Raw genomic sequence first — 72,089 nt, 5'->3', positions numbered from 1 at the left:
GCTTCGCTACATCGCTACGTTGGTGTCGGAGCCCATCCAAATGCGGTAGCCGCGTTGTTTGAAACACTGAGTATTGAGTTGAACTTGTGATATTGTGAAGAGTTGACAAATTAGTCAATTAAGTTTAGCCATGTTTCCTTCCAAAATTAGATTGATGATGATAATGCTGAATGTTCTAGGTCTTTGTGAAACTCTACTGGCCTCTAACTCATGGGCAATAATCCAAACTTGATTCAGCCAAGTCATTGATAACAAATTCTGTTTCACAACCTCTTGGGTCATCAAGATTTGAAGTATGCTATAATATATATATCATTGACCATTGTAGAGATCTGTAAGAATAGCTTGCAGCTCTGGTGTAGCCCTGCTCAGTTGACTGAAGGCTGCAAACTTGGCCCTTCATGGTGCCTTTATCCTCCCTGACCCCTCTCTTGCTCTGTGCTGGAGATATGTAACAGAAGAGAGGAGAAAAGGGAGGTTGCGGCCAGCAGCCTTTCTGCCTGCAGTTGGAGCCAGAAGGCCGGGAGAGGAAAAGAAACCATGGAAAATGGCACTGAAGGCTCTTTGTTTGTCCTCTCTGGTTGAAATAGGGGTCAGACATTGGTTTGGAGGGAGAGAGATTGAGGGAATTTGAGAGGGGTGCATGTATTTTGGGGGAGAGCTGTTGGTATTAGTTCTATTGGCCGTCCGCTATCGAACTGGCCCAGCGAGTTCCACAGGATCCCCGCAAGTGATTTGCTTGTTAATTTGCCTTTTTAGTCCGGTCATTTGCCAATTGACCCTGTCTTAGACTAAAAGGCTGTTGGGCCTCGTGTGTCGCTCAAACAGGTCAAGGCCAAACGGTATTGAAGGAAAGAAATTCCTCTGTAAACATAAAAATGTGTGAATAAGTAGCAAACTGAGGTTCGTGTGGGGAGTTGGGGACAAGGTGTTCCACTCTATGGTATGTGTCAACGTTAATACTGAAGTCGGAAGTTTACATACACTTTAGCAAAATACATTTAAACTAAATGCTTCACAATTCCTGACATTTAATCCTAGTAAAATGTCCCCGTCTTAGATCAGTTTATCTTAATGTGAAATGTCAGAATAATAGTAATTTTATTTCTACTTTTATTTCTTTCATCACATTCCCAGTGGGTCAGAAGTTGACATGTACTCAATTGGTATTTTGTAGTATTGCCTTTAAATTGTTTAACTTGGGTCAAATGTTTTGGGTAGCCTTCTACAAGCTTCTCACAATAAGTTGGGTGAATTTTGGCCCATTCCTCCTGACAGAGCTGGTGTAACTGAGTCAGGTTTATATGCCTCCTTGCTCGCACACGCTTTTTCAGTTCTGCCCACAAATGTTCTATAGGCATGAGGTCAGGGCTTTGTGATGGCCACTCCAATACCTTGACTTGTTGTCCTTAAGCCATTTTGCCACAACTTCGGAAGTATGCTTGGGGTCATATTCCATTTGGAAGACTCATTTGCGACCAAACTTTTAACTTCCTGACTTACATCTTGAGATGTTGCTTCAATATATCCACATCATTTTGCTCCCTCATGATGCCATCTATTTTGTGAAGTGCACCTGCAGCAAAGCACCCCCACAACATGAAGCTACCACCCCTGTGCTTCACAGTTGGGATGGTGGTGTTCGGCTTGCGAGCGTCCCTCTTTTTCCTCCAAACATAAAGATGGTCATTATGGCCAAACAGTTCTATTTGCTTCATCAGATGAGGACATTTGTCCAAAGAGTACGAATCTTTGTCTCCATGTGCAGTTGCAAACCGTAGTCTGACTTTTTTTATGGCGGTTTTTGAGCAGTGACTTCTTCCTTGCTATGTGGCTTTTCAGGTTATGTCGATATAGGACTCGTTTTACTGTGGATATAAATATTTTTGTACATGTTTCCTCCATCTTCACAAGGCCCCTTGCTGTTCTGGGATTGATTTGCACTTTTCGCAGCAAAGTACGTTCATCTCTAGGAGACAGAACGTGTCTCCTTCCTGAGCGGTATGATGGCTGTGTGGTCCCATGGTGTTTATACTTGAGTGCTATTGTTTGTACAGATGAACGTGGTACCTTCAGGCATTTGGAAATTGCTCCCAAGGGTGAACTAGACCTGTGGAGGTCTACATTTTTTTTCTTCTGATGTCTTGGTTGATTTCTTTTGATTTTCCCATGATGTCAAGCAAAGTGGTACTGAGTTTGAAGGTAAGCCTTGAAATACATCCACAGGTACACCTCCAATTGATTCAAATGATATCAATTTGCCTATCAGAAGCTTCTAAAGCCATGACATCATTTTCTGGTATTTTCCAAGCTGTTTAAAGGCACAGGCAACTTAGTATATGTTGACTTCTGACCCACTGGTATTGTGATACAGGGAATTGTAAGTGAAATAATCTCTGTAAACAATTGTTGGAAAAAATTATTTGTCATGCACAAAGTAGATTTCTTAACCGACTTGCCAAAACTATAGTTTGTTAACAAGAAAGTTGTGGAGTGGTAGAAAAATGGGTTGTAATGACTCCAATCTAAGTGTATGTAAACTTCCGACTTCAACTGTAAGTAACTGAATAGAGTTGCTGCTTGGCCTCTAGGTTTCCCCATCTGCTACACTGACGTTTCAGCCAAAAACTATTAATGATGACCTCAGTCAGAGGGCTTCTGCTCTCCCAGTCCCCTCTTCCATTCCTCTCTCCCTTCCCCCACTTGCTCTCCCTTCCATTTCTTCTGTTGCGCCCTTAAATCACTCCCTCTTTGTTACGCTCTCCCTCTTCTTGCTCTCCTTTTTCCATCTCTTGCTCTCTCCTGCGTGTGCTCCACTCTTGTGCGCGCTCTTCCTCCTCTCTTGCCAAGCCTGTTTGTTGAGCTCCAAACACAGATTTCTGCTCAGACCATCTGTTGACTGAGAACATATCTTATAGCGTATCGAGGGGGTAGAGTAGTGGAAAGAGGAACAAGTGGCGAAGAATAAAAGGAGTGCGGGGAAGGGGGGTATACTGAAGAGAAATGAACTATTGTTGTTGGTGCTGGGGTAGAGGGGCAGTTGGACAGGGAGAGCTGGAGTAGTGGGTGGGAGGGCTTGAAATAGGGAGGGGTGGTGGGTGAAAAGTAGAGTATATGAGGAAAAAGCAGCAATGGGGAGAGGAGGCCACGTTGGCTTGGGAAGGCAGCCTGCCAGGGTTCGAGGGGCTCCAGCAAGGCTAATGAGCCCCAGATCCTGCTCATCCAGCACACCCTCCCCCCACCCCCAAATGTCCATCCACGCCCTACATTTGTTTCACACAGTATTGTCCATTGAGGCCTTCCAGAACCAGTGTATGACTTTTCTTAGTAATCGCTGGCTGTCATCGTGGTAAGTATCTGGGCAGCAGAATCACAAATGGGATGTGTGGTCCTGGTTTTCCTGTCTCGGTCTGTCGATTTTGTAAGGCCTTGTGGTCTCTCTCCCTCACTCTCCATATATGCTGGAGGACATTTTGTTTTCTCTTATTGCATGTCAAACTTTTTTTTATAGTACTCTGACAATACCAGTTTTAGTCATGGATTGTAAATGTCTCTGTTCTCAGTCTCTGTGATCCTCACGGTGTCTGATGGCAATAGTGTGAGTGACAAATCTTCATGTTGGCTTCCCTGGCTGCTCTCCTGTTTTTCCAGTAGTTTCGAATTCCTCGGCGAGACCATGTGCCTCATGCTGTTTCCGTTGGTTCTGTTTTTTTTTGTTTTTTTTAAACTACTTGTCTCCGACTGCATGGTTCCATGTGTGGCTATTCTGATAATATACTTGACTTCTGCTACCAGTATTTTATTTTTATTTTTATTTCACCTTTATTTAACCAGGTAGGCTAGTTGAGAACAAGTTCTCATTTGCAACTGCGACCTGGCCAAGATAAAGCATAGCAGTGTGATCAGACAACACTGAGTTACACATGGAGTAAACAATTAACAAGTCAATAACACAGTAGAAAAAAAAAGTGGAGTCTATATACAATGTGTGCAAAAGGCATGAGGTAAGCGAATAATTACAATTTTTCAGATTAGCACTGGAGTGATAAATGATCAGATGTACAGGTAGAGATATTGGTGTGCAAAAGAGCAGAAAAGTAAATAAATAACAGTATGGGAATGAGGTAGGTGAAAATGGGTGGGCTTTTTACCAATAGACTATGTACAGCAGCAGCGATCGGTTAGCTGCTCAGATAGCTGATGTTTGAAGTTGGTGAGGGAGATAAAAGTCTCCAACTTCAGCGATTTATGCAATTCGTTCCAGTCACAGGCAGCAGAGTACTGGAACGAAAGGAGGCCAAATGAGGTGTTGGCTTTAGGGATGATCAGTGAGATACACCTGCTGGAGCGCGTGCTATGGATGGGTGTTGCCATTGTGGCCAGTGAACTGAGATAAGGCGGAGCTTTACCTAGCATGGACTTGTAGATGACCTGGAGCCAGTGGGTCTGGCGACGAATATGTAGCGAGGGCCAGCCGACTAGAGCATACAAGTCGCAGTGGTGGGTGGTATTAGGTGCTTTAGTGACAAAACGGATGGCACTGTGATCGACTGCATCCAGTTTGCTGAGTAGAGTGTTGGAAGCCATTTTGTAGATGACATCGCCGAAGTCGGATCGGTAGGATAGTCAGTTTTACTAGGGTAAGCTTGGCGGTGTGAGTGAAGGAGGCTTTGTTGCGGAATAGAAAGCCGATTCTTGATTTGATTTTCGATTGGAGATGTTTGATATGAGTCTGGGAGGAGAGTTTGCAGTCAAGCCAGACACCAAGGTACTTATAGATGTCCACATATTCAAGGTCGGACCCATCCAGGGTGGTGATGCTAGTCGGGCATGCGGGTGCAGGCAGCGATCGGTTGAAAAGCATGCATTTGGTTTTACTAGCGTTTAAGAGCAGTTGGAGGCCACGGAAGGAGTGTTGTATGGCATTGAAGCTCGATTGGAGGTTAGATAGCACAGTGTCCAATGACGGGCCGAAAGTATATAGAATGGTGTCGTCTGCGTAGAGGTGGATCAGGGAATCGCCCGCAGCAAGAGCAACATCATTGATATATACAGAGAAAAGAGTCGGCCCGAGAATTGAACCCTGTGGCACCCCCATAGAGACTGCCAGAGGACCGGACAGCATGCCCTCCGATTTGACACACTGAACTCTGTCTGCAAAGTAATTGGTGACCCAGGCAAGGCAGTCATACGAAAAACCGAGGCTACTGAATCTGCCGATAAGAATATGGTGATTGACAGTCGGAGGCCTTGGCAAGGTCTATGAAGACGGCTGCACAGTACTGTCTTTTATCGATGGCGGTTATGATATCGTTTAATACCTTGAGTGTGGCTGAGGTGCACCCGTGACCGGCTCGGAAACCAGATTGCACAGCGGAGAAGGTACGGTGGGATTCGAGATGGTCAGTGACCTGTTTGTTGACTTGGCTTTCGAAGACCTTAGATAGGCAGGGCAGGATGGATATAGGTCTGTAACAGTTTGGGTCCAGGGTGTCTCCCCCTTTGAAGAGGGGGATGACTGCGGCAGCTTTACAATCCTTGGGGATCTCAGACGATATGAAAGAGATTGAACAGGCTGGTATAGGGGTTGCGACAATGGCGGCGGATAGTTTCAGAAATAGAGGGTCCAGATTGTCAAGCCCAGCTGATTTGTACGGGTCCAGGTTTTGCAGGTCTTTCAGAACATCTGCTATCTGGATTTGGGTAAAGGAGAACCTGGAGAGGCTTGGGCGAGGAGCTGCGGGGGGAGGCGGAGCTGTTGGCTGAGGTTGGAGTAGCCAGGCGGAAGGCATGGCCAGCCGTTGAGAAATGCTTATTGAAGTTTTCGATAATCATGGATTTATCGGTGGTGACCGTGTTACCTAGCCTCAGTGCAGTGGGCAGCTGGGAGGAGGTGCTCTTGTTCTCCATGGACCTCACAGTGTCCTAGAACTTTTTGGAGTTGGAGCTACAGGATGCAAACTTCTGCCTGAAGTAGCTGGCCTTAGCTTTCCTGACTGATTTGTAGTTCTATGATAAACAAACATGTTTTTTTCACACCAATTTCAATGTCAACATTTTGGAATCTCTCTTCTCCCCATTCAGATCTGTGAGGTTGTTGACAAGACGTTGGTTCCACTCCGGTTTCAGTGTGTTTGTGATCCGGTGAGTGAGACCGTTGCCGGGCCTACAAGGGATGAAACCGGATGGGGTTGCCATGGAGCCCACAGAAGCTGTAGGAGCCGAACCCTCGGCCCAGGGGATGGCCACCGACGAGATGCCCGCCCAGCCAGCCCCTTCAACTTCCCCGTCCCCTCCATCACAGCCCGAAGCCACCCAAAACAGCACAGCGCAGCCTGAAACCCCTACAGCGCCCCCTGTGTCCAAGGAGGTCAATGGCAAGGCAGCAGCTAAACCCAAGGCTAAGACCGTGGGCTTGGCTAAACAGCGGTCAGGCACAGCTGGCACCAAGGCCACAGTGGGTCCGGCGTCAGGACCCAGCACTTCTCGTCCTGGCACGGCCCCAAGCCACATGGCCAATGGCTTAAAGTCCACAGCTAGTGACCTGGCCAAGAAAGCAGCTTTGGACAAAAAGACAACCACTATAGCAGCCGGAGCATCGGCGTCAGCTGCAGCCACGAAGAGGTACGTGGGGCCGGCCGCCGCTTCCACTGTCAGGACCCAAACTAAGGTGGCTGACAGGAAGGCTGTCGGAGTCCCCAGGTCCACCTCTGCTACCAGGACTGTGGCGATGGGTCCTGGCACTCCAACGAGGAGACCTGCTGCTGGTCCCATTAATGGGGCCGGGGCCAGACCCAAAACCACAGGTGAGGACTATACACACAAACATACTGCCAAGTATTTAGTCTTGTTAATCATGTTTTGGTTAGACACAGCTTTTTGTTTTCCTTTGTCCCGTGTTGAGTCTTTAGTCACTGTCCTATGTATTTTCGAGCTCACACAAACCCACCTGTGCTTTGCTGCAGACACATTTGCTCTCAACTCCTACTACACCAATCCTTCATCCCAGTCCTCCGTCTTCACTCCCACCCCTCATCTTCATTCCACCTTTTCCCTCCCCCATCTCTCTCTTCATGCACTTTCTCATTTGCTCTCCCTCTCCTCCAGCTTCCAGACTTGCAGCCTCAGCTGCCCCCAAGCCTTCCAGCACTGCAGTCATGGCCAAACCCAATAGGACAACGGTTTCCAAGACAACCAGGTAAGGCAGCCTATCCCGTGACTGCACCACCACCGGGAATGCAAAGTGATTTACGGGCCAGTGACATTTGTGAACAGCACCGGGTATGCAAAGTGATTTACGGGCCAGTGACATTTGTGAACAGCACCGGGTATGCAAAGTGTTTTACCGGGCAGTGACATTTGTGAACAGCACCGGGTATGCAAAGTGATTTACCGGGCAGTGACATTTGTGAACAGCACCGGGTATGCAAAGTGATTTACGGGCCAGTGACATTTGAACAGCACCGGGTATGCAAAGTGATTTACCGGGCAGTGACATTTGTGAACAGCACCGGGTATGCAAAGTGATTTACGGGCCAGTGACATTTGTGAACAGCACCGGGTATGCAAAGTGATTTACCGGGCCAGTGACATTTGTGAACAGCACCGGGTATGCAAAGTGATTTACCGGGCAGTGACATTTGTGAACAGCACCGGGTATGCAAAGTGATTTACCGGGCAGTGACATTTGTGGCTGGCAGATACGCATTTGAATGAACTCGAGGGGGAAAAACCAAAGCACTGTTTATAGTTTAAAAAACCTCTCCCCTCACATATACAATGCAATCACCCAAGATCTGAAGAGCCGCTTTGCACAAAAGGCATCACTCGACAAATCGGATCAGTGAACGACTTGTTTTGCGAGGATCTGAAATTGAGTATCGATGAAAAGTGGCCACTGTGGGTCCTGCCGGTCTGTTATTGGATTAGGTTTCCCACTTTCCATATTATATGTATTGCGCTGCTGTTGACCAGAGAATTATGGGTCCTGGTCAAAAGTAGTACGTTGCCATTTGAGATGCAGCCCTAGTCTACTGAGTCACACTGCCCCCTAGTCTGAGTCACACTGCCCCCTAGTCTGAGTCACACTGCCCCCTAGTCTGAGTCACACTGCCCCCTAGTCTGAGTCACACTGCCCCCTAGTCTGAGTCACACTGCCCCCTAGTCTGAGTCACACTGCCCCCTAGTCTGAGTCACACTGCCCCCTAGTCTGAGTCACACTGCCCCCTAGTCTGAGTCACACTGACCCCTAGTCTGAGTCACACTGACCCCTAGTCTGAGTCACACTGACCCCTAGTCTGAGTCACATGGGTTATTGCCTCCAGGGCAGGGGTTATCAAATATTATTTATATAGCCCTTCGTACATCAGCTGATATCTCAAAGTGCTGTACAGAAACCCAGCCTAAAACCCCAAACAGCAAGAAATGCAGGTGTAGAAGCACGGTGGCTAGGAAAAACTCCCTAGAAAGGCCAAAACCTAGGAAGAAACCTAGAGAGGAACCAGGCTATGTGGGGTGGCCAGTCCTCTTCTGGCTGTGCCGGGTGGAGATTATAACAGAACATGGCCAGATGTTCAAATGTTCATAAATGACCAGCATGGTCCAATAATAATAAGGCAGAACAGTTGAAACTGGAGCAGCAGCACGGCCAGGTGGACTTGGGACAGCAAGGAGTCATCATGTCAGGTAGTCCTGAGGCATGGTCCTAGGGCTCAGGTCCTCCGAGAGGGAGAAAGAGAGAATTAGAGAGCACACTTAAATTCACACAGGACACCGAATAGGAGAGAAGTACTGACCCTAGCCCCCCAACACACAAACTACTGCAGCATAAATACTGGAGGCTGAGACAGGAGGGGTCAGGAGACAGGTTATTCACTGGGGCTCTAGTCGCTCTCTCGCTGGGATGTTCCAGCAACTCTACGGGTGTCTCAGTAATGGTCTAAAGTGGCTACCATGTCAAATGTGATATCGGGAAGCACCTGAGTGAGCTGGTTGATCAATTACGCAGGTACTTTCCTGGAACGGACGACACAAACAACTGGATTCATTATCCCTTTCAAACCCTGCCTCCAGTCCACTTACCGATATCGGCACAAGAGCCTCATTGAAATTGCAACAAGGGGTTCTGTGAAAATGTAATTTAATCAGAAGACACTGCCAGATTTCTGGATAGGATTGCGCTGTTAAGACACTGATGCTATCCATGTATCTATGTGAGAGTGGATTCTCGGCCCTCACTGGCATGAAAGCTAAATACAAGCACAGACTGTAAAATGATTTAAGACTGAGACTCTCTCCAATACAACCCAACATTGCAAAGTTGTGTGTACATCCTTTCAAGCACACACTTATCATTAACCTGTGGTGAGTTATTCACAAATTTTGATGAACAAATGTTTTAAATGTAAGATGGCTAAATAAGGAGTGAAATTATTCATATTTGTGCCCTAGTCCTAGAAGAGCTCTGTCACTTCTCACACGCCGGGCTGTGACAACTCACACTCGTTCTTATGTTTTGTGTGTGTGGCAGGCTTAAAATGATGGCAAAAAAACATTTGAGTGTGCTGACCCTGGTGCTAGAGGGGGGTACAGCTGACCCTGGTGCTAGAGGGGGGTACAGCTGACCCTGGTGCTAGAGGGGGGTACAGCTGACCCTGGTGCTAGAGGGGGGTACAGCTGACCCTGGTGCTAGAGGGGGGTACAGCTACAGCTGACCCTGGTGCTAGAGGGGGTGCTACAGCTGACCCTGGTGCTAGAGGGGGGTACAGCTGACCCTGGTGCTGACCCTGAGGGGGGGTACAGCTGACCCTGGTGCTAGAGGGGGGGGTACAGCTGACCCTGGTGCTAGAGGGGACCCTGGTGCTAGAGGGGGGCTGACCCTGGTGCTAGAGGGGTACAGCTGACCCTGGTGCTAGAGGGGGTACAGCTGACCCTGGTGCTAGAGGGGGTACAGCTGACCCTGGTGCTAGAGGGGGTACAGCTGACCCTGGTGCTAGAGGGGGGTACAGCTGACCCTGGTGCTAGAGGGGGTACAGCTGACCCTGGTGCTAGAGGGGGTACAGCTGACCCTGGTGCTAGAGGGGGTACAGCTGACCCTGGTGCTAGAGGGGGTACAGCTGACCCTGGTGCTAGAGGGGGTACAGCTGACCCTGGTGCTAGAGGGGGCTGACCCTGGTGCTAGCTGACCCTGGTGCTAGAGGGGGTACAGCTGACCCTGGTGCTAGAGGGGGTACAGCTGACCCTGGTGCTAGAGGGGGTACAGCTGACCCTGGTGCTAGAGGGGGTACAGCTGACCCTGGTGCTAGAGGGGGTACAGCTGACCCTGGTGCTAGAGGGGGTGACAGCTGACCCTGGTGCTAGAGGGGGTACAGCTGACCCTGGTGCAGCTGAGGTGCTAGAGGGGGTACAGCTGACCCTGGTGCTAGAGGGGGACCCTACAGCTGACCCTGGTGCTAGAGGGGGTACAGCTGACCCTGGTGCTAGAGGGGGTACAGCTGACCCTGGTGCTAGAGGGGGTACAGCTGACCCTGGTGCTAGAGGGGGGTACAGCTGACCCTGGTGCTAGAGGGGGGTACAGCTGACCCTGGTGCTAGAGGGGGTGCGGGACTATAACAAGTTTGGGATCCACTGTTTTAGACTATCGGGATACACCCTATACAGTATGGTGCCACACCTAATCTCTCGTGGACAGACTACATTAACATTAATGGTAGCGTAGATCTGTCATGATACAACGGCGCGTGAGATAATGAGCAGCGTTAGTTCTAGTGCTTTGGACAAATCAAGATTTTGCGTGTGAGTGTGTGTGGGATCATGCTGCTTGTGTTTGACAACAGGAGAAGCAGTATGTCACTGTGAGATCATGTTGCTTGTGTTTGACAACAGGAGAAGCAGTATGTCACTGTGAGATCATGTTGCTTGTGTTTGACAACAGGAGAAGCAGTATGTCACTGTGAGATCATGTTGCTTGTGTTTGACAACAGGAGAAGCAGTATGTCACTGTGAGATCATGTTGCTTGTGTTTGTGTGTGTGAGAGCATGTTGCTTGTGTTTGACGACAGGAGAAGCAGTATGTCACTGTGTGTGTGACAGCCAGCCTGTCTCTCCATCCATGCTGGGCTCCGTTCCTGCCTCCCTGGGTGAGCCAGGACTAGTGAACAGGCCTCTCCCAGCCATAGCTGTGACTGCTGCTGCCCTCCCATGAGTCTGGGCAGGTCAGGCAGCACGGGGCTCATATATCAAATGAATAAATGTAACCTAACATTACTGTTCCGTTTCCCCACCTGCAAAAAAACGTCTTGACTGCCCATAATGCAAAACGAGATGAAAGAATGGCCTATAGTACATTGCCATAGTTACACATTGGCAGAGAAATAAGGTTTCCTTAAACTATTCATCTTAATTGCCCTAGGGGGTGAAATAATCAATTGTACTGGATAAGAAGCAGATGTCAATATATTTGAGACAAATGGGTCGCAACAAAACAGAGTGAGATTGGATGGGAGCCTCGGAACAAGGGGATTGTGTAGTTTGGCAACTGGCAAGGTGAGTTATGATATTAGATTAAAGGGAAAAGGGTTGTCGACTAAGTTAGCAGATGTGCTGGTAGCTTGAGGAGTCGCAGAGCTGTTTTAACAGCTGGCCTCGCGTGCTATGCTTCTGGCACACACACTGCTGGGTTGTGTTCAGTAGGGCAAAAACATTTTGAAACTGTGAAAGGGGAATGTTCTACCTGAACTTGTCCAGTAACAAATGTTAATTTTCTTTCTGTTCCAAAATGTTTTGCTACGGTGTTTCCTACTGAACATACCCCAGGTGAATGAGTCCACCAATCCCCTAATGCAGTGGTTAACAAACCTTTTTTATAGTCCCGTAGCCCTTCAAACATTCAACCTCCAGTTGCGTACCCCCTCTAGCACCAGGGTCAGCGCACACTCAAATGTTGTTTTTTGCCATCATTGTAAGCTTGCCACATGCACTGATACATTTTATTAAACCATAAGAATGAGTGAGTTTTTGTCACCCAGATAGGCCAGTCACGTGAGAAACTCGTCATCGTGCAAGCAGTCAGATAGGTGAAAATAATGGTCAGTAAAGAGAACTTTAAGCTCGTCTCTCAGTTTTAAAAAAATGTGTAAATTCTTTGCCCCTTGATAACCAGAGCACTTCTGTATGTTGTCAAAGCGTTACATGGTCGCTGCCCATATCGTTGCATAATGCAGAAGATACACGAGAGTTCAGGGGCCTTGCTTTAACAAAGTTAACTGTACTGTTTCACTGTAGTGTCCAAAACTTCTTTCAAGCTGTCAGGCATTCCTTTGGCAGCAAGAGCCTCTCGGTGGATGCTGCAGTGTACCCAAGCGGCGTTGGGAGCAACTGCTTGCACGTGCGTTACCACTCCACTATGTCTCCCTGTCATGGCTTTTGTGCCATCAGTACAGATACCAACACATCTTGACCACCAAAGTCCATTTGTCACAAAGCTGTCGAATACTCTACAAATATCCTCTCCTGTTGCCCCTGCCCCCATAAATGTAACGGACATGTACCAGGAGCTGTGCCAGGCCTGCCATGTCTGACTCATCCAGCTTTAACGGATGGAATTCACTGGCTTGTATGCAAAGCAGTAGTTGTTTCAAAACATCTCCTGCCATGTCACTGATGCTTCATGAAACAGTGTTTGATGAAGGCGTTGTCTGTATAGTTTATTTTTGGCCTTTTCCCCCAGCGTTGTCCCAGACAGATCTGCAGCAGCAGGAAGAATAAAGTCCTCCACAGTAATATGGGGCTTGCCTGTTCTAGCCACTCGGTAGGTCACCATATAAGACTCTTCCAGCCCCTTCTTATTAATGGCATCTCTTGCTTTTATACATGTCTTACTATTCAAAGTCGTCTTAATTCTCGCTCAAACTCACATGGCTTTTCATATTGGCATGTTTTGTTACTAAATGTCTGCCCAAGAGTGACTGTTTCATCGAGTTGTGAGATGGTATTTTGCATATAAAACACACTGTGGCTGAGGAAAGGCACTACTTCCAATATAAGTGAACCCCAAATCAATTTTTTCTCATCATATTTGCGATTCAATGGTCCAACGTCCCCGTCTGCTCAGTGCTTTCCCTGGTAGGGGGGCAGTAGCTCTTCGGTTGCATCAGATTCACAACTGTCAGTGTCCATGCTAGCTGGGCTAACAACAAATGTAGAATTACTGATGCTAACATTGGATGTGCTCGTGGAAGCAGAACAACTTGTCGTCGACAGGTGCAGGTGTAGTACTGCTGGTAGTAGCAGTACTACCAGTAGAGCTGGTATGTGTCTATGGACGTGGTCCTTAGTTAAAAAAATATTTATCAATTTTCGAGCAAACTGAATGAGCAGCAGCTACGTTTGGCCACATACGGAGCGTTAGTGGATTTCTGCGAGAGTGTAACGGTTAATGTGATTGGATGATAATTATTTGACTAGGCTAGCTGTATTTTATGTTATTTCGCTGAATACCTAGGTGGTTTCATTTTATTTTTGGCAGTGAAACTAGGCTCTTTCTTTTTTACGTATTTAAAACTAATAATAATTTAAAATGTGAATCATCATACCCCGGTTTGGGAATACCTGCCCTAATGCATCTGTATCCTCTCCTTTTCTCTATCTGGAGACTGTGCCCTTGTCCTGTTTAAGCAGTTTGTCTGCCCAACCCCCGTCCCTCCATCTCTCCTCCTTTACTCCTCCCTTCTGTTTATGTACAGTACCAGGAATTTAGCCAGCACCCTCTCAACCCTCCCGCTGCTCCCCTCCCTCCCCCGTGAGGGCATCTGTCATTTTGGTGGGCCTTAAGACTCCCTCTGAGAATGGGAGGAATCTAGGGTGTTGTTTAAGGTGAGGTCATGTGTGTTGAGTCATCCATATGGGAATTTCTGTCAAAATGGTCACAAATGAAATGGCAGTTACACCTCGTATTAGATGACAATCTATGCAGGTCGGATACCTTTTCACTTGCAGTCTGACTCAAACATGCATAATAACAGAGTTGTTGATTAACTAAAAGGAGACCATTGACTGGCACTCTAGCTCTTGTGCAATGCAGTCACACAATGTTCCTGTCCCAGCTTTTCTCTCCCCCTTTGGGGATGAAACCATGCAGTTTTGGCCCCAGCCTTGGCAGGGCATAGTTACTGTTTCGCGCAGATTCCTTCTACACGTTAGGATAGTATAGTAACCAAGGCCTCAGTAAATGGGTTGTCTCTGGATCAGTTGCTAACCCAACAGATATTACAGTCTATTGTATTGTTGTCATCACATAGTGTATAAAGTATTTTTAATAGCCATTGAATTCCTTGGCGACATCTTGAAAACACCTGTCGGTTCTTTGTATCTCCAAACCGGCTGTGAATCTATTGCACCACTAAGGCATATCAATCCCTTGTTGACACTAACCAAACCCTTGTAGCCACAACAAATATACCAAAGCCGCTGAACTACAGTGCCACCCAAGCAATTAATACTGTATGGGGAGTCGCACCCCTCCTTGACTCCCTCCGTGAGGATCTCTCTGTCTCTGTGAAGACGAGAAGGAGGGTTAAGGCTGTACGCCCAGATGAAAGGCCTCGCCTCCCCTCCCTTCCCTTCCATCTCTCCCTCCTTCCTTTCAGAAGTCTCTCGCTCTCCATTCCCCTGCCTTAATTTAGTGCTCCTGTCGTTTTGCGTTCCCTACGTGGAACTCACCCTGATAGGAAGGCAATCTGCTTCCATGTGCTTTTAGTCATCTGTCCATTCTCTCCCTCTATCTTCCATTGTGTTCATTCTGTCGCTCATTTCATCACTGCGTGCCTCAGTTTGTCATTTTCTTTCCCTCTCAACCTTGTTTTCTTCCTTTCCTCCCTCCGTTTAATGCAGTCTCGTCTAACACGGCTCACCCCGCTTGTCTTCAACTAATTCCCCCATGTCATCTGAAGGTACAGCATGCCCGCTTTCATGTTTCGCTGCTCTTTACCATGCAATCAAGGCCCTGCTCCCTCTGTCCCATCGACGCACCCTATTACAGTATAATAATAGCGAAACCTGAAGGCCTTCGAGTCTCTGCAGCCTTTGTTTTGATCCTGCTAACAAATGGCCATTATTGAGCTGAGTCGCTGTGGGAGAGGCGTTTGTGTGGCCAGGCATGTAATGCCGGACCACTTCCGTAAGTTTGTCATTGTGAGTTAATCTATGTTGTCGGCTGTGTCCAAACCATGGCGAACCAATCAGAAGAACAGCAGAACAACATGACGGATATTGGTGTAATTGACTGAATCGCTACAATGTCACAAAGCGGTCAGCTCCTCTGACGTTTCCTGTCCCTGTTTTGTTTTAGACGCTGGTTACGTATGAATCTGTTCTATAGAAACGATATGCAAAGCATCGATTTTGGACAAATCCAGTGCTGCCCTTGTTTCATTACACCTGGTTCTTAAACAACTGTTTTGAATGTAGGTTACTGTAGCGCTTTGGAGCACAGGCTACAACTCATCGCACAAGCCTGTCAATATAAACGCCTCACACCAGTCTGTACATGTAGATTACAGAGACCAGTATCACACACACGCATCCAAGCGTAGCTCTGTAGATGTTACTATTCCCTGCTCCGCTGTTGCATAGCCTCAGTATAATCGGTCAAGTGTGCTCATGAATGCAAGGGCACTAGGGCATACAAACTTGACATTCTGTCCACTCAGCAGTATGCAGGGGGATGGGCACTGCCTTGCTCTGAAAAAGGTCGCGTCTGGATCCTGTGGCTTTTCCACAGCTGTCTGGCACCTGTTTTTAAAGTGAACGAATGGCAGATCTAGGATCGGCTTACCCTCTCCAAATCCAGAACCTCAGCCAGGAGAGGGGTAATTTCGAAACTGACCTCGAATCTGTTAGGGGCTGATTAAGCATATGGCTATACAGTCACCTGCCACAACAAGACCACTTGGCTCTTCAGGTCAGGAGGTCAAACAGTAGGCTAGAGAGATAAAGGAAGAGGGCAAGAGATTAAGTATTGCCCAGGGTATGTTCATTACAAGTTCGCAATGGAAAAGGTTTTTGCAACAAAAGGAAAATGTGTTTTATTAGACAAGTTCATTTAGACAAGTATATTGCCTACTGTTCAGTTTTGTACCTACTGAACACGACCCATGAGTCTTGGGAAGGTTGAGTTCAACTGTTAAGAAGAGGGAGTGTTTAATGGATCAGGGGCTCATGTCCGCTGCTTCTAACCCCCTAACATTTGCCTGGGTGCTTAATAGCCCATCGATTAGTATTACTCCAAGGACAGAGAGGAGACTACTCTCAACCCTCAGTGAGTGCGACCCTCACCCACATCCTGTTCGTTTTCCACAATTACGCTTTCTCACTCCATCCTTTCCTCTTCACCCACTAGGCTGGGATTAGAAAATGACTAAGCGACGCGTTACAGGCAGACGGTGAATGGTTTTCTGTTACCTCTTGAAATTGCTTTAATGTAGTGCAGGACGGCCCTTGACTCTTCGAGCTTACTGTGTGGGGAGCACTGAGCAGGTGAATAACTACTACTGATTGTTTAGAGTTAATTTATCAAAGTCCCAAGCCTATTAGCCTACATTAGGCAGCTGATCAAATGGTACTGAACCAAAGTTATACACCAAACATTAGGAACACCTGCTCTTTCCATGAGACTGACCAGGTGAAAGCTACACTGCTTGAAAAAATAAAGGGAACACTTAAACAACACAATGTAACTCCAAGTCAATTACACTTCTGTGAAATCAAACTGTCCACTTAGGAAGCAACACTGATTGACAATACATTTCACATGCTGTTGTGCAAATGGAATAGACAACATGTGGCAATTAGCAAGACACCCCCAATAAGGGAGTGGTTCTGCACTCCTATGCTTCCTGGCTGATGTTTTGGTCACTTTTGAATGCTGGCGGTGCTTTCACTCTAGTGGTAGCATGAGACTGAGTCTACAACCCACACACATCAATGCGAGCTGTGGCAAGAATGTTTGCTGTGTCTGTCAGCGTAGTGTCCAGAGCATGGAGGCGCTACCAGGAGACAGGCCAGTACATCAGGAGACGTGAAGGAGACCGTAGGAGGGCAACAACCCAGAAGCAGGACCGCTACCTCCCCCTTTGTGCAAGGAGGAGCAGGAGGAGCACTGCCAGAGCCCTGCAAAATGACCTCCAGCAGGCCACAAGTGCATGTGTCTCCTCAAACGGTCAGAAACAGACTCCATGAGGGTGGTATGAGGGCCCGACGTCCACAGGTGGTGGTTGTGCTTACAGCCCAACACCGTGCAGGATGTTTGGCATTTGCCAAAGAACACCAAGATTGGCAAATTCGCCACTGGCGCCCTGTGCTCTTCACAGATGAAAGCAGGTTCACACTGAGCACATGTGACAGAGTCTGGAGACGCCGTGGAGAACGTTCTGCTGCCTGCAACATCCTCCAGCATGACCGGTTTGGCGATGGGTCAGTCATGGTGTGGGGTGGCATTTCTTTGGGGGGGGCCGCACAGCCCTCCATGTGCTCGCCAGAGGTAGCCTGACTGCCATTAGGTTCCGAGATGAGATCCTCAGACCCCTTGTGAGACCATATGCTGGTTCCTCGTAATGCGAGACAATGCTAGACCTCGTGTGGCTGGAGTGTGTCAGCAGTTCCTGCAAGAGAAAGGCATTGATGCTATGGACTGGCCTGCCCGTTCCCCAGACCTGAATCCAATTGAGTACATCTGGGACATCATGTTGCACCACAGACTGTCCAGGAGTTGGCGGATGCTTTAGTCCAGGTCTGGGAGGAGATTCCTCAGGAAACCATCTGCCACCTCATCAGGAGCATGCCCAGGCGTTGTAGGGAGGTCATACAGGCACGTGGAGGCCACACACACACTACGGAGCCTCATTTTGACTTGTTTTAAGGACATTACATCAAAGTTGGATCAGCCTGTTGTGTGGTTTTCCATTTTAATTATGAGTGTGACTCCAAATCCAGACCTCCATGGGTTGATAAATTTGATTTCCATTGATAATTTTGGTGTGATTTTGTTGTCAGCACATTCAACTATGTAAAGAAAAGTATTTAATACGAATTTCATTCGTTCAGATCTAGGATGTGTTATTTAAGTGTTCCCTTTTATTTTTTTTGAGCAGTGTATTATCCCCTATTGATGTCACTTGTTAAATCGACTACAGTCAGTCAGTTAATTCTGATGGCCTGGAGATTAGTTATTAGTGTATTGTTAGTTTTTAAAACTAGGCTAAGAACAAAATATTATTACTTTGAGGTGCCTGTACTGTCTCTGCCTTCTAGATGCTAGCGGGGTGAACAGGCTGTGGATCGTGTGGCTGAGATCCTTAATGGTATCTTGGCCTCCATGTGACATCAGGTGCTGTAGATGTCCTGGAGGGTAGGCAGTGTGCCCCCAGTGATGCGTTGGGCGGATCCCACAACCCTCTGGAGAGCCCTGCAGTTGCGGACGGTGCAGTTGCCGTACTGGGCATTGATACGTGAGGGTCTTAGGGGCCAAGCCAAATTTCTGTTGTGCCTTCTTCAGCACTATCTGTGTGGCTGTACCATTTCAGGTTGTCAGTGATGTACACGCAGAGGAACTTTAAGATTTTCACCATCCACTGCGGCCCCTTCATTTTGTTGAGGGAGAGAGGTTATTTTCCTGACACCACTCCGCCAGGGCCCTAATCTCACTGTAGACTCATCGCTGTTGGTAATCAGGCTTATCACTGTTTGCAAACTTGATTTTGTGTGTGGCCAGACAGTCATGGGTGAACAAGAGAGTACAGGAGTTGGCTGAGCATGCACACTTGTGGGGCCCCCGTTTGTGGAACAAGGTAGTGGAGTTGGTGTCACCACCTGGGGTCGACCTGTCACGACATCCAAGACCCAGTTGCACAGGGCTTGGTTCAGACCAAGCTCATCACTAAGTTTGTGGCCCTGGGAGGGCACTATGGTGTTGAAGGCTGAGCTGTAGTCAATGAACAGCATTCTTACATATCCAGACAGTGTTCTCCTATCCAGATAGGTTAGGACAGTGCGACAATGATTGCTTTATCCATGGATCTGTTGGGGCGGTATGCAAGTTATAGTGGATGTGGGTTAAGATGGAAATTATATGATCCTTGATTAGTCAAAGCACTTCATGATGACAAAGTGAGCGCTACGAGGCGATAGTCATTTGGTTCAGTTACCTTGGGTACAGGAACCATGGTGGCCATCTTGAAGCATGTGGGGACAGCAGATTGGGATAGAGAGCGATTGAATATGTCTGTAAAAACACACCAGCCAGCTGGTCTGCACATGCTCTGAGGACGCGGCTAGAGATACCGTCTGGGCCGGCAGCTTTGCGAGGGTTAACGCGCTTAAACGTCTTACTCACGTCGACCACGGAGAAGGAGAGCCTGCAGTCCTTGGTAGTGGTCCTCGTCGGTGGCACTGTGTTCGCCTCAAAGCGAACGAAGGTGTTTAGCTTGTCCGGGAGCAGGACGTCGTGTTTCCGCGACGTGACATGTTTTCCTAGACCCTGCCACATACCCTGAGCCATTGAGTTGCGACTCCACTTTCTCTATACTGACATTTTGCCTGTTTGTTTGCCTTGCGGCGGGAATAACTACACTGTTTGTATTCTGCCATATTTCAAGTCACCTTGCCATGGTTAAATGCAGCAGTTTGCACTTTCAGTTTTGTGCGAATGCTGCCATCTATCCACTGTTTCTGGTTAGGCTAGGTTTTAGTCACAGTGGGTACAACATCTCCTATACACTTCCTGATAAACCCAGTCACTGTATATTTGTCTATTATTCTCGGAAGTTACCTGGCACATACCCCAGTCTGCGTTATCGAAGCAATCTTGACGTGTGGGTTCCGATTGGTCAGACCAGCGTTGAAGAATAGTCCTTAGCACCGATACTTCCTGTTTGAGTTTCTGCCTATAGGAAGGGAGGCGCAAAATGGAGTCGTGGTCAGATTTGCAAAAGGAGGGCCTTGTAGGCATCCTGGATGTTGGAGTAACTGTGGTTGAGTTTTTTTTAGCAGCGCAAGTACTATAATCTATATATTCATAGAACTTTTGCAGACTTTTGCAGACTTTTGCAGACTTTTGCAGACTTTTGCAGACTTTTGCAGACTTTTGCAGACTTTTGCAGACTTTTGCAGACTTTTGCAGACTTTTGCAGACTTTTGCAGACTTTTGCAGACTTTTGCAGACTTTTGCAGACTTTTGCAGACTTTTGCAGACTTTTGCAGACTTTTGCAGACTTTTGCAGACTTTTGCAGACTTCTTAAAATTTGCGTTAATATCCCAGCTTCAATAAATTCAGCCTCAGGATATGTGGTTTCCAATTTGCATAATCCCCACCTCTTTAAGGAATACCTAGGATAGGATAAAGTAATCCTTCTCACCCCCCCCCCTTAAAATATTTAGATGCACTATTGTAAAGTGGTTGTTCCACTGGATGTCATAAGGTGAATGCACCAATTTGTAAGTCGCTCTGGATAAGAGCTTCTGCTAAATGACTTAAATGTAATGTAAATGCATAAAGTCCATCTGAAGTTCTTTGGAGGGCTGTCGTGGTAACAGCTTGAGGGGGGGATATACACGGCCGTGACTCAACCGAAGAAATGTATCTTGTGATAATACAGTCGGCATTTGATTGAGGTGTTCTAGGTCGGGTGAACAAAAGAACTTGAGTTCCTGTATGTTATCACAATTACACCATGAGTCATTAATCATGACACATACTCCCCCGACCTTCTTCCTGGAGAGATGTATTCCTGTCTGCGCGATGAACTGAGAATCCAACTGGCTGGACCGACTGTCAAGTGTCTGTCAAATTTAAGGAAGTATCTGTGTTAATTGTGCGAACATCAGTGGAGTAGGACATTCCGTCATACAGTGTAGAGTCTGTCCAGCCAGTTGGGTTCTCAGTTCAAGGGGCCATGTTAGTCCCTGATGTCTCTCTGGAAAGAAAGCCTCGCCCTCAGCTCATCAACTTATCCAGAGACTGAACATTAGCTAGTAATACACTCGGAAGAGGTGGGTGGTGTGCGTGCCTCCTAAGTCCGACTAGAAGACCGCTTCGAGTACCACTCCTCTGCCAATGTCGTTTTGGGTCAGCCTCTGGAATCATTTCAATTGCCCTTGGGGGTGTGAACAAAGGTTCTGCTTCAGGGAAGTTGTATTCCTGGTCATAATGCTGGTGGTGTTGGTGAGTTACCACCTGATATCCAATAGTTCTTCCCGGCTGTATGTAAGACACATTTTTCTGGGCTAACAATGTAAAAAATAATACATAAAATAAACTAAATACTGCAAAGTTTCCTAGGAGCTAGAAGCGAGCCAGCCCTCTGTCTGTGTTATTTTATCATTTAACAAGGCAAGTTGGTTAAGAATAAAATCTTACTTACAATGACGGCCTACCCTGACCAAACGCGACGCTGGGCCAATTGTGCGCTGACCTATGGTACTCCCAATCAAGGCCGGTTGTGAAACGGCCTGGAATCGAACCAGGGTCTGTAGTGACTCCTCTAGCACTGAGATGCAGTGCCTTAGACCGCTGCGCCACTCGGGAGCCCATCATTGTGCCCTCTTGGTCAGGTTGTGACATGAATGTGTTCTCCATAACCTACCTGGTTTAAATCAAATGTTTTCTTCCCCAGGCCTGCCACTGGTCACACTGGCCTGTTGATGGGCACATCCAAGCCAGCCACATCCAAGCCAGCCACTGCCAGCTACAGCAGACCTGCAGCTTCCAGAGTCGGCACCACAGCTCCCTCTACTGGCAGGACTACCACAGTGCAGGCACCCAAACCTACAGGCCCTGCCAAGAAAGGTGCACATGCCTTACAAGTTGTTTTGTACCATGAATGTAACCCACTTGATTCTATTAGGATTGGTCTTGAGCATCACATGTATGTATCTCAAAATCAACTTGCGAAGGTACCATTTTATATTTTTAGTTGAGAAGAGATATGCGTGTTTAAATTATTCCTGTTCATTTACAGATGTCAGCAGACCAGCAACCACTGCCGCAGCCAGAAAGCCGGCAACATCCGCCACTACCAAAACGACCAAACCTGACCCCCCCTAAAGCGAATGCAGCCTCCAGACCCGAGCCTGCCTCCAAAAGGCCCCATCCCACCAAGGCGACAGACTCCAAGCCAGCCCGCCCTATATCACAGGACCCCAAGCCCCTGCCCACACGTAAAGCCCCTCCCACCACACGGCCCCCTGCCACCCGACAGCCCCAGGGCAAGACCCCCCCTGCCTCCCCCAGCAACAAGCCCGTGGGCAGCACCGCCCCCCCAGTTGGGCAAACAAGCCTCCAAACCAACCCAGTCTGTCCTGCCCTTCACTGCCAGACCTGGAGCTCCCAAGTCTGCAGCTGCAGGAGTGGCTGCAGCAGTGGCTGCTGCTACCGCAGCAGCAGCTGCTGTGGCAACAGTTGCAGCAGCTGCTGTGGCAACAGTTACCGCAGCAGAGCCAGAAGTGGCCGCTTCAGAAGTCCCAGCACCAGTGTCTGCGTTTTCATCAGCAGTGGCCCTGGAGCCCAGAGAAGAGGTTTCAGCCCCAACTCCTCAGGATACTACTTCTCCATCTCCACCACAGAGCCCACTCAGGCTGGCTCCTGCACCACCACAGGGCTCACTAGTCACTGTTGCCAGGGATGAGATGTCTGAACGACCAGAGACCGTCCCAGCAGCCCCGACACAGCCAGCACCAGACCAGACCTTACCCCAGGACATCCCCACAGCAGTTGCTAGGGCTACACCCAGCCCTCCGGATGCCTCAGAGAAAGCCCAGCTCAACATGGATGAAGAAGAGGATGAGGAGAGGGAGGGCAGCCAGCAGGTGTCAGTGTCAGAAATGAGTGGCACCCAGCCCACAGAAGAGTCCAGGCCTGGTTCAGCCGGCCCTGCGGGCTCGGGGTGGCGTGCAGGCGGTGCCCTGCTATCGGAGCTGGACTCTGAGGAGGTGAGCTGTAGCCAGCAGGGGGTGTCGGAGCTGAGCGCTCCGGGCGTCCTGGAGGGCACGGAGAGCATGGATGACCTAGGAGATGCCAGTCTGAAGGGTGCCATCGACATGGAGGGCATGTCTGCCTCGGCCGGCTCGCCTGACTTTGAGAAGGTGTCCGACATCCCGACCAATGATTTTGATGACTACGATGAAGACGGAGACCGGGTGTGCGACATGGAGGTGGGTTCGGAACGGGCGGATGACCCAAGAAGAGTGAGGCATGACGAGGATGAGGATGATGATGTGGAGATGGCTAGTGAGGGGGTGACTGAGAGCGGGCTGGAGAGCTACGGGAATGCAGATGAGGATGACTTTGCAGAGGATGAGAGACTGGACAACCTGAACCGAGCCCCGCCTGCCCCACTCCTGCCCTCTGCCCTGGCCGCCCAGTGGGACCAACCCAACCCCAGCTCCTTTTGTGACCCCTGGGCCCAGCCGCACCCCCAGGCTGCCTCAGCCGCCCCCCTGCAGACCCCTTCCAACCCCTCTTCAGACCCCTGGCAGGCTGATAAGAAGACACCCACCCTGTACTCTACTCAGCCCTGGCTGCAGCTGGCTGCCACACCATTTGTTCCAGCCCTGCATGAGCCCTCACACCAGCCTGCCCCTGCATCTCCACTTGAAAGAGAGACCCTAGCCCCGTTGCAGTCCCTGTCCCTCATAGCTGCCTCTGGACGCGGCATGTCACACTCCAGCACCCTAAGCCCTACGGAGCTGGCTGTCCACAGCAGCAGCGAAACCAGCACCGCAGAGGAGGTCTGTGACAACAACAGCAGCTCCGGGGTGGAGTCCCGCTCTGAGGGGGGGAAACTCCACACCCTGCCTGCCGCCGTGCTCTCCCTTCAGCCTGAATTGGAGAACCAGGACCTGGGAATCCACCTGGAGAGAGAGGACGGCGAGGGGGAGGAGGCAGAGACCCTGCCAGCCGACGAAGTCCCAGGGGACCCCACAGCACCTACGTCCAACCCCTCGTCCTCCACCACAGAGGATGAGGCCAGCGACACGGAGGGCGAGGCCCAGCTGGGCCAGGACATCCTCAGCGACAGCAAGCCCGGCGCCCAGCGCTGCCTGTCTGCCCTGGAGGAAGGGGAGGAGACCAGCGGCGGTGCAGAAGAGGGTGGAGACACCCCCCAGTCTGCCAACTCGGCGGCATCCTACGCCTACGACATGACTGCGTCCAACTCCACGGCTGAGAGCTGCGCCAAGAGCCCCGGCATCTTCTCTCTGGAGGAGCTGCCTGAGGAGGCCAAGGACCCGTCGCTCATCCAGGAGCTGACCCTGCCACCGTCCCAGCAACAGGCTGCCTCGGCAGACTCCCTCCTCGTCTCCAACCCAGAGGAGCAGCAGTATATGTTGTGTGGGACACTTGAGGCAGAGCTGGGGGACACGGGGGATCTGAAACCCCTGGACCCCACGCTGTTTGCGGCCCCCCAGCAGCTCGGGGAGGGCCCCCGTGTCACCCAACCGCCCTACTACTCCACTATCTGTGAAAACACAGAGAACTCTCTCACAGGTAACGTATAGTCCCCCCCCCACACTTCCCTACATACCCAGTAACGCAGCTTTACGCCCCCCACACACACACCTTTCACCCCTCCCCAGAACCCTCTTTGCTGTGTTAGTCATCATCATTGTTTGTCCCAAACCTCTCCAACTGGGGTGGATGTGATCCAAATGTTAAAAATAGGGAAGGGAAGAAATAAAGAATTTAAATACAGCAGTGCCACTTCCCTCGTATGATATTACCTTATGAGTATATGGCTTAACTCCTGTATGTGCAATAGCTACAACTATTAGAATGTGTTTTTTCTTCACTTTTTAATTAACATGAACTGGCATGGTTTGATTTGGATTGACTGGGCTGTTGTGAAGCAGCTCTTAAGAAAAAAAAAACAAGAAGAAACATAACAAAAGAAAATGTGGAATGAAATGTTAAACTATGTATTTATCCAACCCTTTTTACTGAACAAGAAAATGCTGGTGAATGTTGACTTGTATTGTCTTGCTGTTTCCCATCATTAAGAAACAGACATCTGTCCTCGTCCCCCGAGCACTCCCCCTTCCCTCCTGCACTTTAAGGTTAGACTGCCCCCCCCCCCACCGTTCTTACATTTGTCCTTTTTGAGTATTTACCATTACCAAGCTTTAAATAAAGATTAGATATTTAACATGACTACTCTCTCCCGGACAGTTTTATTCAAGTGGGGATTGGGGAGTTGGATGGCACACTTTGTACTTATCAGCGATTATTCAGTCCTATAACATGGGAGTCGAGGTTGTGTCGAGACATTATATACCTGTGGGTCATATGGATTCCAAAGACATATGGTCTCCCAGCAAGGAAGCATTCATACCTACATCCTCACATACACTACTCCCACCATCCAGAATAGGGCTCAACAGAGACATTATGGAGGATGTTAAACTCCCACCCCTCAGCTGCTCCTCCCCCCTCCTGTACTGTGAACCCCCCCCCCCCCGGTGCCCCTCCCTGGTCCGCTGGATTCCTCCTCCTCCACCAGACAAACTGAGAAACAACATCCAGAAGGTTCCCCATCATCCAAACAGTAGAGGACACCCACCAGTGTTTCTTTCGAGTAATGTGTGTTTTGCCTTTTCGTTACCGTTCTGCCTGGCCTCTGCATTGTTTGAGATATCTCTGTTATATCTACAAGTGCATGTTCACCGTACACCATTTTCAACCGCACTGTTTAACTACTTTACCCTTGGGACGCCTTGTTTGCATGTCACTGACTGACACTCATTGGCTTTGGTTTGAGGGCTTGGTCCGAAATGGCACCCTATTCTCTAAATAATGCACGGGCCCTGGTCAAAAGTAGTGATATATATATATATATATGCAATATGGTGGCATTTCAGACTCAGTCCAGGTTCACGTGGCGCTGCTGTCTGTACTGATGCATGGTTGAAAGGTCTTGTCTTGCATGTTTCACTTACTCACCAGCTCCCACAGGGACTGAAGGAAATGGTTGGTTACTCACAAGCTTTTATTTGTTTTAATTTCACAAGAATATCGTTGGTAGTTACTGCATATACAGGAAGCCGCTTTTATTGCACAACTTTTGCACCCCCCCCCCCAAAAAAAATACTATAAGCATATTTTGTTTGGGAAGTCTCATTTTGAAAAGGTTAATGAAATGGATTGCTAGATTTGCTCTCTGCTTTAACTCCTCCCCCCCCAGCCAATGCCCCGCCCCTCCCACCATCTCCCTGCTGCCACCATTTCTCCTGGGCACCCATCGCTTCACTTCACCCCTGTCCCCACCTCTTTTTAAACGCTTTGCTTTTCAGGCTGTCAATGTTGCACATCTTGCCGATGATATCATGTGAATGAGGAGGTAGTTCCTGGGTTCAGTAGTCATATATTGAGACACTTTGGCTATCCTAAACCATTAGGCCCAGCTACAATTGTCAATTTGGCATTCAAACAGCCACTATGCCAGAAATGTATGAAAATCTACAGGTAACTGCCAAAATAATGGAAACACTTGAGTAAATGAGGGTTGCAAAGTATATTAAAGCAGGTGCTTACACACAAGTGTGGTTCCTGAGTTAATTAAACAATCAACATCCCATCATACTTAGCTGGGTTGGCCAATTATTTTGGCTACCACGGCTATGCCCCCCATAGGAGGGCACTAGCCCCCACAGGACACGAGTGGTCACTGAATGGTTTGATGAGCATGAAAATGTCAACCGTATGCCATGTCTGTCACCAGATCTCAACCCAGTTGAACACAAACGGGAGATTCTGGAGCGACGCCTGAGATTTTCCACCGCCATCAACGAAACACCCAAAATGTTATTTATCGTTGAAGAATGGTGTTGCATTCCTCCAATGGAGTTGCAGACGCTTGTAGAATCTATGCCAAGTTTCATTGAAGCTGTTCTGGCTCGTGGTGCCCCAACACCCTATTAAGACATTGTCATTTCCTTTATTTTGGCAGCTACCTGTACAATATAATAGTTGTAAGTTGCCTGTGATGAATTATGCATCCCTTTTCAAGCCACAAACCCACAAATTACAATCTCTCGAAGCTAAATGTTTACTGGGTGTCGAATACCAGGACATTACATCACTGTCTTAAACTCCTCCCACTAACGTCTCCTTGGTAGACTACAATACCCACAGTCTCTTATCTGCTCTAACCTGCACTGCTGCCTCTCACTTGTCCGTCTTTCTCTCTTTCTAACACACGCTTCCCACCGGGTGATCTCCACTTCTTCCTCGCAGGGATCAACGCGCTCCCCCAGCCACACTACCGCCGCGACCACCACCCCAACCACCACTGTGACCTCTTGACCCCACCCAGGCTGACGTGTGCTGACCTACCCCCCCGGAGCCCTCGCCTGCAGGCCAGCCCCCAGCTCCGCCGGCTGGAACGGCACAAGCAACAACTACTAGAGCTGCAGCAACGCAGAGAACAGCAGAGCAAACCCAAAGAAGAAAACGACAAAGAGGCGAGGAAGAAGAGCGAGCAGGAGAAGGAAATGAAGAAAAAGGAGGCAGAGGAGGAGACGCTGAGGAGGGAGGAGGTGGAGCAGAGACAGCAGATCATGCAGTGGCAGCAGGAGCTGGAGGAGCAGACACAGCAGATGTCACCGCAACAAAAACTCCAAAAAGGTCAGGCAACAGTGCTGGTTTCACCTTCCTCTGGTCTCCATACCATTTATGAAGCCCTGGAGAGTGATGAAGAGGAGGGGAAGGAAATTGAGGTTAATGTCCAGCTCGAACAACGCGAAGAAGCTCCGCTGGAGAAAGAGGTTGATAGTAACAGTGACCGCCGAGAGTTATTGGACGAAGCCGGTAGCAACTCCACTTCCAGTCCCTCTCCAGACTCCCCCGAGCAGGAAGAGTCCCGGGACTCCTCCCCACCCCCCGTCTCCCAAGAATGCCCCCCTTCCCTGGACCTGGACTGGGGGAAGAAAGTTGACATTGTCCAGCAGCTGATCAACCAGACCCTGCTGCTGACAGGCGATGGCTGCTCCTCCCTGCTCTTGCTTCCCGGGGGCAGAGGAGGCACCTTGAGCCCCCTGGAGGCCAGCCTGTGGCCCAACCTGCTACCCCCCCTCACCCCTCCCTCAGCCACGGTCACGGCGGTCAGCAGCTTCTCCCCGGAGGCCCCTGGCCAGTCCCCCCAGGGCGAGTGGACAGTGGTGGAGCTGGAGACACACCACTGAGGGACGTGTGTGTGTGTGTGTGTGTGTGTGTGTGTGTGTGTGTACACACAGTGAAGACTCACCACTAATGGTCGCACACAATGTTATTCAAGGTCTGTCAGTCACATCACTGCTGTACACACCACTACTGTAACACCACCTCTCTTACCTCTTACCTTGCCATTCAACACCACTGCAAATACAACACTAATGTTTGTTACACTGAACTTATACCACTGTATCCTCAAACATGATACCTTTTTGAATGGGTGGCAAAGGCCACTGACACCCCAGTCATATCAATCACAGACTGACTCACACTGGAATTTTACACCTCTCATGCCAAAACAATCATGTTAGGTTACACACCAACAGTCCCAGAAGGCTACTACCTTGATTAGGCTGGTTGACTGAAGCTTCTGGACCAGCTATTTGGGTAGAATAGTGACCGCTTGTTAGCCATGGTCCATTTTACTGAAGCCAAAACGACTGGATTCATCACACACATGCAATATGTTCAGGTTGGGGTCCTAGGTGGTTTAGTTTCCACTGAAGATGTTGATTAGTATAGATGTTTAACTGACTATTGGTCTGAATTACTGATGACAAACTGCACTTGACTAGACCAGCATCCTATAATGATTACCCTGAACCTGTCACTCACTCAATGCCTGCTTTGCTTTGTGCTTCAAAACCGTTTTGATTTACTCTAGAGCAACAAATCATAGAAATAGAATCCCTAGGACGGTCATGGGATCCTCATTCAAATTGCTGAGGGCCTTTTTCCTGTCTAGGGGTTCTACTTATATGGGCCAAGTAACTGTTTCTCTGACATCAAACCAGAGGCCTTCCACCAGCTCAGGTAAAACACTGGTTGGCCGTATGTGTTAGAATAAGGTTATTTATCGAATGATGAATGCCACCATTTTTCAGGGTGGTATTTCACTAAGCAGGATCTATTTGGGATCCAGCTTAGTGAAATACACTGGGTGCTAATAAAATGGACTGTTTCTGTTGCATGCTACTGCTGACTCTGATGGTCACTGGAAATATTGGTTTATTTTTGTTTGTTTTCAGAAGCAGTCTCATGTCTTTGTTCTGAAGACTTGGCCCTGTATCCTGGGCGGTTTTCCTCATGTTTGGTCTCGTTTCTGTGGTTACGGATGATGTCATAATGGGGGTGGGATTGGTCATGACATTGATATGAGGTAATGGAGGAATGAATAGGTGATTGAAGAGGGTCAGAGTGTAAGAGAACACTCTTGAGTAGATTACTCTGGGGATATAACCGGTTCTTCTGTGAGGCTGCTGGGTCCTAGCCTGGTCTCAGATCTGTTTGTGCCGACCGTCTGCCCAACTCCTATGGTCGTTTGGTGTGACGAAGACCATAGGACTTGCCAAGACGACACAAACAGATTTGGGACCAGTCATGGGTTTTTTGGGGGGTTAGTCATGAACTAAGTTTGACTGATGGTGGTACAGAGTTAACGTTGCGGATGTGGACATGTATGTTATGTGTGTCTGGATGGAAAGGTACTGCATATGAAGAAAAAAAATTGAATTACCTCAGTGGATTGTGAATATAGTGTGAGTGTCCATTAAGCCTATAATCTGGATTATAGAGCCTTTGAAAATAGTTGTTCATTGCTCCATGTCAGATCAGGTTTCAAACTGAAGGTATGGGAGTCAAACACCGTCTTTACTACTAGGGTACTTGTGTTCAAATGTGAACTTACATTGCGCCTCACTGAAGTTGACTTTTCCAACAGGAGTGTCATCTATTCAGCAGAAACAAATCCAACAGGATTTGTGGTTGAACTTCGAGCCCTAAGGACAGTCCACTGTGTGTGGGGACAATGACCATGGATGGACAGAAACAGGTGGTTGTCCCAACAGGATTTGTGGTTGAACTTCGAGCCCTAAGGACAGTCCACTGTGTGTGGGGACAATGACCATGGATGGACAGAAACAGGTGGTTGTTCCAACAGGATTTGTGGTTGAACTTCGAGCCCTAAGGACAGTCCACTGTGTGTGGGGACAATGACCATGGATGGACAGAAACAGGTGGTTGTCCCAACAGGGTTTGAGATGATCTGTGAACGCTGAGACACACTCCTTCATGTACCATAGGGGATGGACTCGACAGTTGATACAACCACACTCTGCTGTGAGGCCAGGGATAGTAGATACTATATGTATCTGGAAATCAAACTCTTTTCCACCATAGGCACAGCAAGCAAGGGCCCTTTTTTAAATAAATGGTAGATGGGTTCTCCACAGTGTCTTTTTAAAGCTGTTTCTATGTGTAGCCAAGTGGCTGCCATTTTCTAAGGCAGTTTGGTACATTCCAATTTGAGGGCTCTGCCACTTCTACTCCACAATCCCAAAGGGACGTGCAGAATGCATCGGTCAAAGCTGGACTTTCTCTTGTGTATTTTAAATGTCTCCTCGCTGTAGTGTTTTGTATACCGTTAAGTGTATATTACTGAAAGGGGAGACTCAGACCATTTATTGCAATGAAGGGAACCCACTGGATTTTTATTTTGTACTGTAGAGAATATAAGGTATGGTAAATGAAAAATAGGTGACATTATTTATAGATTTAAAGCAGATATTGTTTTAGAGAATGAAGGTTAATGGTTGTAGATGTAATGGTTTATTTAAATTCCCCCAAGATGTGACAGTTGAACTTCTGTGGGCACTATACTTGTAGACGTTTTGTCTGTTTTGCCTGCATTTCTTATATCTTTTCAATAGTTATCAGGGGATATGAAGTGAATAGACTGTGTTCAGTGCCAGCGCTTCCATGAACACGCTTGGTACATTTAGTATTTTACGTAACTGATCAAACATTCACATCGAGCTGGTGTAGAAATTACACTGTAGAAAATGACAATATCATGCAGTTACAGAACTCGCACCCAATAGAGCATATCTGGGAATCACTAGTACTGAAAGATGTGGAATCTTACCCCTCTTTGTAAAGTTCTGTCATTTATTTTAAAATGGACACGCACTTGTAATGTCAATATTTTTGTTGAAATGGGGTTGGGCGTTTTGACATTGGAGTTCAAATTACGGCAGCTTGTTTTAATGCGTAATAATTCCTTGAGGTTCTGTGACTTTGTGAAGGACTAATGTGTTTGTCAATGTTTCAATGCATTTTATTTCGAGAAAATAAAAATGATTCTCTTAAGCAATAAATAGTTTTTATTATTCCAACTCATTGCCTGCTGCCCTCCCATGGTAAGTGTTGCCCTCCCAGGATTGGTTTACCCTCCACTGGCTCCTCAAATCCTACTCATAACCATGAGGGGAACCACATTTGACCATAGATCAGTTTTATAGGTTTGAAAAATGATCTGACGAATGCAAGGACAATTTCTTGGACTGTTCGAGACATTCCAAAACAAACAAGGAATTCCTGTCTATAATGACATGAATACATCAAGAGACTTTGAAAAGCAGACCATGAATTTAATTACTCACTATTGTTGGATCAAATCAAACCTTTACATATGTTTTGCAAAAGTAAATTCATGACATTGATTTATCTGAAACCCACAGAATGAATGAGCCAGAGTTGCTTTGCTTTTCCAAAGAGTGTTGTTGTCTTTGTCCTAATTACTTTGTCTTTGGGAACTTTCTTTCCTGTGTAACTCAGTATGTGCAAGTCCGTATGTGTTCAGTTAGGTTCCCCTTCCGATTGAAGCTTTTCCCACAGTCTTTACAGCTAAATGGTTTCTCTCCTGTGTGAGTAAGTATGTGTCTCATTAAGTCCCCCTTCTGAATGAAGCTCTTCCCACAGTCACCACAGCCAAATGGTTTCTCTCCTGTGTGAATCCTCATATGCCTGGAAAGATGTCCTTTGAGTTTGAAGGTCTTTCCACAAAAGGGGCAGATGCAGGGTCTCTCCACATGACAGAATCTGACATGGGCCTTCAATTTACAGGTGGAGTTGTAGCGTTTTTTGCAGAGGTGGCATTCGCTGGGTCTCTTGGTGAGAGTCACATGCTCCTGCAGGTCAGCTGTCAGAGCAAACGTTTCACCACAGTCACAGCAGCGGTGAGTTTTTCTAGACGTGGTGCTGGGTTTGGGACAGTGTTCCCCCATTGATAGGTTGGGATCCAGTGGTGGGCTGTGATGGAATGGTGACAGCAGCCTAAGTCCTACTAGGTCACCGCTTACAGATGAGCTGTGGCTATAGTTTTGATTATCTGGAGGGTCACAGGGAATGTCGAGACCCTCTAGATGGGTAACGGTGACAAAATGTGGGAGGTCCACTGGTTTAGAGTTACTGTCTCTGTTCTCCACTGTCTGGGTTTGGGGAAGAGAAAAGGACTGTGGGTTTTCCTGATCACATTTACTTTTCACACAAGGAGGTAATTTGAACACACTGAAATCTTCCTCCTGACAGGTCCAGAGTTCCTCCTGTTCCTCTTTAATCTGTGTGGGTTCTCGGTCCTCCTGCTGTAGACTGGTTCTCCACTCCTGCTCAGAGTGCTGCTGCTTAGGGGGAACCTCGTCTTCAGTGACAGCAACAGATAACTGAAGGGACTCTGGAGGGAAGGCGAGGAGGAGCAGAGGTCATCTATACCATATAAATAAAAACCCTTCATCTCTATAAAATATATACAGTACCAGTCAAATGTTTAGGGACACCTACTCATTCATTGGCTTTTATTTTTACTATTTTCTACATTGTAGAATAATAGTGAAGACAACTATGAAATAACACATGGAATCATATAACCAAAAAGGTATTAAACAAATCCAAATTTTATATATAATAATAATATATGCCATTTAGCAGATGCTTTTATCCAAAGCGACTTACAGTCATGTGTGCATACATTCTACGTATGGGTGGTCCCGGGGATCGAACCCACTACCCTGGCGTTACAAGCACCATGCTCTACCAACTGAGCTACAGAAGGACTACTCATTTTATTTGAGATTCTTCAAAATAGCCACCCTTTACCTTGACAGCTTTGCACACTTGGCATTCTCTGAAACCAACTTCATGAGGTAGTCACCTGGAATGCATTTCAATTAACAGGTGTGCCTTGTTAAAAGTTCATTTGTGGAATTTCTTTCCTTAATGTGTTTGAGACAATCAGTTGTGACAAGGAAGGGGTGGTATACAGAAGATGTCCATGTTATGGCAAGAACAGCTCGAATAAGCAAAGAGAAACGACAGTCCATACTTACTGTAAGACATGAAGGTCAGGTCAATATGGAACATTTCAAGAACATTTAAAGTTTCTTCAAGTGTCATGATGAAACTGGCTCATGAGATACGCTACAGGAAAGGAAGACCCAGAGTTAGCTCTGCTGCAGAGGATAAATAAATTAGTTATCATCCTCAGAAATTGCAGCCCAAATAAATGCTTCAGAGTTCAAGTAACAGAAATATTTCAATGTCAACTGTTCAGAGGAGACTGTGTGAATCAGGCCTTCATGATCGAATTGCTTCAAAGAAACCACCACTAAAGGCCACCAATAAGAAGAAAAGACTTGCTTGAGCCAAGAAACACAAGCAATGGACATTAGACCGGTGGAAATCTGTCCTTTGGTCTAGAGTTCGACTGATTATGATTTTTCAAAGCAAATGCCGACTATTGGATGACCAAAAAAGCCGATACCGATTAATCGGCTGATTTAAAAAATAAATAAAAATGTATTTGTAATAATGACAATTACAACAATACTGAATTAACACTTATTTTAACTTAATACATAAATCAAATCAATTTAGCCTCAAGTAGATAATGAAACATGTTCAATTTGGTTTAAATAATGCAAAAACAAAGTGTTGGAGAAGAACGTAAAAGTGCAATATGTGCTATGTAAGAAAGCTAACGTTTCAGTTCCTTGCTCAGAACATGAGAACATATGAAAGCTGGTGGTTCCTTTTAACATGAGTCTTCAATATTCCCAGGTAAGAAGTTTTAGGTTGAAGTTTATTATAGGACTATTTCCCTCTATACCATTTGTATTTCATTAACCTTTGACTATTGGATGTTCTTATAGGCACTTTAGTATTGCCAGTGTAACAGTATAGCTTCTGTCCCTCTCCTCGCTCTTCCCTGGGCTCGAACCAGCAACACAACGACAACAGCTACGACATCGAAGCGTTACCCATGCAGCGCAAGGGAAACAACCACCCCAAGGCTCAGAGCGAGTGACGTTTGAAATGCTATTAGTGTGCGCTTCAGTCTCACCAGCCTCATCTCGTGAGTTGATAGGTTTGAAGTCATAAACAGCGCAATGCTTGACGCACAACGAAGAGCTGCTGGCAATAACGCACGAATGTGCTGTTTGAATGAATGTTTACGCGCCTACCACCCTCAATCAGATACTTGTATGCTCAGTCAGATATGCAACACAGGACACACTAGATAATATCAAGTAATATCATCAACCATGTGTAGTTAACTAGTGATTATGATTGATTGTTTTTTTATAAGATACATTTAATGCTAGCTAGCAACTTACATTGGCTTACTGCATTTGCGTAACAGGCAGTCCTTGTGGAGTGCAACGAGAGAGAGGCAGGTCGTTATTGCGTTGGACTAGTTAACTATAAGGTTGCAAGATTGGATCCCCCGAGCAGACACAGTGAAAATCTGTCTTTCTGCCCCTGAACGAGGCAGTTAACCCACCGTTCCTAGGCCGTCATTTAAAATAATGTGTTCTTAACTGACTTGCCTAGTTAAATAAAGATGTAAAAATACAAAATCGGTGCCCAAAAATACAGATTTCCGATTGTTATGAAAACTTGAAATCAGCCCTAATTAATCGGTCGACCTCTACTTTGGTCTAATGAGTCCAAATTTTTTACTTTTGGTTCCAACAGCCGTGTCTTCGTGAGTCACATAATAGGTGGACGGATGATCTCTGCATGTGTGGTTCCCACCATGAAGCATGGAGGAGGAGGTGGGATGGTGCTTTGATGTCATAAGGTGAATGCACCAATTTGTAAGTCGCTCTGGATAAGACCGTCTGCTAAATGACTTAAATGTAAATGTGACACTGATTTATTTAGAATTCAAGGCACACTTAACCACCATGGCTACCACAACATTCTGAAGAGATACACCATCCCATCTGGTTTGCGCTTAGTGGAATTATCATTTGTTTTTCAACAGGACAATGACCCAACACCCCTTAAGGCCTTCTAAGGACATCAAAGCAAAGGGTGGCTACTTTGAAGAATCTCAAATATATTTTTGGTTACTACATGATTCCATATGTGCCATTTCATAGTTTTGACATCTTCACTATTATTCTACAATGTAGAAAATAGTAAACATACATTAAAACAATTGAATGAGTAGGTGTGTTCAAACTTTTGACTGGTACTATATATAGATAGATATACACACAGCTTTTAGACATGCCTGAGTGATATTCTATTTCAAGAAAATGTTTGTGAAACTTCAACATGCACGGTAAGTTTATATATATATATATATATATATATATATATATATATATATATATATATATATATATATAATGATCACTGTTAGCCTATATTAACAATTTAGCTGTTAATAAAACATTATTGTAGGTAGATATTTGTAGACCTTTTCTACATTGGTTTATGTCCGGGGTTATCCGCAGCAGTCTCCGCAGATTATCATTCTCCTCCTGGTACTCGGCTACCGTTTTCTCAACTGCCCCAAAAATCTCCACAGCAGCCGCTGTTAAACGCTCATTTAAGAACACGCGCAACATCTGTAATGTAGACATTTTCAGACGACTGAAAGGTGGGTATTAAACTAGTATGGCCAAATATACTAATAACTAACCCCTTTTGCCTGTGGTATGGCTTCGTCCACGAGGAAAAATGGTAGCCACTAGCCACAAACAAAACAAACGCTCTCCCAGTTTTACGTCCGTATTGTCGTCTTCTGTTTGTGTCAGTCATTAGTGAGACCGTAAACGCATCACAGCACCCCCATGTGGATGGATGATTACTAGAGAATAAAATGTTTCTAAACCAGCCAGGTCACCTGTGACACAAGTCAATATCGGCGTCAACCCATGTCTGAGGACGTCGGGAGATGACGTGGAACCCGACCACGAGGGGCAACAGTGAGCTGTTATCTTCAAGTTTGTTACAGTTCTGCTAGGGTGTTGTGAACGGGGATGGCGGATGGGTGTAAGCAACTGCCTCTGGTGCCAATTGTTCCATTAACTCTGAGCTCTTAAGGTTAGGCATTAACTCTAAATGGTTAACGATTGGAATGGGCTTAAAACAAAAATCTCAGAAATAATTTTGCTGGATTCCAACATGCAACTTTCGGCACCAGTGGCAGACTCTTCGGTAAGGTTTTCTGCTTCTGGTGCCAAAGGTTTCTTTTTCAAATCCAGTAAAGTTGTTTTTCAGATTTTCATTTGAAGTCTATCCCAAACCTTAACCCATATATACTATGGTACCACCCCACAGTATCATATATACTATGGTACCACCCCACAGTAACATATATGCTATGGTACCACCCCACAGTAACATATATACTATGGTACCACCCCACAGTAACAGATATACTATGGAACCACCCCACAGTAACATATATACTATGGAACCACCCCACAGTATCAGATAAACTATGATACCACCCCACAGTATCATATATACTATGGTACCACCCCACAGTATCATATATACTATGGTACCACCCCACAGTAACAGATATACAATGGAACCACCCCACAGTAACATATATACTATGGAACCACCCCACAGTAACATATATACTATGGTACCACCCCACAGTAACATATATACTATGGTACCACCCCACAGTAACAGATATACTATGGAACCACCCCACAGTAACATATATACTATGGAACCACCCCACAGTATCAGATAAACTATGATACCACCCCACAGTATCATATATACTATGGTACCACCCCACAGTATCATATATACTATGGTACCACCCCACAGTAACAGATATACAATGGAACCACCCCACAGTAACATATATACTATGGAACCACCCCACAGTAACATATATACTATGGTACCACCCCACAGTAATATATATACTATGGAACCACCCCACAGTATCAGATAAACTATGATACCACCCCACAGTATCATATATACTATGGAACCACCCCACAGTATCAGATAAACTATGATACCACCCCACAGTATCAGATGTACTATGGTACCACCCCACAGTATCAGATAAACTATGATACCACCCCACAGTATCAGATATACTATGGTACCACCCCACAGTAACAGATATACTATGGTACCACCCCACACTAACAGATATACTATGGTACCACCCCACAGTAACAGATATACTATGGTACCACCCCACAGTAACAGATATACTATGGTACCACCCCACAGTAACAGATATACTATGGTACCACCCCACACTAACAGATATACTATGGTACCACCCCAAAGTATCAGATATACTATGGTACCACCCCACAGTAACAGATATACTATGGTACCACCCCACAGTAACAGATATACTATGGTACCACGCCACACTAACAGATATACTATGGTACCACCCCACAGTAACAGATATACTATGGTACCACCCCACAGTAACAGATATACTAGGTACCACCCCACACTAACAGATATACTATGGTACCACCCCACAGTAACAGATATACTATGGTACCACCCCACAGTAACAGATATACTATGGTACCACCCCACACTAACAGATATACTATGGTACCACCCCACAGTAACAGATATACTATGGTACCACCCCACAGTAACAGATATACTATGGTACCACCCCACACTAACAGATATACTATGGTACCACCCCACACTAACAGATATACTATGGTACCACCCCACACTAACAGATATACTATGGTACCACCCCACAGTAACAGATATACTATGGTACCACCCCACAGTAACAGATATACTATGGAACCACCCCACAGTAACATATATACTATGGAACCACCCCACAGTATCAGATAAACTATGATACCACCCCACAGTATCATATATACTATGGTACCACCCCACAGTATCATATATACTATGGTACCACCCCACAGTAACAGATATACAATGGAACCACCCCACAGTAACATATATACTATGGAACCACCCCACAGTAACATATATACTATGGTACCACCCCACAGTAATATATATACTATGGAACCACCCCACAGTATCAGATAAACTATGATACCACCCCACAGTATCAGATGTACTATGGTACCACCCCACAGTAACAGATATACTATGGTACCACCCCACAGTAACAGATATACTATGGTACCACCCCACACTAACAGATATACTATGGTACCACCCCACACTAACAGATATACTATGGTACCACCCCACACTAACAGATATACTATGGTACCACCCCACAGTAACAGATATACTATGGTACCACCCCACAGTAACAGATATACTATGGTACCACCCCACAGTAACAGATATACTATGGTACCACCCCACAGTATCAGATGTACTATGGTACCACCCCACAGTAACATATATACTATGGTACCACCCCACAGTAACATATATACTATGGTACCACCCCACAGTATCAGATGTACTATGGTACCACCCCACAGTAACAGATATACTATGGTACCACCCCACAGTAACAGATATACTATGGTACCACCCCACACTAACAGATATACTAGGTAACACAGTAACAGATATACTATGGTACCACCCCACAGTAACAGATATACTATGGTACCACCCCACAGTAACAGATATACTATGGTACCACCCCACACTAACAGATATACTATGGTACCACCCCACCAGATATACTATGGTACCACCCCACAGTAACAGATATACTATGGTACCACCCCACAGTAACAGATATACTATGGTACCACGCCACACTAACAGATATACTATGGTACCACCCCACAGTAACAGATATACTATGGTACCACCCCACAGTAACAGATATACTATGGTACCACCCCACACTAACAGATATACTATGGTACCACCCCACAGTAACAGATATACTATGGTACCACCCCACAGTAACAGATATACTAGATAACAGATACTATGGTACCACCCCACAGTAACAGATATACTATGGTACCACCCCACAGTAACAGATATACTATGGTACCACCCCACACTAACAGATATACTATGGTACCACCCCACACTAACAGATATACTATGGTACCACCCCACACTAACAGATATACTATGGTACCACCCCACAGTAACAGATATACTATGGTACCACCCCACAGTAACAGATATACTATGGAACCACCCCACAGTAACATATATACTATGGAACCACCCCACAGTATCAGATAAACTATGATACCACCCCACAGTATATCATATATACTATGGTACCACCCCACAGTAACAGATATACTATGGAACCACCCCAGTAACATATATACTATGGAACCACCCCACAGTAACATATATACTATGGTACCACCCCACAGTAACATATATACTATAACTATGGTACCACCCCACAGTATCATATATACTACAGATCAGATACTATGGTACCACCCCACAGTATCAGATGTACTATGGTACCACCCCACAGTAACAGATATACTATGGTACCACCCCACAGTAACAGATATACTATATACTATGGTACCACCCCACCCCCACACAGTAACAGATATACTATGGTACCACCCCACAGTAACAGATATACTATGGTACCACCCCACACTAACAGATATACTATGGTACCACCCCACAGTAACAGATATACTATGGTACCACCCCACAGTAACAGATATACTATGGTACCACCCCACAGATCAGATGTACTATGGTACCACCCCACAGTAACAGATATACTATGGTACCACCCCACAGTAACAGATATACTATGGTACCACCCCACAGTATCAGATATACTATGATATACTATGATACCACCCCACACTAACAGATATACTATGGAACCACCCCACAGTAACAGATATACTATGGTACCACCCCACAGTAACAGATATACTATGGTACCACCCCACAGTATCAGATATACTATGGAACCACCCCACAGTAACAGATATACTATGGTACCACCCCACAGTATCAGATATACTATGGACCACCCCACAGTAACAGATATACTATGGTACCACCCCACAGTAACAGATATACTATGGTACCACCCCACAGTAACAGATATACTATGGTACCACCCCACAGTAACAGATATACTATGGTACCACCCCACAGGTACACCCTAGACCCACTCCAATTTGCTTACCGCCCAAATAGGTCCACAGACGATGCAATCTCAACCACACTGCACACTGCCCTAACCCACCTGGACAAGAGGAATACCTATGTGAGAATGCTGTTCATCGACTACAGCTCGGCATTCAACACCATAGTACCCTCCAAGCTCGTCATCAAGCTCGAGACCCTGGGTCTCGACCCCGCCCTGTGCAACTGGGTACTGGACTTCCTGACGGGCCGCCCCCAGGTGGTGAGGGTAGGCAACAACATCTCCTCCCCGCTGATCCTCAACACGGGGGCCCCACAAGGGTGCGTTCTGAGCCCTCTCCTGTACTCCCTGTTCACCCACGACTGCGTGGCCACGCACGCCTCCAACTCAATCATCAAGTTTGCGGACGACACAACAGTGGTAGGCTTGATTACCAACAACGACGAGACGGCCTACAGGGAGGAGGTGAGGGCCCTTGGAGTGTGGTGTCAGGAAAATAACCTCACACTCAACGTCAACAAAACTAAGGAGATGATTGTGGACTTCAGGAAACAGCAGAGGGAACACCCCCTATCCACATCGATGGAACAGTAGTGGAGAGGGTAGCTAGTTTTAAGTTCCTCGGCATACACATCACAGACAAACTGAATTGGTCCACTCACACTGACAGCGTCGTGAAGAAGGCGCAGCAGCGCCTATTCAACCTCAGGAGGCTGAAGAAATTCGGCTTGTCACCAAAAGCACTCACAAACTTCTACAGATGCACAATCGAGAGCATCCTGGCGGGCTGTATCACCGCCTGGTACGGCAACTGCTCCGCCCTCAACCGTAAGGCTCTCCAGAGGGTAGTGAGGACTGCACAACGCATCACCGGGGGCAAACTACCTGCCCTCCAGGACACCTACACCACCCGTTGTTACAGGAAGGCCATAAAGATCATCAAGGACATCAACCACCCGAACCACTGCCTGTTCACCCCGCTATCATCCAGAAGGCGAGGTCAGTACAGGTGCATCAAAGCTGGGACCGAGAGACTGAAAAACAGCTTCTATCTCAAGGCCATCAGACTGTTAAATAGCCACCACTAACATTGAGTGGCTGCTGCCAACACACTGTCATTGACACTGACCCAACTCCAGCCATTTTAATAATGGGAATTGATGGGAAATGATGTAAATATATCACTAGCCACTTTAAACAATGCTACCTTATATAATGTTACTTACCCTACATTATTCATCTCATATACATATGTATATACTGTACTCTACAACATCGACTGCATCCTTATGTAACACATGTATCACTAGCCACTTTAACTATGCCACTTTGTTTACTTTGTCTACACACTCATCTCATATGTATATACTGTACTCGATACCATCTACTGTATGCTGCTCTGTACCATCACTCATTCATATATCCTTATGTACATGTTCCTTATCCCCTTACACTGTGTATAAGACAGTAGTTTTGGAATTGTTAGTTAGATTACTTGTTGGTTATCACTGCATTGTCGGAACTAGAAGCACAAGCATTTCGCTACACTCGCATTAACATCTGCTAACCATGTGTATGTGACAAATACAATTTGATTTGATTTGATTTGATTTATACTATGGTACCACCCCACAGTAACAGATATACTATGGTACCACCCCACACTAACATATATACTATGGTACCACCCCACAGTAATATATATACTATGGAACCACCCCACAGTAACATATATACTATGGTACCACCCCACAGTATCAGATATACTATGGTACCACCCCACAGTAATATATATACTATGGAACCACCCCACAGTATCAGATATACTATGGTACCACCCCACACTAACATATATACTATGGTACCACCCCACAGTAATATATATACTATGGAACCACCCCACAGTATCAGATATACTATGGTACCACCCCACAGTATCAGATATACTATGGTACCACCCCACAGTAATATATATACTATGGTACCACCCCACAGTATCAGATATACTATGGTACCACCCCACAGTATCAGATATACTATGGTACCACCCCACACTAACATATATACTATGGTACCACCCCACAGTATCAGATATACTATGGTACCACCCCACAGTAACAGATATACTATGGTACCACCCCACACTAACATATATACTATGGTACCACCCCACAGTATCAGATATACTATGGTACCACCCCACACTAACATATATACTATGGTACCACCCCACAGTAACAGATATACTATGGTACCACCCCACACTAACATATATACTATGGTACCACCCCACAGTATCAGATATACTATGGTACCACCCCACAGTAACAGATATACTATGGTACCACCCCACACTAACATATATACTATGGTACCACCCCACAGTAACAGATATACTATGGTACCACCCCACACTAACATATATACTATGGTACCACCCCACAGTATCAGATATACTATGGTACCACCCCACAGTAACAGATATACTATGGTACCACCCCACACTAACATATATACTATGGTACCACCCCACAGTAACAGATATACTATGGTACCACCCCACACTAACATATATACTATGGTACCACCCCACATTAACAGATATACTATGGTACCACCCCACAGTATCAGATATACTATGGTACCACCCCACAGTATCAGATATACTATGGTACCACCCCACAGTATCAGATATACTATGGTACCACCCCACAGTATCAGATATACTATGGTACCACCCCACAGTAATATATATACTATGGTACCACCCCACAGTATCAGATATACTATGGTACCACCCCACAGTATCAGATATACTATGGTACCACCCCACAGTATCAGATATACTATGGTACCACCCCACAGTAACATATATACTATGGTACCACCCCACAGTATCAGATATACTATGGTACCACCCCACAGTATCATATATACTATGGAACCACCCCACAGTATCAGATATACTATGGTACCACCCCACAGTATCAGATATACTATGGTACCACCCCACAGTAATATATATACTATGGTACCACCCCACAGTATCAGATATACTATGGTACCACCCCACAGTATCAGATATACTATGGTACCACCCCACACTAACATATATACTATGGTACCACCCCAACATATATACTATGGTACCACACAGTATCAGATATACTATGGTACCACCCCACAGTATCAGATATACTATGGAACCACCCCACACTAACATATATACTATGGTACCACCCCACAGTATCAGATATACTATGGTACCACCCCACAGTAACATATATACTATGGTACCACCCCACAGTAACAGATATACTATGGAACCACCCCACACTAACATATATACTATGGTACCACCCCACAGTAACATATATACTATGGTACCACCCCACAGTAACAGATATACTATGGTACCACCCCACACTAACATATATACTATGGTACCACCCCACAGTAACAGATATACTATGGTACCACCCCACACTAACATATATACTATGGTACCACCCCACAGTATCAGATATACTATGGTACCACCCCACAGTAACAGATATACTATGGTACCACCCCACACTAACATATATACTATGGTACCACCCCACAGTAACAGATATACTATGGTACCACCCCACACTAACATATATACTATGGTACCACCCCACATTAACAGATATACTATGGTACCACCCCACAGTAACAGATATACTATGGTACCACCCCACACTAACATATATACTATGGTACCACCCCACAGTAACAGATATACTATGGTACCACCCCACACTAACAGATATACTATGGTACCACCCCACATTAACATATATACTATGGTACCACCCCACAGTATCAGATATACTATGGTACCACCCCACAGTATCAGATATACTATGGTACCACCCCACAGTATCAGATATACTATGGTACCACCCCACAGTATCAGATATACTATGGTACCACCCCACAGTAATATATATACTATGGTACCACCCCACAGTATCAGATATACTATGGTACCACCCCACAGTATCAGATATACTATGGTACCACCCCACAGTATCAGATATACTATGGTACCACCCCACAGTAACATATATACTATGGTACCACCCCACAGTAACATATATACTATGGTACCACCCCACAGTATCATATATACTATGGTACCACCCCACAGTAACATATATACTATGGTACCACCCCACAGTAACATATATACTATGGTACCACCCCATAGTAACATATATACTATGGTACCACCCCATAGTAACATATATACTATGGTACCACCCCACAGTAACAGATATACTATGGTACCACCCCACAGTATCATATATACTATGGTACCACCCCACAGTAACATATATACTATGGTACCACCCCACAGTATCAGATATACTATGGTACCACCCCACAGTATCATATATACTATGGAACCACCCCACAGTATCAGATATACTATGGAACCACCCCACAGTAACATATATACTATGGTACCACCCCACAGTAACATATATACTATGGTACCACCCCACAGTATCATATATACTATGGAACCACCCCACAGTAACATATATACTATGGTACCACCCCACAGTAACATATATACTATGGTACCACCCCACAGTATCATATATACTATGGAACCACCCCACAGTAACAGATATACTATGGTACCACCCCACAGTATCAGATATACTATGGTACCACCCCACAGTATCAGATATACTATGGTACCACCCCACAGTATCAGATATACTATGGTACCACCCCACAGTATCAGATATACTATGATACCACCCCACAGTAACAGATATACTGTGGTACCACCCCACAGTAACAGATATACTATGGTACCACCCCACAGTATCAGATATACTATGGTACCACCCCACAGTATCAGATATACTATGGTACCACCCCACAGTATCAGATATACTATGGTACCACCCCACAGTAACAGATATACTATGGGACCACCCCACAGTATCAGATATACTATGGTACCACCCCACAGTATCAGATGTACTATGGTACCACCCCACAGTAACAGATATACTATGGAACCACCCCACAGTAACAGATATACTATGGAACCACCCCACAGTATCATATATACTATGGAACCACCCCACAGTAACAGATATGTTATGGGACCACCCCACAGTATCATATATACTATGGAACCACCCCACAGTATCATATATACTATGGAACCACCCCACAGTAACAGATATGTTATGGGACCACCCCACAGTATCATATATACTATGGAACCACCCCACAGTATCAGATATACTATGGAACCACCCCATAGTAACAGATATGTTATGGGACCACCCCACAGTATCATATATACTATGGAACCACCCCACAGTATCAGATATACTATGGAACCACCCCATAGTAACAGATATGTTATGGGACCACCCCACAGTATCATATATACTATGGAACCACCCCACAGTATCAGATATACTATGGAACCACCCCATAGTAACAGATATACTATGGAACCACCCCACAGTATCATATATACTATGGAACCACCCCACAGTAACAGATATACTATGGTACCACCCCACACTAACATATATACTATGGTACCACCCCACAGTATCATATATACTATGGTACCACCCCACAGTAACAGATATACTATGGTACCACCCCACACTAACATATATACTATGGTACCACCCCACAGTATCATATATACTATGGTACCACCCCACACTAACATATATACTATGGTACCACCCCACAGTATCATATATACTATGGTACCACCCCACAGTAACAGATATACTATGGTACCACCCCACACTAACATATATACTATGGTACCACCCCACAGTATCAGATATACTATGGTACCACCCCACAGTAACAGATATACTATGGTACCACCCCACACTAACATATATACTATGGTACCACCCCACAGTAACAGATATACTATGGTACCACCCCACACTAACATATATACTATGGTACCACCCCACAGTATCAGATATACTATGGTACCACCCCACAGTATCATATATACTATGGTACCACCCCACAGTATCAGATATACTATGGAACCACCCCACAGTAACATATATACTATGGTACCACCCCACAGTATCAGATATACTATGGTACCACCCCACAGTATCAGATATACTATGGTACCACCCCACAGTATCAGATGTACTATGGAACCACCCCACACTAACAGATATACTATGGGACCACCCCACAGTAACAGATATACTATGGAACCACCCCACAGTATCATATATACTATGGAACCACCCCACAGTAACAGATATGTTATGGGACCACCCCACAGTATCATATATACTATGGAACCACCCCACAGTATCAGATATACTATGATACCACCCCATAGTATCAGATATACTGTAGTACCACCCCACAGAAACAGATATACTGTAGTACCACCCCACAGTATCAGATATACTGTAGTACCACCGCACAGTATCAGATATACTGTAGTACCACCCCACAGTATCAAATATACTATGGTACCACCCCACAGTATCAGATATACATTCTGAGTTAATGCCTAACCTTAAAGAATTGGAATAAATGTCTACGCTTAACCTTAAACACTATGACATTTGACGTTTGGAACCACTTCAAAATTTGACATTTGAGAAACATGGATCTCACATCTCATTCTAAAGTGAGACTGAGAACTTGTTGTTCTGAACACTTCTCCGTTCACGTGGATGCTACCATGATTAAGGATCATCCTGAATGAATCTGTGAATAATGTTACAGAAGTTACAGAAGCACAAATATCATACCCCCCAACTAAATTATTACCTCCCCTGTTATTGTAATGGTGAGCTGTGAGTATGTCTTGGGGGTATGATATTTGTTCATCTAACTCACTCATCATTATTCAGGATTCATTCAGGACTATCCATAATCATGGTAGCATCCAAATGAATGTAGAAGTGTTTAGAAATGTATTATATTGTTATTTACAATATAAAGGTGACTCTAAAATGACACATTATTTACTATTCATTTCTATTGGGCATAAAATGTTCAGAAACACAACCAAAACAAACAGCAAATGCATCCAAATTGTTTGTAGAGTCTCAAGCTTGATGTAATCACTGCATGCTAGGAATATGGGGCCAAATACTAAACTTTGACTACTTTAATACACAAGTAAGTGAATTTGTCCCAATACTTTTGGTCCCCTAAAATGGGGGGAACTGTGTACAACAAGTGCTGTAATTTCAAAACGGTTCACCTGATATGGATAAAAATACACTCAAATTAAAGCTGACAGTCTGCACGTCCCCTAGGCATAGTATCATTTCAAATCCAAAGTGCTGGAGTACAGATCCAAAACAATAAAGATTGTGTCACTGTCCCAATACTTTTGGAGCTCACTGTAGGTCAGATCAGCCTTACAGCCTTATTCTAAAATTGATTGGATTATTTTTCCCCCCTCATCAATCAACATGCATTAACCCATAATGACAAAGCAAAACCAGGTTTTTAGACATTTCTGATAATTAAAAAAATATCACATTCATGTAAGTATTCAGACCATTTACTCAGTACTTCGCTGATGCACCTTTGGCAGCGATTACAGAATCGAGTCTTCTAGGGAATTATGCTATAAGCTTGGCACAGCTGTATTTGAGGATTTTCTCCCATTCTTCTCTGCAGATCGTCTCAAGCTCTGTCAGGTTGGATGGGGAGTGTTGCTGACCAGCTATTTTCAGGTCTCTCCAGAGATGTTCGATCGGGTTCAAGTCCGGGCTCTGGCTGGGCCACTCAAGGACATTCAGAGACTTGTCCCGAAGCCACTCCTGCGTTGTCCTGTTGGAAGGTGAACATTCGCCCCAGTCTGAGGACCTGCCGGCTCTGCATGAGGTTTTCATCAAGGATCTCTCTGTACTTTGCTCCGTTCATTTTTGTTTTTGTTGATCCTGACAAGTCTCCCAGTCCCTGCCGCTGAAAAATATCCCCACAGCATGATGCTGCCACCACCATGCTTCACCGTAGGGATGATGCCAGGTTTCCTCCAGACATGATGCTTGGCATTCGAGGCCAAGGAGTTCAATCTTAGTTTCATCAGACCAGAGAATCTTGTTTCTCATGATCTGAGAGTCTTTAGGCACCTTTTGGCAAACTCCAAGCGGGCTGTTGTGTCTTTTACTGTAGAGTGGCTTCCATCTGGCCACTCTACCATAAAGGCATGATTGGTGGAGTGCTGCAGAGATGGTTGCCCTTCCCCAGATCTGTGCCTCGATACAATCCTGTCTCGGAGCTCTAGGGACGTTTCCCTCAACCTCATGGCTTGATTTCTACTCTGACATGCGCTGTCAAATGTGGGACCTTATATAGACAGGTGTGTGCCTTTCCAAATCATGTCCAATCATTTGAAATGACCACAGGTGGACATGAATCAAGTTGTAGAAACATCTCCAGGATGGTCAATGGAAACAGGAGGCACATGAGCTCAATTTCGAAACTCATAGCAAAGGGTCTGAATAATCATGTAAATAAGGTATTTCTCTTTTGCTAAAATAAAAACTGTTTTCGCTTTGTCATTATGGGGTATTGTGCGTAGATTGCTGATGATTATAATTTTTTTCAATCCATTTTAGAAAAAGACTAACGTAACAGAATGATGAAAAAGCCAAGGAGTTTGACATTGTATTTTAGGCATTGTACGTCAGTGCATTATCACTTATCTACCTACAACATATTTGGCTAGACAGTAACAACAAAAAACGTGAAAGACATTTTTCTCAGTTTCACTGTTTGCGTAGTTACTGCTCTCTGTAGGGCAGTATACATATCTAGCCAAAACTCGACTTGACGCTCAGTACCTTCTCTCTCAAGTTGAAACGCAGTTTGCCCATAATGTTTGCACCGCAGTGACGAACCAGGGAGTTAGCTTGAAAATATACCTCAATCCGGGGATGGTAGGTGACGTTCAGTGGAGGCTGCTGAGGGGAGAATGGCTCATAATAATGGCTGGAACAGAGCAAATGGAATGGCATCAAACGCATGGTTTCCAGCCCATTGGATTCCACAACACTTACAGCAGCTACTCTCCCCAATGCTGGACGTTAATGGAATCCAATGTGCTGCTTTAGCATTAGCTAGCCTTTATAGAACAGTTTTTAATGTAACTTTTACTGTGAAGGATTAAAAAGTTGTCTGTCATGAAAAGCTTATTGAAATAGCATATTGCTTGTAATGTGCACTCAGGCATGTCTAAAGGCTGTAGGTCTATTTAACATAGATATCTATCATTCAGTTGTACCATTCAATTGTTCTATTTAATTCTGTGGTATACAGATAACCACTGCTCCTACTTGGCTTCTCTCCAGACTCCCTGTAGCTGTCTCTGAAGAGAATGTTTCCCTTGAGCAGCAGCACCTTGGCCAGGAGTGGAGCCACAGTCTGGGGAAGGAGGCCCCAGAGCCCACACAGATTCAACCCGGAACTGGAGGAAGTCAGGACCAGTCAGGAGGAAGAGCAGAATCAAGGGCAGGAGGCCAGATGTCAGAGTTAAAATTCCCTCATCCCTGGGTGAAAAATGTATATGATCAGGAGAACCCATTTCATAATTCCCAAACTCAAACTGTGGAGAACAAAGAGACCTCACACCTTTTGTCACGGTTACCCACCCAAAGGGTCTTGACATTCCCTGTGACCCGACAGATAATCAAAACAATGTCTCCAGCAACAGCTCGGCTGCAAGCAGCGACCCAGTAGGACTTGACAGCAGCCCACCATTGGATCCCAACCTATCAATGGGGGAATACTGTTCCAAACCCAGCATCACTTCTAGAAAAACTCACAGCTGCTGTGATTATTGTGAAAGATTTGCTCTGAGAGCTGACTTGCATGGGGCTTTTTTATTTTACCAGGCAAGTTGACTGAGAACACATTCTCATTTACAGCAACAACCTGAGGAATAGATACAGGGGAGAGGAGGGGGATGCATGAGCCAATTGTAAACTGGGGATGATTAGGTGGCCCAGATTGGGAATTTATCCAGGAAACCACGGTTAACACTCCTACTCTTATGATAAGTGCCATGGGATCTTTAGTGACCACATAGTCTCAGGACACCCATTTAACATCCCATCCAAAAGACTGCACCCTACACAGGGCAATGTCCCCAATCACTACCCTGGTGTATTGGTATATTAATTTAGACCAGAGGAAAGACTGCATCCAACTGGCCCTCCACCACTTCCAGCAGCATCTGGTCTCCCATCCAGGAAATGACCAGGACCAACCCTGCTTAGCTTCAGAAGTAAGCCAGCAGTGGGATGCAGGCTATGTTGAAATGGCATGTTACTCTCGCCAAGAAGAGACCCAGCGAATGCCGCCTCTGCAAAAAAACACTACAACTCCACCTGTAAATTGAAGGCCCATGTCAGACTCTGTCATGTGGAGAAACCCTGCACCTGCGCCTTTTGTGGAAAGACCTTCAAACACAAAGGTCTGTCCAGACATATGAGGATTCACACAGGAGAGAAACCTTTTAGCTGTGTTGACTGTGGGAAAGGCTTAAATAATAAATCTGAAAGGGAACCTGAACTTACACATACTGACTCGCAGAGGAGCAAAGAAAGAAACAAATGAAGACAACACAATGGAAAAAACGAATTAGGACAAAGACATCTTGTTAGAAGATGTAAAACACTTTGGAAAAGCAAAGAAACTCTGGATCATTCATTGTCTGTGTTTCAGATAAATTGATGTCATGAATTTACTTTTGTAAAACGTTCTATGTAAATAAAGTTTCATTTGATCTAAGAGGACAGAGTAGTTCAACTCACAGGTCTGCTGTTCAGTCTCGATGTTTTCACGTCATTATAAACAGGAATTCCTGCTAGTTTGTCTCCAGAATAGTCTGACTGATGTTATTGATACATAAAAATATATATTCTCTAAGAAAATGTGTCCTTGCACTTGTCCAATAATACTTTTTATACATTTTGTCTTAATGTTGCTCATTTATGATATTGACATAATCTTGTATATAAATTTTTTAAATACTGTTAATTTTGACACAATGTATTTGGTAGGCAACTACAAACTGATCTATGGTTCATCTTGTGTTTCCCCTGCTCATGGTTTTGAGTAGGATTTGTGGAGCCCGTGGAGGGTAAGCTGATCCTAGACCTGTATGTCTAAGGGCAATATCTGGACCTCTATGGCCAAGGACTGTGGCCATAGCCCTCTTTGTTGTCTGTTCCCCCACAACATTTATGACAAAAAGACATATGGAAGGAGATATTTTCTGGAAAGTGTCAACATTTTTAATGCGTCAATAACATCAGCCAGACCATTGTCTCATCATCCGAAGAGACATTCCAAAACAAACAACCAGATATTCCTGTTGGTAATCATGTGAAAACATCAACAGACTTTCAACAGCAGACCTGTGAGATTCACACAATGCTGCATACTACCGTTTGATCATTACCTCACCTTTCAAATACAATCAAACCTTGTTTACATGGAATGTTCTGTAAAAGTACATTCATCACACATCCATTTATCTTAAGACAGCAGCAGGAATGGTGTTTTGCTGAGACTTGTCCACATCCTGCTTTTTTATTCCCATCTGTTGATAGAATATATTTGTCCTAATTCACTTTCTTTCAGTTTTCATCTTGTTTTCTTTCTTCCTTTGTGTACCTTATCCACATGCTTAGATAAGCCCTACGAGTGAATCTTTTACCACAGACTAAGCAACCATGTTGTTTCTCTCCTGTGCGAGTCTGTATGTGCACCTTCAGCTGCCCCCTCCGATTGAAGCTTTTCCCACAGTCACCACAGCTAAATGATTTCTCTCCTGTGTGAATCGTCATGTGCCTGAAAAGATGTCCTTTGAGTTTGAAGGAATTGCCACAAAAGGGAAGGTGCAGGGTTTTTCCATGTGACCGATTTGGACATGGACCTTCCATTTACAGGTGGAGGTGTAGCGTTTTTTGCAGAGGCGGCATTCGCTGGGTCTCTTCTTGGCGAGAGTCACATGCTCCTGCAGGTCAGCTGTCAGAGCAAACATTTCACCACAGTCACAGCAGCGGTGAGTTTTTTTAGACGTGGTGCTGGGTTTGGGACAGTGTTCCCCCATTGATGGGTTGGGATCCAATGGTGGGCTACTATCAAGTCCTACTGGGTCGCTGCTTACAGCTGAGCTGTGGCTGAAGGTATTGTTTTGTTTATCTGGAGGGTCACAGGAAGTGTCTAGACTCTTCAGACTGGTCACAGTACCAAATGGTTCAGGTTCCATTGGTTTAGAATCACTCTCTGTTCTCCACTGTCTGGGTTTGGGGAAGAGTCAAGGACTGAAATGGGTTCTCCTGATCACATTCACTTTTCACACGGGGTCTTTGATAACAAAGAGCCCTTGAAGTTGATCATCATCCTGACTGGTCTTAACTTCCTCCTATTGCTCTTTAATCTGTGTGGGCTCTGGGTCCTCCTGCCCCAGACTGGGTCTCCACTTCTGCTCACAATGCTGTTGCTCAGCAGAAACCTCCTTTCAGAGACAGTGAGAGAGAGCTGCAGGGAGTCTGGAGGGAAGGAGCCGTCTTTAAACATAAGTGCCAATAAAAACTGAAGTCAGTGAATTGAAGAAGTAAGATGAAATTGTCATTCAAAAATGTTGAAATGGAATCTAAAAACTATTTTCAATAAACCAAACATAAAAAGCTATTTGTTTTCAAAGTTTTTCCATCATGAATTATACATTCAAATCACTTCCTGGTTTTCATGACGGGCAAGGTTTTTATTAATTCAGAGTAGAAAAATGTAAAACAACTTCTTAAATTGGTTAGATGATGATCACTGTTAGCCTAAACAGTTTATTAATTGAGTATAACTGTATATAACTTTATATACAGTACCAGTCAAAGGTTTGGACACACCTACTAATTGTTACTAATTGTTAATCTTCTACATTGTAGAATAATAGTGAAGACATCAAACTATGAAATAACACATATGGAATCATTTAGTAACCAAAAGTGTTAAACAAATACAAATATACATATATTTTAGATTCTTAAAAGTAGCCATCCTTGATGACAGCTTTGCATACTCTTGGTACTCTCTCAATCAGCTTCATGAGGTAGTCACCTGGAATGCATTTCAATTAACAGCTGTGCCTTGTTAAAAGTTAATTTGTGGAATTTCTTTCCTTCTTAATGCATTTGAGCCAATCAATTGTGTTGTGACAAGGTATGGGTGGTATACAGCAGATAACCCTATTTGGTAATGACCAAGTCCACAATATGGCAAGAACAGCTCAAATAAGCAAAGACTTATCATTATCATCATTACTTTAAGACATGAAGGTCAGTCAATCTGGGAAATTTCAAGAACTTTGAAAGTTTCTTCAAGTGCCATGATGAAACTGGCTCTCATGAGGACCGCCACAGGAAAGGAAGACTCAGAGTTAGCTCTGCTGCAGAGGATAAATTCATTAGTTACCAGCCTCAGAATTTGCTGCCCAAATAAATGCTTCACGGAGTTCAAGTAACAAACACATCTCAACATCAACTGTTCAGAGGAGACTGAGTGAATCAGGCCTTCATGGTCGAATTGCTGCAAAGAAACCACTACTAAAGGACAACAATAATAAGAAGAGACTTGCTTGTGCCAAGAAACACGAGCAATGGACATTAGATTGGGGGAAATCTGTCCTTTGGTCTGATGAGTCCAAATTTGAGATTATTGGTTCCAACCCATCGTGTCTTTGTGAGACACATAGTAGCTGGATGGATTATCTCTGCATGTGTGGTTCCCACCGTGAAGTATGGAGGAGGTGTCGGGGTGCTTTGCTGGTGACCCTGTCCATGTTTTTTTATTTATTATGAGGCACACTTAACCAGCATGGCTACCACCGCATTCTGCAGCGATACACAGAATGGTTTGCACTTAGTCCCACTGTCATTTGTTTGTCAACAGGACAATGACCCAACACCCCTCCAGGCTGTGTAAGGGCTATTTGACCAAGAAGGAGCACGACGGAATGCTGCATCAGATGACCTGGCCACCACAATCCCCCGACCTCAGCCCAAATGAGATGGTTTGGGATGAATTGGACCGCAGAGTGAAGGAAAAGCAGCCAACAAGTGCTCAGCATATGTGGGAAATCCTTCAAGACTGTTGGAAAAGCATTCCAGGTGAAGCTGTTTTTTTCTGGTCAAAGGGGAGAATAAAATGGGGGTTTTGATGTCTTCACTATTATTCTACAATGTGGAAAATAGTAAAATTAAAGAAAAACTATGAGTAGAAACCAGAGCCAGCCGTTACTGCATTGGTGCCTAAAGGGGAGCCAAAGGATTTGGCCATATATTACAGATTTCCCTCACACACAGTCACGGTAGTACATTTTTGCCTAATTTTGAAACAAACCAAACGTGTTATTCGCATTATGAGCACCAAACTGACATATTTTCAATTCGTAGATTAGGAGAAAAGCCACTGTTTGAGGTCTGTGCAATTTCTCAAATTTCTCACCTCTCTAGTGCTTAAAGCTAATGAGGGAGATAAGTGTTTCCAGTTTCAGAGATTTTTGTCGTTCGTTCCAGTCATTGGCAGCAGAGAACCGGAAGGAGAGGCGGCCAAAGGAAGAATTGGTTTTGGGGGTGACCAGAGAGATCTACCTTCTGGAGCGAGTGATACAGGTGGGTGCTGCTATGGTAACCAGCGAGCTGAGAAAAGGGGGGACTTTACCTAGCAGGGTCTTGTAGATGACCTGGAGCCAGTGGGTTTGGCGACGAGTATGAAGCGAGGGCCAGCCAGCGAGAGTGTACACAGGTCGCAGTGGTGGGTAGTATATGGGGCTTTGGTGACAAAACAGATGGCACTGTGATAGACTGCATCCAATATATTGAGTAGAGTATTGGAGGCTATTTTGTAAATGACATCGCCAAAATCGAGGAATGGTAGGATGGTCAGTTTTACGAGGGTATGTTTGTCAGCATGAGCGAAGGATACTTTGTTGTGAAATAGGAAACCAATTCTAGATTTAACTTTGGATTGGAGATGTTTGATGTGAGTCTGGAAGGAGAGTTTACAGTCTAACCAAACACATAGAATATTTGTACAACTGTCCAATATTCTAAGTCAGAACCGTCCAGAGTAGTGATGTTGGACGGGCGGGAAGGTGCAGGCAGCGATCAGTTGAAGAGCATGCATTTAGTTTTACTTGTATTTAAGAGCAATTGGAGGCCACGGAAGGAGAGTTGTATGGCATTGAAGCTCGTCTGGAGGTTTGTTAACACAGTGTCCAAAGAAGGGCCAGAAGTATACAGAATGGTGTCGTCTGCATAGAGGTGGATCAGAGACTCACCAGCAGCAAGAGCGACATCATTGATGTATACAGAGAAGAGAGTCGGTCCAATAATTGAACCCTGTGGCACCCCCATAGAGACTGCCAGAGGCCTGGACAACAGGCCCTCCGATTTGACAAACTGAACTCTATGAGAGAAGTAGTTGGTGAACCAGGTCGAGGCAATCATTTGAGAAACCAAGGCTATCGATTCCAGATTGCATAGCGGAGAAGGTATGGTGGGATTCGAAATGGTCGTTAATCTGTTGACTTCGCTTTCGAAGACCTTAGAAAGGCAGGGTAGGATAGATATAGGTCTGTAGCAGTTTGGGTCAAGAGTGTCCCCCTTTGAAGAGGGGGATGACTGCAGCTGCTTTCCAATCTTTGGGAATCTCAGACGACACGAAAGAGAGGTTGAACAGGCTAGTAATAGGGGTTGCAACAATTTCGGCAGATAATTTTAGAAAGAAAGGGTCCAGATTGTCTAGCCTGGCTGATTTGTAGGGGTCCAGATTTTGCAGCTCTTTCAGAACAACAGCTGACTGAATTTGGGAGAAGGAGAAATGGGGAAGGCTTGGGAGAGTTGCTGTGGGGGGTGCAGTGCTGTTGACCAGGGTAGGGGTAGCCAGGTGGAAAGCATGGCCAGCCATAGAAAAATGCTTATTGAAATTCTCAATTATAGTGGATTTATCGGTGGTGACAGTGTTTCCTATCCTCAGTGGAGTGGGCAGCTGGGAGGAGGTGTTCTTATTCTCCATGGACTTTACAGTGTTCCAGAACTTTTGAGTTCGTGTTGCAGGAAGCAAATTTCTGCTTGAAAAAGCTAGCCTTGGCTTTTCTAACTGCCTGTGTATATTTGTTTCTATCTTCCCTGAAAAGTTGCATATCACGGGGGCTGTTCAATGCTAATGCAGAACGCCAAAGGATGTTTTTGTGTTGGTTAAGGGCAGTCAGGTCTGGAGAGAACCAAGGGCTATATCTGTTCCTGGTTCTAAATTTATTTTAAAATGTATTCTAAATTTGACATCAGTCAGGAAGTTAAAGCTTGGTCCAAATGGGTCTTCCTAATGGACAGTGACCCCAAGCATACTTCCAAAGTTGTGGCAAAATGGCTTAAGGACAACAAAGTCAAGGTATTGGAGTGGCCATCACAAAGCCTTGACCTCAATCCCATAGATATTTTGTGGGCAGAACTGAAAAAGCGTGTGCGAGCAAGGAGGCCTACAAACCTGACTCAATTACACCAGCTCTGTCAGGAGGAATGGGCCAAAATTCACCCAACTTATTGTGGGAAGCTTGTGGAAGGCTAACCAAAACATTTGACCCAAGTTAAACAATTTAAAGCCAACGCTACCAAATTTGAATTGAGTGCATGTAAACTTCTGACCCACTGGGAATGTAATGAAAGAAATAAAAAAGCTGAAATAAATCACTCTCTATTATTCTGACATTTCACAATCTTAAAATAAAGTGGTCATCCTAACTGACCTAAGACAGGGAATCTTTTCTAGGATTAAATGTCAGGAATTGTGAAAAACTGAGTTTAAATGTATTTGGCTATGGTGTATGTGAACTTCCGACTTCAACTGTGTGTATATATATATATATATATATATATATATATAAAATGTATTTAAAAAATTATATTGGACTTGTGCAAGGACATATTTTCTAGAAGTATTCATTTAAAAAAATGTATGTATCAATAACATCCGTCAGACTATTCTGGAGACATTCCAAAACAAACTACGAAGAATTCCGGTTTATAATGACATGAAAACATCAAGAGACTGAACAGAAGACCTGTATGTTTAACTACTGTACTCTGTACTGTTGTATAAAATCGAACTTTATTGTTCATAGAATTTTTTACAAAAGTAAATTCATGACATCTATTTATCTAAAACCCAGAGAATGAATGATCCAGAGTTTCTTTGCTTTTCCAAAGAGTTGTCCATCTCCTAACAAGATGTCTTTGTCCTAATTCGCTTCCTCTGTGTTTTCATTCTGTTTACATTCTTTGTGGACGTTCGCTCCTGTGTGAGTCAGTATGTGCAAGTTCAAGTTCCCTTTCCGATTGAAGCTTTTCCCACATTCACCACAGCTAAATGGTTTCTCTCCAGTGTGAGTCAGTGCATGCCTCCTTAGGTCCCCCTTCTGAATGAAGCTCTTCCCACAGTCACCACAGCCAAATGGTTTCTCTCCTGTGTGAATCCTCATATGCCTGGAAAGATGTCCTTTGAGTTTGAAGGTCTTTCCACAAAAGGGGCAGGTGCAGGGTTTCTCCATGTGACAGAGTCTGATATGGGCCTTCAATTTACAGGTGGAGTTGTAGTGTATTTTGCACAGGCGGCATTCGCTGGGTCTCTTCTTGGAGAGAGTCACATGCCCCTGTAGATCAACTGTCAGAGCAAATATTTCACCACAGTCACAGCAGCGGTGAGTTTTTCTAGACGTGGTGCTGGGTTTGGGACAGTGTTCCCTCATTGATGGGTTGTAATTCAATGGTGAGCTGCTGTCAAGTCCTACTGGGTTGCTGCTTACAGTTGAGCTGTGGCTGTAGGCATTGTTTTGATTATCTGGAGGGTCACAGGGAATGTCGAGACCCTCTAAATGGGTAACAGTGACAAAATGTGGAAGTTCAACTGGTTTAGAGTTACTGTCTCTGTTCTCCACTGTCTGGGGTTGGGGAAGAGAAAAGGACTGAATTGTGTTCTCCTGATCACATTTACTTTTCACACAAATTGGAGGGAATTTGAAAACTATGATATCATCCTCCTGCTCTTGAAGCTGCTCTTCCTCTTGACAGGTCCAGAGTTCCTCCTGTTCCTCTTTAATCTGTGTGGGTTCTCGGTCCTCCTGCTGTAGACTGGTTCTCCACTCCTGCTCAGAGTGCTGCTGCTTAGGGGGAACCTCGTCTTTAGTGACAGCAACAGATAACTGAAGGGACTCTGGAGGGAAGGCGAGGAGGAGCAGAGGTCATCTATACCATATAAATAAAAACCCTTCATCTCTATAAAATATATACAGTACCAGTCAAAAGTTTGGACACAGTCAATCAAGGGTTTTTCTTTATTTTGACAATTTTCTACATTTTAGAATAATAGTGAAGACATCAAACTATGAAATAACACATATGAAATCATGTAGTAACCAAAACAAAGTGTCAACAAATCAAAATATATTTTATATTTGAGATTCTTCAAATAGCCACCCTTTGCCTTGACAGCTTTGCACACTCTTGGCATTCTCTCAACCAGCTTCATGAGGTAGTCACCTTAAATGCATTTCAACATGCATTCATATTTGTGGAATTTCTTTCCTTCTTTAATGCATTTGAGCTAATCAGTTGTGTTGAGACATGGTAAGGGTGGTATACAGAAGATAGCCCTATTTGGTAAAATACCAAGTCCAAATTATGGCAAGAACAGGCCAAATAAGCAAAGAGAAATGACAGTCCATCATTACTTTTAGACATGAAAGTCGGTCAATCCAGAAAATGTCAAGAACTTTGAAAGTTTCTTCAAATGCAGTTGCAAAAACACTCAAGCGCTATGATGAAACTGGCTCTCATGAGGACCGCCACTGGAAAGGAAGACCCAGAGTTACCTCTGCTGCTGAGGATAAGTTCATTCGAGTTAATTGAACCTCAGATTTCAGCCCAAATGCTTCAGAGTTCAAGTAACAGACACATCCCAAAATCAACTGTTTAGAGGAGACTGCGTGAATCAGGCCTTCATGGTCAAATTGCTACAAAGAAACCACACCAATAATAATAAGAGACTTGCTTGGGCCAAGAAACACAAGCAATGGACATTAGACAAGTGGAAACTGTCCTTTGGTTTGATGAGTCCAAATTTGAGATTTTTGGTTCCAACCGCAATGTCATTGTGAGACGCAGAGTAGTTGAACAGATGATCTCCGGATGTGTAGTTCCCACCGTGAATCATGGAGGAGTAGGTGTTATGGAGCTTTGTCAGTGATTTATTTAGAATTTAATGCACACTTAACCCACATGGCTTCCACAGCATGCTGCATTGACACACCATCCCATCTGGTTTGCGCTTAGTGGGACTATCAATTGTTTTTCAACAGAACAATGACCCAAAACACACCTCCAGTCTGTGTAAGGGATATTTGAGTAAGAAGGAGAGTGATGGAGTGCTGCATCTGATGACCTGGCCTCCACAATCACCCGACCTCAACCCAATTGAGATGGTTTGGGACGAGTTGGACCGCAGAGTGAAGGAAAAGCAGCCAACAAGTGCGCGGCATATATGGTAACTCCTTCAAGACTGTTGGAAAAGCATTCCTCGTGAAGCTGGTTGAGAGAATGCAACGAGTGTGCAAAGCTGTCATCAAGGCAAAGAGTGGCTACTTTGAAGAATCTAAAATATATTTAGATTTGTTTAACACTTTTTTGGCTACTACATGATTCCATGTGTTATTTAATAGTTTTGAAGTCTTCACTATTATTATACAATGTAGAAAATAGTACAAATAAAGAATAACCATTGAATGAGTAGGTGTGTCCAAACTCTTGACTGGTACTGTAGTTAACCACATTTAATGCATGCCGGTGTACACATACCTAGCTGTATGTTATTTCAATAAGCTTTACATGAACAACTTTTTCATCATACACGATAAACGTTACATTGAACTATTTAAAAAAAGTATTAAATTGTAATCACCGTTTGTCTAAACAACTTAGCTGTTCATAAAAAAATATTGTAGCTAGGTATTTGTAGATCTACATACGAACCTTCTCTACATAGTTTTATGTCCGGTGCAATCCGAAGCAGTCTCCGTAGCCGATCATTCTCTTCCTGGTACTCGACTACCGTTTTCTCAACTGCCCCGAAAATCTCCACAGCAGCCGCCGTTAAACGCTCATTTAAGAACACGCGCAAGATTTGTAATGTAGACATGTTCAGTCGACTGAAAGGTGAGTACTCAACTAGTATGGCAAATACACTGATAACGAACCTCTTTTGTCTGTGGTATGGTTTTGTCCAGGAGAACGTAATGGTTGCCGCTGTCCACAAACAAAACAAACCATCTACTAGTTTTACTTCCGCATTGACTTCTTCTGTTTGTATCAGTCGGTTGTGAGCCAGTAAACACTTCACAGCACCCCCAACTGAATGGATGTTTACTAGAATGTACACAGACATTTAAAAATAAATAAAATTCACCTTAATTTAACCAGGTAAGCCAGTTGAGAACAAGTTCTCATTTACAACTGCGACACGGCAAAGATAAAGCAAAGCAGTGCGACACAAACAAACGTACAGCCAATAACACAATATAAAAAAATCTATATACAGTGTGTGCAAATTAGGTAAGATTAGGGAGGTAAGGCAATAAATAGGCCGTAGTGAGGAAGTAATTACAATTTAGCAATTAAACACTGGAGTAATAGATGTGCAGAAGATGAATGTGCAAGTAGAGATACTCGGGTGCAAAGGAGAAAAAAACAATATGGGGATGGGGTAGTTGGATGTGCTATTTACAAATGGGCTATGTACAGGTGCAATGATCTGTGAGCTGCTCTGACAGCTGATGCTTAAAGTTAGTGAGGGAGATATGAGTCTCAAGCTTCAGTGATTTTTGCAATTCGTTCCAGTCATTGGCAGCAGAGAACTAGAAGGAACTGCTGCCAAAGGAGGAATTGACTTTGAGGGTGACCAGTGAAATATACCTTCTGGAGTGCATGCTATGGGTGGGTGCTGCTATGGTGACCAGTGAGCTGAGATAAGGCGGGGCTTTACCTAGCAAAGACTTATAGATGACCTGGAGCCAGTGGGTTTGGCAATGAATATGAAGCGAGGCCCAGCCAACGAGAGCATATAGGTCGCAGTGGTGGGTAGTATTTGGGGCTTTGGTGACAAAAAGGATTGCACTGTGATAGATTGCATCCAATTTGCTGAGTAGAGTGTTAGAGGATATTTTGTAAATGACATTGCCGAAGTCAAGGATCGGTAGGATAGTCAGTTTTACGAGGCTATGTTTGGCAGCATGAGTGAAGGATGCTTTGTTGCAAAATAGGAAGCCGATTCTAGATTGAATTTTGGATTGGAGATGCTTAATGTGAGTCTGGAAGCAGAGTTTACAGTCTAACCAGACACCTAGGTATTTGTAGTTGTCCACATATTCTAAGTCAGAACCGTCCTGAGTAGTGATGCTGGACGGCTGGGCAGGTGCGGGCAGCGATCGGTTGAAGAGCATGCATTTAGTTTTACTTGCATTTAAGAGCAGTTGGAGGCCACGGAAGGAGAGTTGTATGGCATTGAAGCTCATTCAGATTTTGCAACTCTTTCAGAACATCAGCTTTCTGGATTTGGGTGAAGGAGAAATTGGGCAGGCTTGGGCAATTTGCTGTAGGGGGTGCAGGGCTGTTGACTGGGGTAGGGGTAGCCAGGTGGAAAGCATGGCCAGCCTTAGTTAAATGCTTATTGAAATTATCAATTATTGTGGATTTATCGGTGGTGACAGTGTTTCCTAGCCTCAGTGCAGTGGGCAGCTGGGAGGAGGTGCTCTTATTCTCCATGGACTTCTCTGTGTCCCAGAACTTTTTGTAGTTTGTGCTACAGGATGCACATTTCTGTTTGAAAAAGCTTGCCTTTACTTTCCTAACTGCCTGTGTGGGCTATTCGATGCTAATGCGGTATGCCACAGGATGTTTTTTTTCTGGTCAAGGTCAGACGGGTATTGACTGAACCAAGGGCTATATCTGTTCCTGATTCTACATTTTTTGAATGGGGCATGCTTATTTAAGATGGTGAGGAAAGCACTTTTAAAGAATAACCAGGCATCCTCTACTGACGGAATGTGGTCTATATTCTTCCAGGATACCGGGGCCAGGTCGATTAGAAAGGTCTGCTCGCTGAAGTGTTTTAGGGAGCGTTTGACAGTGATGAGGGGTGGTTGTTTGACCGCAGACTCATTACGGACACAGGCAATGAGGCAGTGATCGCTGAGATCCTGGTTGAAGACAGCAGAGGTGTATTTAGAGGGCAGGTTGGTCAGGATGATATCTATGAGGGTGCCCGTGTTTATGGATTTGGGGTTGTACCTGGTAGGTTCATTGATAATTTGTGTGAGATTGAGGGCATCTAGCTTAGATTGTAGGACGGCCGGGGTGTTAAGCATGTCCTAGTTTAGGTCACCTAACAGTACGAGCTTTGAAGATAGATGGGGGGTAATCAATTCATATATGCTGTCCAGGGCACAGCTGGGGGCTGAAGGTGGTCTATAACAAGTGGCAACGGTGAGAGACTTGTTTCTGGAAAGGTGTATTTTTAGAAGTAGAAACTCAAATTGTTTGGGCACGGACCTGGATAGTCTGCAGGCTATCTCTGAAGTAGATTGCAACTCCACCCCCTTTGGCAGTTCTATCTTTTATTTTTTTACCCCTTTTTCTCCCCAATTTCGTGGTATTCAATTGTTTTAGTAGCCACTATCTTGTCTCATCGCTACAACTCCCGTACGGGCTCGGGAGAGACGAAGGTTGAAAGTCATGCTTCCTCCGGTACACAACCCAACCAAGCCGCACTGCTTTTTAACACAGCGCACATCCAACCCGGAAGCCAGCCGCACCAATGTGTCAGTGTCAGAGGAAACACCGTGCACCTGGCAACCTTGGTTAGCGCGCACTGCCATGATGCTGACGTCACCATGCGTCATGGTAGGATTGGTGTTAGACAGGTGATGAGCTGTGCCTGGTTTCCTCCAGACATAGTGCATTCAGGACAAAGAGTAACACTTTTGTCTGATCAGACCACATAATCTTTTGCCTTATGCTCTCAGGAGTGGCTTCCTTCTGGCCACCCTCCCATAAAGCCCAGATTGGTGAAGTGCAATAGAGACTGTTGTCCTTCTGGCAGGTTCTCCCATCTCTGCCAAGGAACTCTGTAGTTCTGTCAGGGTGGTCACTGGGTTCTTGGTCACCTCTCTGACCAAGGTCCTTCTTGCCCAGTTGTTCAGTTTGGTCGGACTGCCAGCTCTAGGCAGAGTCTGGGTAGTTCCACATTTTTTCAATTTCCCAATGATGGAGACCACTATGCTCTTGGTAGCATTCAACATCCTAGAAAGTGTTTTATACCCTTCCCCAGCTATATGCCTCATCACAATCCTATCTCGGAGTTCTACATGCTCTGACAAACACTGTCAACTGTGGTACCTTATATAGACAATCAAGTTGTAGTTATAGTTCAAGAATGATCAAAGGAAATTGGATGCACACAAGCTCCAATTTGGAGTTTCATAGCAAAGGGGTGTGAATACTTATGCAAATGAGATATTTCTGTATTTAATTTTCAATAAATTTGCAAAAATGCCTAAAAACATGTTTTCACTTGATCATTATGGGGTATTGTGTGTAGATTGGTGAGAATATATCAATACTTTCTGAATGCACTGTATGTTTGGGCGCAATTCCATCACATAACTGAGTACCACTCTTCATACATTATTTTCAGGCATGGTGGTGACTACATCATGTTATGGATATGCCCTTCTTCGACAAGGACAATTCATTTTTTTTAACGATGAAAATAAATTAAGAGCTAGAGGAAAACCTGGTTCAGTCTGCTTTCTAAAGACATATTCACCTTTCAGCAGGACAATAACCTAAAACACAAGGCCAGATATACACTGGAGTTACTTACCAAGATGACATTGAATGTTCCTGAGTGGCCTAGTTACAGTTTTGACTTAAACCAGCTTGAAAATCTATGACAAGACTTGAAAATGGCTGTCTAGCGATGATCAACAACCAACTTGACAAACCTTGAGAAGTTTAAAAAATTGTGCAAATAATATTGCACAAAGATGTGTTTACCGAAAAAGACTCACGGTTGTAATCGCTGCTAAAGGTGATTCTAACATGTATTAACTCAGGTGGTTGAAAAATTATCTAATGAAGATATGTTTTATTTATTACAGTAGATCTTTGAAATAGGACAAAATTAATTTGTTCCAATTTGTAACAACAAAATGTGGAAAAAGTCCAGGGGTGTGTATACATTCTGAAGGCAATGTAAGTGGTAATGCATTGATGGATGTTCTTATTATGAATATGTTTTTTTAATGCATATCAACCCTGACCACTGATCTGACCCCTGTGCTGCTTTTGTATGACCTTAAACAACTATATAGGTAATGCAAAAGCGGAGTTTGGAACATCCATGCATCACAACAGGTAAATGAAGGTTGGGTTTTGATTTGAAGATGTCCATTTGCCCACTAACATAGGTTGAACAACTGCAAGTGATTGCTCTCTATCCAATAGTAGACAGTCCTGCCCAGCTGCCAGACTTTGTTTACTTTCATAAGACGTCACACTTTTTTACATTTTTTACTTGAGACATACTGCACCAAACACCTTACTTAGAAGTAAAATTGCACAACATTTATTACAGATTTCTTTAGTTATCTTAGATTCATTCTGGGGATTTTGAGGACGTGAAATAGGCTTCAGCGTCTAGTGTCTCATGAGGGACAAACAACATTAACCAAATGCAGAATCAGTCAGGAAACACACCCAAGACTGACATCTTGTTTTTCTAATGAGCAACTGAAAAAACAGTTGCTCATTTAAAAATGGACCAATAGAAGTACAAAGAGTGGTTCCAGTTGCTTCCTCCAATGATGTTGTTTACAAACAGTTTGTTGTGGAAGTGTCTCGTACCCTGGCGTCCTTGATCAACCAAATCTAAACTATTTTGGTTTCACCCAAAACACTTCTAGTCAGAGGCATATCACAATACTTGCGATGTGTTGAATGTGTCCTTCGCTAACAACGATCGTTCTCTTCCTGGTACTCCGCTACCGTTTTCTCAACTGCTCCTAAAATCTCCACAGCAGCCGCCGTTAAACGCTCATTTAAAAACGCATGCAACAACTGTAGTTTAGGCATTTTCAGTTAGTATTCGCTTCGTTCACAATGAAAGAATGGTTGCCACAAACTCCTCTGTATCAGTGGGTGGTGAGCCCATAAACACATCACAGCCCCCCCCCCCCCCCCCCCATGTGTATGGAGTTTCACTACAGACCAGTGATGATGGAAATAGGTAACTTAATGTGGGGAAGTTATAATCAGTAAAAGGGTGATCTTGGATGATAATTTCTTGCATGAACTGAAAGACAACACTTTGTAATACAGGCGACTCCTGACAATTGCAACGGCGTGGGACTGATATGAGTGTGCACTAAATCAGAGAGTGCAGTTATTAAAATGCTAAGACCTCGCAATATTTTTTCAAACACCTGTTTTCTATTCTAGGGACTTTAGTGAGTAGACTGGAACATGGTTTTATGGACATACAATCAATATTTGTTCTGTACAGTGCAATATTTGTATCATTATAGTGTTCAGGGGCAATACACAAATCTATTTGTCCACAGTAAAAGTCCAGCAACACTTGGAGACACAATCATTTTTTTCTGTACAGTGCAATATTTGTACTGTATAGTGTCTATTGGGCCCACTCTAAGCTATTTGACCACAGTAAAAGTGCAGAAACACTTGCTATGAGCTAGCTTTATTTTTTGTTAAAACTCACCTGTCAAGCCGTCAAGAGGAGTGTGACCTATTGTGTGTGAGGTGGCAGGAAGCCTCTCAGCCTGCCTTGGTTTGTTTTGTACTACAGTTTTTGGCATGCCTTTTTGAATCGTTTTCCTTTTTGTATATTTTCGTGTTTTGAATGTTCTGAATAAATAATAATCTGCTTGGACTGGCCTACCATGGGAGAACTGACTGAGTTATCCCTGGACCTAAGGTAAGGTTGCTGGCTCCCGAGTACATACTGTGCATTCAACACCTAGTCGCATACGCTTTTAGAGAGATAGATATAACGAGTGGAGCCACATCATCAGTAGGCTGGATATTGGTTTCGTAACATCACATTCACTTTCACACAGGAAGCAGTGAATATGAACTCTGATAACCACCTGGCTGGTCCTGAGGTCCTCCTGTTCCTCTTTAATATGTGTGGGCTCTGGGTCCAAAGACAGCGTGGGGTGATCAGCTGTGGAGTCTGTGTGGAGATGCTGTTATAAAACAGGTTGCATTAGGACTCGGCAAGGACAACGACAGAGAAGATATGTACTCTTTTCTGTTTATTTATCACATGCAGAGATGGCAGAGACTAGAACTAAGAGGTGGAGAATTGTGATAGATGGAGAGCAGGGGATCAGTGCAGTGGAGCTACCAGTGGAGTTGACTCAGCTGCCTCCATGGGCAGGGCTGCAGAGCTAGATAACCGTATGTCTGTCTGCTCCACAGGCGCCTCATTTGTAACTGTTACGTAAATGTCACACTCAATTCCTGTGTGTGCCATTTATGAAAAGTCTACACATGTACAAAAATGAGATTTATACCGGTCCTAAAACTGCAGGCATTAACCAGCATTAAAATCCAGCCTGGAAAATGTATTCCAGTCACCTTTAAGGGTGTCAATAATGCACTTTATTTGCTGTATAATTTGGGACTATTTGTAATTGGGCCAAGGCAGTTTTTAAAAGAAAGTGCTATGGCCATTTTGATCACATTTCTGTAGAGGTGGGCAGAATCTTTTCATATTTTGCAGTAACCTTTTCTAAAACATGCATGTTGACTATAGCAAGTGCCTGTCTGCGCATTCTGCAAGATTTATTGTATATTCAAAATAATTTCAAAGTAGGCTAAATGCTACAGCTCACACTTCTATGCAAAAGATGAATTGTTATTCAATATTTAGTTAATCAATCGATTATTGGATTTATATGTCCTACCTTGCTTTACTCTCGGAGATTAAATAGGCAATGATGTCACTCTCCTATCGCACAGTAATACTGTAGCCTATAGGCTACTGTAAAATATTTAACATAAGCTACTGGTCTATTTACTGGGTTGGCGGAATGCTTTAATCTTTTGCAGCAATTTATGCTATATCTGGGTAAAAACTGTGTCCGTTTCTGAAAGAGAAAACAATGGCAAATTGTTGTGGACCTGTCAGCAGAACGTTTGAATTCAACAATGTTTTACATGACTTTTCCTGGTAACTTAATTTGAGCCAGATCCGGTACCTCTCTCGGGATGCATTTTTTCTTGCGCTTTTTGCAGAATACAAATTATAACAAAAGCTATCAAAGTTATTTTGAGTTGCCTCTTCCTTAATTCTCCTGGCCCCTCCAAGAAAAAGTAGATTTTCAGAGTTGATTAGGGTTGGGCCAGCTTGGGTTTATGGTTTGCGCACTTTCTATTGTCTCTCTCCCTCAGCTCTGATAGACATGACTCTGCAACTCTCATCTCTCCAGCGTTGCACTTAATTTATTTCCTTATAGAATCATAGCTGTGCGAGGGGTTCTCGAGGAGCTGTAGCACCCCTGAATTTTTTAAATAAATTGCCCAAATGTATAGAATGACTGCTGCCTGGAAAGAAATGAAATAATTAAGAATATCCTACTACATCACGAGGCCTATAATTTAGCCTCAGAGGATCAATAGTTTCTTTAAAAGAAAATCCCAGCAGTGTATTGATTGTGTGTAGCCCAATAACAAGGCATAGCTTTCAGTCGGGAACGTGCAGCAAATCTCAGTGAACAGCATGCAGACAAAACAGGACTTTTCACAATATTTCAAATATAATTGCGGAAAAACACAGGTTGGAAAACAATGGCTCCTGCTGAAAAGAAAATACTAATCTGTCTGCTGTAGTCTACCAAAATATTTTATCAACGTCCAATATTGTTTTACAAAGAAGCAGGGGTGCAACTTTGGTTTTAGAATTGGGGGGGCATAAACAAAATAGATATATATAACATTTATTTTTTGTCCGATAAACAATCCAAACAGTCTACCCGACTGCTTGGAGGCGTCAACATGGTCCTAAAGCAAATCGTTGCCTGTTTTGTATCACATTCCAATGATAAAACTGTGGGGGACAAAATACAATTTCAGAAGGGGATCCCCCCCATGTCCTCAGTGAAAGTTGTGCCCCTGCAAAGAAGTAGCCTATAACCAGAGAGGCTTTCGGCAAGAACGCATCCATCAATCAATCAATCAATCAATCAATCAAATTTTATTTATATAGCCCTTCGTACATCAGCTGATATCTCAAAGTGCTGTACAGAAACCCAGCCTAAAACCCCAAACAGCAAGCAATGCAGGTGTAGAAGCACGGTGGATAGGAAAAACTCCCTAGAAAGGCCAAAACCTAGGAAGAAACCTAGAGAGGAACCAGGCTATGTGGTGTGGCCAGTCCTCTTCTGGCTGTGCCGGGTGGAGATTATAACAGAACATGGCCAAGATGTTCAAATGTTCATAAATGACCAGCATGGTCGAATAATAACAAGGCAGAACAATTGAAACTGGAGCAGCAGCACAGTCAGGTGGACTGGGGACAGCAAGGAGTCATCATGTCAGGTCGTCCTGGGGCACGGTCCTTGGGCTCAGGTCCTCCGAGAGAGAGAGAGAAAGAAAGAGAGAATTAGAGAGAGCATATGTGGGGTGGCCAGTCCTCTTCTGGCTGTGCCGGGTGGAGATTATAACAGAACATGGCCAAGATGTTCAAATGTTCATAAATGACCAGCATGGTCAAATAATAGTAAGGCAGAACAGTTGAAACTGGAGCAGCAGCATGGCCAGGTGGACTGGGGACAGCAAGGAGCCATCATGTCAGGTAGTCCTGGGGCATGGTCCTAGGGCTCAGGTCCTCTGAGAGAGAGAAAGAAAGGAGAGAATTAGAGAACGCACACTTAGATTCACACAGGACACCGAATAGGACAGGAGAAGTACTCCAGATATAACAAACTGACCCTAGCCCCCCGACACAACTGGAACAAAGTGAGTGAGCTGCGCATCATTGGGTGAGTCAGTGCAACTGGAAAGCATTTTTAGGACTATAATTTCTTCTTAATATTGTAGCCTACATCACACCTAGTCTCGGGCTATTGATGGATTCAAGACAAGGTTAAAGCCCAGAGAGGAAGCTAGCAGTGCCACTAAGCCTCTCAATACAGGCTTCAGGGGCCACATTTATAAACCGTGCTTACATAGAAAATATACCTCAAAATGTGTATGCGCCATATTTCACGCTAAATTTGGCATTTAAAAAAATATAATTGGACATGAGAATGTGCTCACCTCCATCTCCCTGCAAATTTTAGACCATGTGTACACTAGTGGTTAAAATATTGTATTGCAAGCTGGCAAGTACGTTTTTTTTGTGTGCAAATGGGGGATTTGATCAAAATATGCTTATTCATAAAAACAGGAAAACCACGAACAAGAATGCAGCTATTTGCCGTTAGTGAGAACAGTGAGAACAGCGAAAATCAATCTGTTTGATTTGATACTCCGGTATGAGCGGAGAAAAATACTGGTCAGACAAAAATTCCCCCTCAATCCCAGCTTCAGTTGCATTGCATTATGGACTGGAAGGAAACACGAAATTGTCATGCCTCACACATGTAAATTGTAGTTATGCTCATTTCCATTCTATTATGACAGGCTACTTTAGGAAACTCTGAATGGACATAAAGAGAATTAGCGAAACACACACACACACACACACACCCACCAATCAAAGCGAAAAAGCGCATCTCGGACACACACAAATCACATTTCTCCTATAATCTTTTTCAAAACCTAGGCTCACTTTTAAATCTTGTCTGTAGTCCATCAGAAAGTAGTCCTAGGCTATATAATGTTAAACAACCTTTGTTCTAAGATTACAGGTGTCACTCAGTCCAGTCTAACTGACCTATTTAACAAGCAGGTAAGGCTTCCTCTATATTGGGGGACCCCTCTCACCCCCTGTAACAGAAGTTCCAGCTGCTGTCCATCATTTCAGAGTGCCTAGCCTGAGGACCGCCAGAGCTCGTGGCTCCATTCTCATTAAGGCTATAGCCGCCATCAATGGCTTCTTCCTGTAGCTCTCGCCTGTTGCTGGTAGGTCTATACACATTGCACTATCTGACTGGCCTACTGTCATGTACATATATTTCTGTATGTGTATATATAAAATGTATATTTTGTACATGTGTGACTCTATTTTCAATGCTTTTTAATCTTTCTTTGTCGATGTGGTGTATATGAAAGTCAGTACCCTATCTAGTGATGTGTTTGGTGGTGGCTCTATTCCTGTCGTTAGAGATTGTAGGAGAACGTTACTGTTCCAATGTCCTTATTCGTGTGTGTGATTAGCTTCATCCCTCAGTTTACCAAATAAAGTGATACTCAGGCTGTTGATATTACATATTGCGCCTTTAACTAAATTCAATAAGTGTGAGTTTTCCATTAAAGTTCTATTAAAAAGTAAACTAAGATATAGCCTGTTGATGTTCATTTTGATGCCAAATTTTAAGGGCCCAGTGCAGTCAAAATTCAGTTTTTCATGTCTTTTATATCATATTGTACAACAGATGATGAAACTAACACTGGTCAGTGTTATTTCCTGATAGTTGCTTGTTGAAAATACAATCTACATAGGACCTTCCAATCAGCAGGTTTGCATAGGCAGGAGTTTCAGCTTTCCATGGTGACATCACCATGCAGTAAATTGATTAATACATCAATAACTAAGTTCCAAACCTCTGACAGCTAGTTTTCAGTTTTCCCCTCCCCACTCAGACCACTCCCAGACAGTCCAAGCAAAATTCTTGCTTGAGAAATATATTTTTGCCGAAAAGCAAATTTTGTCAATGGAAATCTATTACAGTAAGGTACTTATTTGTTACCCAGAAATGATTTGATATTGATATAACAACATCTGCATCTGGCCTTTTTAAACAATATTTTTTTACCAATTTATAGGGGTCAATCTGAGATTAAAGCAACAAAGTGAGCACCCAGACACTTTTGGGGGAAATAGCTGAGTGATGGGTCCTGAGAAATGTAACCATGCTGGTTTACGATCTGACCTGTCTGTCATTGTGTGGGCCAAACATTCCCAATTCATTGAATCGGATATATTCTGTGATATGGCTTCCAGCTTGTCTTATGCACTTCTGAAAGCAGCCAGTAGATGGAGAAATACGCCCGCTAGCACTGAGATGCAGTGCCTTAGACCCCTGCACCACTTGGGAGCGCTAGACATATAGACCAGTGGTTCTTTTTGGTTAATGTAGGCCTACCTCCAATCACATTATGTTCTGCCAGAAGCACCCCTTACGTGCAACCAATCATTAGGCCTATGTTCCTATGTCTCCCTAGTACCCCCTCCTGTGGATAGTCTATGATAGGAATGAGGTATAGTATGAGGGGTAGTTTACTACACCTGATTGAGAAACACTGATGTAG

General features: G+C 44.6%; 3 protein-coding genes across 7 annotated transcripts; 1 reads left to right on the top strand and 2 right to left on the bottom strand.

Moving 5' to 3' along the window:
• The first annotated feature begins 21,697 nt into the window (after positions 1–21,697).
• On the top strand, positions 21,698–31,423 carry LOC124002585 (cell surface glycoprotein 1-like). 2 transcript variants are annotated; one of them, XR_006833075.1, is made up of 4 exons: positions 21,698–21,839; positions 22,012–24,536; positions 27,279–30,176; positions 30,269–31,423. XR_006833075.1 is itself a non-coding variant. In XM_046310108.1 (3 exons), exons 2-3 carry the CDS (start codon positions 22,103–22,105, stop codon positions 28,223–28,225), a joined length of 3,381 nt encoding a protein of 1,126 aa, XP_046166064.1. In that variant the 5' UTR covers positions 21,698–21,839; positions 22,012–22,102; the 3' UTR covers positions 28,226–31,423. The 2 variants fall into 2 exon arrangements, 1 of the variants encoding a protein (XP_046166064.1); XM_046310108.1 differs by having other exon boundaries at positions 27,279–31,423.
• LOC124002586 (zinc finger protein 418-like) lies at positions 30,718–49,494 on the bottom strand. 4 transcript variants are annotated; one of them, XM_046310112.1, is made up of 3 exons: positions 49,401–49,494; positions 33,416–33,506; positions 30,718–32,763 (listed from the first exon to the last, which is right to left on the bottom strand). In XM_046310112.1, exons 2-3 carry the CDS (start codon positions 33,480–33,482, stop codon positions 31,865–31,867), a joined length of 966 nt encoding a protein of 321 aa, XP_046166068.1. In that variant the 5' UTR covers positions 33,483–33,506; positions 49,401–49,494; the 3' UTR covers positions 30,718–31,864. The 4 variants fall into 4 exon arrangements, with proteins under 4 accessions (XP_046166068.1, XP_046166067.1, XP_046166069.1 ...); XM_046310111.1 differs by lacking the exon at positions 49,401–49,494 and adding an exon at positions 35,797–36,201; XM_046310113.1 differs by lacking the exons at positions 33,416–33,506; positions 49,401–49,494 and adding an exon at positions 33,186–33,240.
• Positions 49,495–57,751: 8,257 nt separating this feature from the next.
• Positions 57,752–60,894, bottom strand: LOC124003880 (zinc finger protein 629-like). Its single transcript, XM_046312511.1, has 2 exons — positions 60,567–60,894; positions 57,752–58,752 (listed from the first exon to the last, which is right to left on the bottom strand). Exons 1-2 carry the CDS (start codon positions 60,730–60,732, stop codon positions 57,782–57,784), a joined length of 1,137 nt encoding a protein of 378 aa, XP_046168467.1. The 5' UTR covers positions 60,733–60,894; the 3' UTR covers positions 57,752–57,781.
• Positions 60,895–72,089: the final 11,195 nt, after the last annotated feature.

The sequence above is a fragment of the Oncorhynchus gorbuscha genome, linkage group LG18 (assembly GCF_021184085.1).
Source record: "Oncorhynchus gorbuscha isolate QuinsamMale2020 ecotype Even-year linkage group LG18, OgorEven_v1.0, whole genome shotgun sequence".
Classification (NCBI taxonomy): domain Eukaryota; kingdom Metazoa; phylum Chordata; class Actinopteri; order Salmoniformes; family Salmonidae; genus Oncorhynchus; species Oncorhynchus gorbuscha.
The sequence above is the reverse complement of the archived record's forward strand: the minus strand, read 5'-3'. Positions and strand labels throughout refer to the sequence as shown.

What these genes read in the sequence shown, in the direction of transcription:
- LOC124002585 (XM_046310108.1), top strand. Translation starts at nt 22,103, where the DNA reads ATGCAGCCTCCAGACCCGAGCCTGCCTCCAAAAGGCCCCATCCCACCA. An exon ending in CACAGAGAACTCTCTCACAG is followed by an intron (nt 24,537 to 27,278) that starts GTAACGTATAGT and finishes TCTTCCTCGCAG; the next exon opens with GGATCAACGCGCTCCCCCAG.
- LOC124002586 (XM_046310109.1), bottom strand. Translation starts at nt 35,962, where the DNA reads ATGTCTACATTACAGATGTTGCGCGTGTTCTTAAATGAGCGTTTAACA. An exon ending in CATAAACCAATGTAGAAAAG is followed by an intron (nt 32,764 to 35,796) that starts GTCTACAAATAT and finishes CCTTCCCTCCAG; the next exon opens with AGTCCCTTCAGTTATCTGTT.
- LOC124003880 (XM_046312511.1), bottom strand. Translation starts at nt 60,732, where the DNA reads ATGTCTACATTACAAATCTTGCGCGTGTTCTTAAATGAGCGTTTAACG. An exon ending in CATAAAACTATGTAGAGAAG is followed by an intron (nt 58,753 to 60,566) that starts GTTCGTATGTAG and finishes CCTTCCCTCCAG; the next exon opens with AGTCCCTTCAGTTATCTGTT.